The sequence below is a fragment of the Ranitomeya imitator genome, chromosome 7, assembly GCF_032444005.1.
Source record: "Ranitomeya imitator isolate aRanImi1 chromosome 7, aRanImi1.pri, whole genome shotgun sequence".
Classification (NCBI taxonomy): domain Eukaryota; kingdom Metazoa; phylum Chordata; class Amphibia; order Anura; family Dendrobatidae; genus Ranitomeya; species Ranitomeya imitator.
In genome coordinates, this window is record NC_091288.1 from 220,818,770 (window position 1) to 220,871,358 (window position 52,589).

Consider the following 52,589-nt stretch of genomic DNA (forward strand, 5'->3'; position numbering starts at 1 on the left):
AAAATCCATGAAACGGATCCGGCGCATCAGTTTTTCACAATTTACGTCGGATCAGTTTTTTTAAAAAATTAGCCGGATTGTGCCTGAATCAAAAAGCCTGATGTGTGAAAGTAGCCTTAAACTACACGGGGGGAACTTGTTAATGATCTCAAGGCAGCTGGGATCATAATCACCAAGAAAACCACTGGTAACACATTAAACCGTAAAGATTTATAATCCTGCAGTGCCCGCAAGGTCTCCCTGCTCAGGAAGGCACATGTGCGGCCCATCTGAAGTTTACCAATGAACACCTGGATGATTCTGTGAGTGATTGGGAGAAGGTGCTGTGGTCAGATGAGACAAAAATTTATGTCTTTGGCAGTAACTCACCTCTCCGTGGAGGAAGAGAAATGCTGCTTATGACCCAAAGAACACCATCCCCACTGTCAAGCATGGAGGAGGAAACATTATGTTTTGGGGGTGTTTCTCTGCTAAGGGCACAGGACTACTTCACCTTATCAATGGGAGAATGGATGGAACCATGTACCGTAAAATCCTGAGTGACAACCTCCTTCCTTCCACCAGGACATTAAAAAAGGGTCGTGGCTGGGTCTTCCAGCAAGACAATGACCTAAAACATACAGCCAAGGAAACAAAGGAGAAGCTCAAAAAGAAGCCCATTAAGGACATGGAGTGGCCTAGCCAGTCTCCAGACCTTCATCCCATAGAAACTTATGGAGGGAGATGAAGCTCCGAGTTGCCAAGCGACAGCCTCAAAATCTTATCTGATCTGCAAAGAGGAGTGGACCAAAATTCCTCCTGACATGTGCGCAAACCTCATCATCAACTACAAGAAACGTCGGAGGGATCAAATACTTATTTCTCACTGCAAAATGCAAATAAATTTATATAATTTATACAGATCTATTAGATTGAACCTTGTTTTCTCCAGCAGGAGAGGGGGTTTCGAGTTTTTGGGGGATTTTACATGAAACAGTTTTTGACCATATTTTTTGTATGGGTCATTTACGTACCTGTACACATTAATGATGTTTCATTTAGGCGTCTCTTCTCATACATAAATAAATGTAATTCTTTTAAGCTTTTACATGCCGTTGCTATGTGCCCTCCAGACCCATCTGTTCTCCTCCCCCAAACCCTCATGTCTCCTACAGAAACCTCTGTCCACTCCAGACTTTGACGTTATTAGACTCCTCTGTTTCTTCTAGACTTCCCTCTTCCTCCAGACTCCATCCTTCCTCAGAATGCTGTGCAGTTACCATCACATGTTATAGTACGGCCAATCAGGAGCTGCTATATGTCAGAGGTCACTATTGACTCATAGCCACTATAAAAGCAGAAGCAGGAAATGCATCAGCCTTTGTGTGGGTAATGTGGATGGGAGCGATAGCGTGTAACTGCAGCAAAGATTAGTGTGTTAAGAGAAAAGAGAATAAGCTTCCATTCATTCATTATTATTTTTTTACAGTATGCACCTTGCAGTATGATTAATACGATACTTTTACTCTGTGGGTCAGCATGAGACATGAGCAAAAGAATTTCATGTAAATTGAATTTATGACACTTTTCTTTAAAATCTCTGGACTCGACAAATTCGAACCATTTATGATTTGCTTCACACAACTCACCAAAAAATACCCATGACCATTCTACCCAATATAGAAGATTGCATGAGCCAGAAAGTGGTCTCCCATAATGCCTTGCAGATATCATATCCAATGGTATAATCACAACCAATGGAGGGACTATCAGAACCAGTATGAAAGTCAAGGCAGAGAATGCAGCAGCCATTTCTAGATGAAGATGTCAGACAGAAAACATCAGAGCTTACACCTCAGTAATAGAGATAGGGAAATAAAGACTTACAATATTGGACAATTACACCAGTTGTACAATTTCAGCAGTAAAGATGATCAGTGTAGTAGTTTATGAATATTACAGATATTCAGTTGATAGATGGAGAGATGGGACAGGTGCCAGCAGCAATTCCAGGATCCGTGTGATAGATCAGTGATGTGGTAGACCTGGCATTTAAATTACAATTCCACATTATTCTTAATGTACTAGAAAGCAGCAGCAAGCCAGCGCAATAGTGTTTACAGAGAAAAATCTGATATCCGTGTCAGTCACAGAGGGTGTGCTGTCTTGCCACAAGTGACTGTACTGAGCTTTTTTTCCATTTCTTGTGCAATCCTTTTTGTGAAGAGTCAATTTTTTTTCTATAATAATCCCTAAAATCCAGAGACTGAGACGGCCTCTCTCACAAAGTGTGCGAGTCACAATTATTTTTTTGCACATCTATTTTACTAGTCGAATTTTACGTCTCTAAACACCATTGCAATATAGCCACTTGCTCCAGGTGCTGAATTTTTGGACATGCATCTACCGAGCATTTCTCATATTTTCATTTTGGGGAAGGAGCTTGAATTTTGGTAAAACGTAGAAACAAAAAATAATGTGTTCTTTTTGTTTAAAATTACTTATAGATTTGTAGAGAATGAATTGTAAAAGAATAAACTACAATGGCAATGGATTGTGTAGCAAATCCAGGTAGGATTGAGTTAAATCCTAGCACTGCAGGTCTTGATTAGATGCCCCTGATTAGCTTTAGCTAAGAACCAGGGCTTGTGTTCACTACAGGTGTCAGATTGCTGGGGGTTGAGCAGAGTTGAGTATGCTGCTGGTGAGTGACCAGCTAAAATTTGAGCTATAGCTGTGAAAAAGACATTCCAGAGCCTCTGAGTAGAGACTGCACGGGTCAGCAGGGAAAGCTGAGCAGTCTGTGTGTTGGAGCTGTAGCGTGACGTGTGGCAGCTGCAACCTGGTCAGTGTGAACTGTGGTTGTAGTTGAGCACTTCTGTTTGGTGTTGAAAACTTCTGGAGCTCGGACTGAAGGTGACATTGAGACTGGTGGGATTGTTCCTCTTCTGTGTATGAAGGAGAAAGGACTGTAATCTGTTGGGGTGAGCTGCACTGACACATATGAGCTCCTGGATGAACTGGTTATTTGCTGTGATACGTTTGTGCCCAGAAGAGGATGTTTTCATTTTGATTCCTTTGGAGTCTAATGAAAGTAATAAATCTGCACCTGTTTGGATTAAACTGTGTGAACGCTGCCTAATGCCCACCTGAGAACGTGGATCCCTGCAATGGGGAAGCGTAAAAGAAAAGCCCTAATCCACGGCTAAGAGAACGTGGATCCCTGCAATGGGGAAGCGTAAAAGAAAAGCCCTAATCCACGGCTAAGAGAACGTGGATCCCTGCAATGGGGAAACGTAAAAGAAAAGCCCTAATCCACGGCTAAGAGAACGTGGATCCCTGCAATGGGGAAGCGTAAAAGAAAAGCCCTAATCCACGGCTAAGAGAACATGGATCCCTGCAATGGGGAAACATAAAAGAAAAGCCCTAATCCACGGCTAAGAGAACATGGATCCCTGCAATGGGGAAACATAAATGAAAAGCCCTAATCCACAGCTAAGAGAACGTGGATCCCTGCTATGGGGAAACATAAATGAAAAGCCCTAATCCACGGCTAAGAGAACGTGGATCCCTGCAATGGGGAAACATAAAAGAAAAGCCCTAATCCACGGCTAAGAGAACGTGGATCCCTGCAATGGGGAAACATAAATGAAAAGCCCTAATCCACGGCTAAGAGAACGTGGATCCCTGCAATGGCGAAACATAAATGAAAAGCCCTAATCCACAGCTAAGAGAACGTGGATCCCTGCTATGGGGAAACATAAAAGAAAAGCCCTAATCCACGGCTAAGAGAACGTGGATCCCTGCAATGGGGAAACGTAAAAGAAAAGCCATAATCCACGACTAAGAGAACGTGGATCCCTGCAATGGGGAAGCATAAAAGAAAAGCCCTAATCCACGGCTAAGACTGTGTGATCTGCCAGGAGCATAATCCCCACCAGTGGTGCCATCTGCCCGGGCAGTGGTGGTACTACCCGACGCCTGCCCCCACCTGCCATTCCGCACTTCTCTGCCCATTATTCGTCTGCTGTCCATTTGTCTCCAGATAATTTTCATTCTAAAATCCAGAAATCTGAGTTGATCCTTCAAAAGTGATTCTTCCCACACGATGTTTGCACCTTTCTGACGTTGTTCTCTGCTGCAGGTCACACTTGTACTGGATTCTTCGCCAGCGTTCCCATAGGTTTCCGTGGTGGGATGGACGCCTGTTTGGCAGGATGTGATGGTGACAGGTGTCCATTCTGAGGACACGCTATGGCCGCTGCCGGTGATACTGCTCGGTCTGCAGGACGTAAGGTAACCAAAACTACACAAAGATCGAGCGCGGAAAGAAAAGCATCGGATTATAATTCAGGGGCCGACAGGACGGAGAGTCACAGATTTTAAAAGTCTGACAGTGACTGATCACAGGATAGAGGAACTGCACCGAGGAACATGATCGATATGAGCTACATAGAATGGACTACTAGTACCAGCAGACCCAGCAATGTCCAGGTGGGAGCCGGGATGCTCAGGTTCCCTGAACCTCTCACAGGCTGTTTGCTTGTTGGTTGCACTGGGATGATTGTCAGTTCGGCAAATGTCATATCTGGGATGTAATGCTCAATCCATGACTGGTAGGAGGTCACCAGGGTGTAGACAGCTGGAAGGTACGGAAGAGCGCAGCCCACCGACCAGCTCACAACGCCAACCTGGTACCAGGCGCCACTAACCCTACACACCAGAGGTCCTCCAGAGTCTCCCTGTAAGACAAGGAATCAGCAATCAGCATATTACACTGGAAAAACTCTACATCCTGTATTATACCCCAGAGCTGCACTCACTATTCTGCTGGTGCAGTCACTGTGTACATACATTACATTACTGATCCTGAGTTACATCCTGTATTATACCCCAGAGCTGCACTCACTATTCTGCTGGTGCAGTCACTGTGTACATACATTACATTACTGATCCTGAGTTACATCCTGCATTATACTCCAGAGCTGCACTCACTATTCTGCTGGTGCAGTCACTGTGTACATACATTACATTACTGATCCTGAGTTACATCCTGTATTATACTCCAGAGCTGCACTCACTATTCTGCTGGTGCAGTCACTGTGTACATACATTACATTACTGATCCTGAGTTACATCCTGTATTATACTCCAGAGCTGCACTCACTATTCTGCTGGTGCAGTCACTGTGTACATACATTACATTACTGATCCTGAGTTACATCCTGTATTATACCCCAGAGCTGCACTCACTATTCTGCTGGTGCAGTCACTGTGTACATACATTACATTACTGATCCTGAGTTATATCCTGTATTATACCCCAGAGCTGCACTCACTATTCTGCTGGTGCTGTCACTGTGTACATATATTACATTACTGATCCTGAGTTACATCCTGTATTATACTCCAGAGCTGCACTCACTATTCTGCTGGTGCAGTCACTGTGTATATATATTACATTACTGATCCTGAGTTACATCCTGTATTATACCCCAGAGCTGCACTCACTATTCTGCTGGTGCTGTCACTGTGTACATATATTACATTACTGATCCTGAGTTACATCCTGTATTATACTCCAGAGCTGCACTCACTATTCTGCTGGTGCAGTCACTGTGTACATACATTACATTACTGATCCTGAGTTACCTCCTGTATTATACTCCAGAGCTGCACTCACTATTCTGCTGGTGCAGTCACTGTGTACATACATTACATTACTGATCCTGAGTTACATCCTGTATTATACCCCAGAGCTGCACTCACTATTCTGCTGGTGCAGTCACTGTGTACATACATTACATTACTGATCCTGAGTTATATTTTGATGTACAGTGGCATGTAAAAGTTTGGGCACCCCTGGTCAAAATTAAAGAGCTAAAGTAAATGACTTTGCATTTCAGGCTAAAAAATATATATATGTTCATATTTTACTTTTTACAAATTACAGAAAGGAAAAATGTGCCTATGCAAAAGTTTTGGCACCCTGCATGGTGAGTACCTAGTAACACCCCCTTTTACAAGTATCACAGATTGTTAACACTTTTTTTGTAGCTAGAAAAGCGTCTTTCAGTTCTTGTCTGAGGGATTTTCCTCCATTCTTCCTTGGAGAATTCCTCTCGCTCTGTGAGATTCCTGGGGCGTCTTCCATCCTCTGCTAGTTTGAGGTCTCGCCACAGATTTTCAATGATGCTCAGATCAGGGGACTGTGAGGGCCATCGTAAAACCTTCATCTTGCTCCTTTTGAGGTCGTCTATTGTGGATTATGGTGTGTGTTTAGGATCATTCTCCGTTTGTAGCAGCCATCCTCCTCCTCTTCCTCTTCCTCTATTCACCTTCAGCTTTTTTACAGACTTTATGGTGAGAACGCAGGAGAGGTTTTCTTCTGATGGCTATTCCATGAAGGCCATATTTATGCAGCGGTCTCTGAACAGTAGGGTTCTGATTTGCCTCTGCTAGCAAGCCTATGAGCAGCTCTCACTGACATTTTGCTTGGTCTTCCAGACCTTATCTTGACCTCCACTGTTCCTGGTAACAGAGATTTCTTAATTACATTTTGAACTGAGGAAAGGACAACTTGAAAACCCTTTGCTCTCTTCTTATAGCCATCTCCTGCTTTGTGGGCCTCCACCATTTTCCGAGTGCTCGGCAGCTGCTTAGAAGAACAATGATAGTGAACAAGCTATAACCCTAACAGGCTAATTAAGGTCTGAAACCTTGGTCAGAGTTATCTGAGCACACAAATCTCCAAGGGTGCCTAAACTTTTGCATCGGCCAATTTCCCTTTTTGCAGTTTTTAAAATGTAAAAAAACGACAATATATACAGTATATTTGCCTAAAATACAAAGGAAGTGTGTCATCTTTAACTTTAGGCCTTTTAGAGGTCAATTAATCATCAGCTTGTTGACAAAAACAGTCATGTTAACCAGGGGTGCCCAAACTTTTGCATGCCATTGTAGACATGCAGTGATGCCTTTGTCTATAGAGACTGTTCAGTGCTGTAGAGTAAGACACTGGAGGAAGTATGAATGGATTACTTTGCAGGGACTTTTCTGTCCTTCTTTATATCCAGCACATATCATGTCATCAAGGATCTGGGCGGTACCAGGTGCGTTACCATCACGAAACATCTTCTGGCATCGCTCTCGGCCTATCAGTTCAGCATTCACCTTCTGTAGGTTCTGAGGATACGGCAGAGCCACTGTGAAGGATACATGTACTGGTTACTGTTATTGATGGCTTTCTTCCATATCAGGCACGTGTGACTTCTCTGTTTTCAGCATCTACAGAGCGGACATCGTGTATTCCTGTACAGGTTGTAGGCACAGACAGTGCTGCATCCTCCACCTCTTACTAAGAATGCTGTAAATACTCCCCCCCCCCACTATCCTTCCTTGAAGATAGGCAGTAGTATTTCAACTTCAAGCTATCAGTGTTTTCTGGTAAATAATATAGGCACAGATAGTACTGCTTTTCTTTTTTTCCTTAAAAATAATGAAGGTACATATAACACTTCCTTTCGCTCCAGGTAAATGCTGCAGGCACAGATAGTACTGCCTTCCTTTTCTTTCACTATAAAAGTAAGGTAAGTATAACACTACCTCTCTGTACCTGTAAATGCTGCAGGCACAGATAGTACTACCTTCCTTTTCTTTCACTATAAAAAGTAAGGTAAGTATAACAGTACCTCTCTGTACCTGTAAATGATGCAGGCACAGGTAGTACTGCCTCCCTCTCTCTTCCTATAAATTATACCGGCACACTATTGCCTACCTCTATTATACAGATAGCACTGTCTCTTTGTCTCTTCATGTAAATCATGCAGGTGCCTGCTGCCACCATTTTTTTTAGGGTTAGAAAGATGTTTTAAGGCAAAAATATATATATGTTAATTATATTGCCTCCAGCACGAATAATAAGGAACCTGCGCCTATTTTCATCTCTCTGTTTTTCTTTCTCATATAGTGATTAAGGACCAGATAGTATTGCCTCCTTGTTTCTACCTATATATGATGTGGTACATACAGCTTTGTCCGCCTGTCTTATCTTAAAAAAAAAATGGAGCAGACAGTACTGTCTCCTTGTTTCTTCATATACACGATGTGTTATAAACAGTTTTATCCTCCTGTCTTTCCATGAAACAAATTTTGAGCTGATAGTGCTGCCTCCTTGTTTCTACCTATATATCATGAGGTACATACAGTTTTGTTCCCCTGTCTTATCTTAAAAAAAATGGAGCAGGCAGTACTGTCTCCTTGCTTCTTCATATACACGATGTGTTATAAACAGTTTTGTCCTCCTGCCTTTCCATTAAACAAATTTTAATCTGATAGTGCTGCCTCCTTGTTTCTACCTAAAAATGATGTGGTACAGACAGTTTTGTCCTCCTGGCTTTCCCTGTAAATGATTATGAACCGGACAGTACCGTCTGCTTTTTTTAATCTCTAAATGATGTGGTACACACAGATTTGTGCTTCTGTTTTTCCCTGTAAGCAATGAAAGACCAGATAGTGCTGCATCCTTGCATCTTCCTGTATATTACATAGAAGCAAACATTTCTCTCCGGCCAACTCCCTATGTATGTCATGTAGGGAGGTGTTATTCTATATGTATGGCCAGTGGTTGTGACGTGGATTGCAATCTGTTTGGGTTTTATCAGAAGGTCACAATAATGTATTGGATTTTTATAGGGCGATATTGGGGTTCTTAATGAAAATCCACAAAGAGTTAAGATGGAACAATTCCTCCAATGAAACGTTTCTGGTCACCATCAGACTTATTGGAAGTCGTAGTAAAATGTGAGAAGTTGAATTTTCATTGTTTCTCACCTTCCGACGTGATTCGACCCCAGCCGGTGACCCAGCACTCCATGCCAGATGGGAAGGTGACGGACGACGCCGGCAGACAGATGGGCATGACGTACTTGGTGTAGGTGACCGGACTGTCAAGCCTTAGCAGTGCGATATCTCCCCTGCTGCCCACTTGTCCCGTGTACCACAGGGGAAGGATGATTTCCGTCACTTTGGCCGTACGTTCATGTGAGCTGCTCGAAGATCCAATCTTGACTATTCCCATTCGCAAAGTATAAACTCCATCATAAGAATCCCTGCGGAGGTTGGAAATCGTTTTAATATCTAGGTGTGATGGATGGAATATTCATCGCCTCGTAATATCTGGACCTCTGGTCTTCAGTTGTAGGGATGGTCTCACCTGGACAATCTACGCGGCCCCGCACGGTAATATGGACACTGTCTACACTTGGATCATCTCCCTGAGGACCAGACCCAAAAGGAGCTGCAAGAACTGAAATACGTTCCTCAGTTTTAGCATGAAGGTCACTTACTTATAGACACAATGTGCAGCCGTCAGGACCCACCCAGGAGCGACCAGAGATCCACCGCAGACATAGCTGCCACGCCGGTACAGGTTGACTTGCCACGGCCATTCCCCTTCCAAAGCATTTACCCCACCGACTATCCGCGGAGAAACCTGCGGGGAGCCACAAACCGCCCTGGGGGAGGAGGTGGATGCAACTGCAAAAAGCGAACATGGAGAATTTACCAGTACACAATATTATTCGAGTCGAATCAACTTCATGTCTAGTTTTACAAAAAACTTGGATTCACCAATTTTGGGGGGCGATTCTCTATGAGAAAATTGAATAAAATGGTGGTCCACATTTTGATATTAGAGGCAAAAAAATCCTTGGTCGCCCTTGTCCTGACTCCGCCGATTATTTTCATTCTTCTATCTTCTTTCCAGCAGCGACTTCCGTTCGTTACGTCCCACTGTCATGAGGGAAGCAACCCACAACAGTGCCACACACCACAGCACGCGGGGCGCACCGGGGGGCGCAGGCCATGTGATGACCTGGGGGGGTGAACAGAAGACCCCGGTCACACACCACAGCACGCGGGGCGCATCGGGCGCAGGCCATGTGATGACCTGGGGGGTGGTGAACAGAAGACCCCGGTCACACACCACAGCACGCGGGGCGCACCGGGCGCAGGCCATGTGATGACCTGGGGGGGGTGAACAGAAGACCCCGGTCACACACCACAGCACGCGGGGCGCACCGGGCGCAGGCCATGTGATGACCTGGGGGGTGGTGAACAGAAGACCTGTAATGACCAGAGGTCCGAATAAGATCCAGTGAGTCACAAACCAAGACCAAGGCAGAAATCTCCAACGGTATTTACTCAAAGGCAAAATAATCAAGGTAATATGGAGAATATTAAGACAGATGCACCCCAAAGATACACTAATTCAGCAGCAGCTGAAATCACTGTGCCACTCCAAGGTCTCCTGAGAACTGTATACTACAACAGACTAGTAAGAAATTTACCTAACAGGCAACTAAAAACAGGAACAAGTGTAAATTGAATGTAGTTTTATTAAGGGAGCCCCTGGAATGGCACATTGAGTATAACTTACACAACTCTAATATAAGATACACCTCTAAAGTAACAATCTAACACTCTGAGCAGAGATACCCGGGTATCTATAACTATGGTACCGTATCCTGAGATGGATTTCCTCTCAGGCAGGAATCCGCACAGGCTGCAGCCAGTTCATATCTTCAGCGCCAATAAGTTACAGCAAACTCCTCTTGTCTTGTCGGCCGATGCCGAGCCCAAACGCCGGGGACTTAGTTAGTGGTCTCACGATGTTGTCTCTGCTTCTGTAGCTCCTAGGAATGCTTCCACGACAATCCGTCCGTCTCTGTATCAGCAGTCTGTCCAGACTTGGTTCTCCACTCAATGCACAGGGAATCCACAGACTTCCAAATACGTACTGGGTTCTTAGTAAAGTCTCAGTCTTTTGTTAAATAAAGGGTTAACTCCTCTCCAGGAAACGTTAGCCACACAAGTCTCTCACAGAGTTAAACAAAAGGTTAGTTCTTCTCCAGGGGAACGTTAGCAACAAAAAGTCTCTCAAAAGCTTCTTTTCCTCCAAAAACACTTGCAGTAAATCCACACACAGTCTCTCTTTAAGATATCACAGCAGCTTCTGCCTTTTCTTCCCGCCTTTTTCTCTCTCAGCTCTCACTTCCTAGTTTCACTTTACACACGAGACACTAGACCCCACCCAGCAGCACACATTGTCTCTGGGAGTTTTGCACGGTCTGTTCTCTTCTGCAATAGGCAAAAACCACAGGGTCCTAGTGCCCTCTCAGTGGGACTACAGTTCACCCTCTTACATGCCACCCCACTAGAGGTTGGCGTCCTCGACATACCTTCCCACTCAAATTCATCTTGAGCATATCGCTGAGGCGGTATTCCTGCCGTAGATCGTGTAGTTCTCCTGAGTCCTACATCAACAGGTGCGACCTTAGAGGGAGCTAGAGTCTCTTCCATGGTCGTGTTAGTGGGCGTAAGTGGAGTTGTCTCCTCCTGCGGCTCGATGTCCTGTGATACAGCGTCAGGACCAAGCAGTTGACCTGATGCACTCTCCTCAACAACATCCTCCATATCCCCAACATTCTCATCACCCGAGGCCAAATCGGTCACAGGGGGCAAATAAGCAGGCGCAGGAGTAAGCACACCATCAAACTCAAGATCATTCAGAGCTTCCGCCCCTTGAAACATGGCCTCTGGCTCTAGGGGGGTAGGCGCCGAATCTTCAAACCAGCACCGCTGTAACATGTTACGATGCAAATTACGGGTTGGCCCCCCTGTCCCCACCGGTTCGACCTCGTACACTGGAATCTCAGGGTTCACCTGTTTTTTTATCAGATACGGTATCGCCTCCCATCGGTCACTCAGCTTTCCTGACCGTCGTTTTGTCCTCACCAACACTCTGTCTCCCGGAGAGAACAGCTCTGTTTGTACAGGTCGCGTGTCCTTATGGACCACCTGGCGAAGGCGGTCACCCACCACCTGATGCACCACCCTCAACCGCCGCCGATGCTCTCGTACCCACTCGGATGCAGTCCGAAGGGGGGCGGAGGAGGGATCTGGCATGCTCAAATCCTCAATGTCTCGGCCAGGTCTACCAAACATCAACATGTGTGGTGAGTAACCAGTAGTACTGTGCACCCTGTTATTGTAAGCCCACATCAATTCGGGGAGATACTCAGGCCAGCATGTCTGTTGCTGACTCTCTAAGGACCTCAACATTTGCAACAGGGTCCGATTAAAACGCTCACACGCCCCGTTACCCTGAGGGTGGTAAGGCGTTGTTCTCGACTGCTCGATACCATAGAGCTGGTGCAACTCTTTCATCAGCGTTCCCTGAAAGCAGGCCCCTTGATCTGAATGTATTCTCTGCGGACACCCGAACACTTGGAAGAAATGTCGGCACACGGCCTCAGCCGCCGACTTGGCCGTCTGATCTCTTGTCGGCACCGCTACAGCATACTTGGTAAAGTGATCTGTCATCACCAGGCAGTAGGAGTACCCTGATGTAGAGTACCCTATCAACACGTAGTCAATCATGAGTAGTTCCAGTGGAGCTGAAGTCTTAATAGACTGTGTGGGAGCCCGCTGCTCAGGGCTTTTGTTGAGCCCACAAATTCGGCACTGCCGACACGCGTCGGCCACCATCCCTCCCAACTCAGGGCAGTAGAGGACTCGCTGCAACCACTGAAGTGTCTTTTCACTTCCAAAATGGGCCCCCTTCTCATGCGCCTCACGAGCGACCACCGGCCCCATCCCCACAGGAATTATCAGTTGGTACCGATGCTGCAGCTCCGATGGCAGGTACACCTTACGATACAAAAGACCTTGTTCCACACACAATTTATCCCATTGTCGAAGGAGTTTCATTCCTTCCATGGACAACTGAGCCTTGTCCTCTGCACTGGGCCAGGCCTTGTTTTGTACCCAACGGCGCACAAGTGCAACGTCCGGACACTCATCCTGGACTCTTGTCCAATCTGAGGGTGTTTTACCCAGGACACAGGGCATCCCGGTGGCCACCCCACTTGAGTGTACCACACTTTGGAAGATAGGTATTTGCCCCAAAGCTGGAGTTTCAGTATCCTCAAGTTGTTCATCAACATCTTCCCCGGATGACCCAAGGGGCACTCTTGACAATGCATCTGCATTGCCGTTCTCTCGACCAGAGCGAAATTTAATGCGGTAATTGAACTTGGCCAGTCTGGCGACCCACCGCTGCTCCAACGCCCCCAGTTTTGCATTCTCTAAGTGAGCTAGCGGGTTGTTATCTGTCATGACTAGCACCTCAGCTCCTGTTAGATACTCGGCGAAGCGTTCTGTCATTGCCCACACCAGGGCCAGCAATTCCAGCCGGAATGAGCTGTAGTTAGCCGGATTTCGCTCGGAGTCTCTTAAAGATCTGCTGCCATAAGAAATCACTCGTTCTCGGCCGTCCTGCACCTGTGCTAGTACTGCCCCCAACCCATGAAGACTACCATCGGTATACAACAAAAAAGGGGTGTCAAACCGGGCGTAGGCCAGCAATGGGGCACTCGTTAGGGCGGTTTTCACTCCATCAAATGCCTTTTTCTGTAGGGGCCCCCATGGAATGGGGCGATTTCGAGGACCCAGCGCTGTCCCTCTCAAAAGTTCATTCAAGGGACTCACCACTTGTGAGAATTTAGGCACAAACCGCCGATAGTATCCTGCTAGGCCCAGGAAGGCCCGCACTTCTCGCAGGTCACAAGGAGGTGGCCACTCTTGTACCGCCTTAATCTTACTGGCTAAAGGTAGTACCCCGTCCGGGGTCACCAGATGCCCCAAATATTCAATCTGGTTTCGTAACAGCTGACATTTTTTTGGCTTTATTTTCAGGCCGTAGCTCTTGAGCCGCCGGAGAACTTGACGCAGCTTCTCCAGATGATCTTCAAATGAGGTTCCGAACACCACAATGTCGTCCAAATATATCAGGACTGATTCAAAATTTAGATCGCCCAAGCAATGTTCCATCAGGCGTTGGAAGGTTCCCGGGGCGGTAGCGAGGCCAAAGGGCATCCGGTTGAACTCAAAGAGCCCCATTGGCAATACAAACGCCGTCTTGGCCCGATCTTTTTCAGCCATTGGGACCTGCCAGTACCCGCTTGCCAAATCCAACGTTGAGAAATACTTGGCCCGACCCAGGGCCGACAGGGATTCTTCAATACGGGGTAAAGGATATGCGTCCCGTACGGTGTGGGCATTCAATTTCCGATAGTCCACACAAAATCGGAGTGTCCCATCCTTCTTGCGGACCAAGACTACAGGGGCCGCCCAGGGACTCCGGCTCTCTCGGATCACTTGGTTGTCCAGCATACTGGCCACCAAGCTCTTCACCTCTTGATAGAGCGCCGGAGAAATTTGGCGATATCTTTCTCTAATGGGTGGAGTATCCCCCGTTGGAATCTCATGCTCAATCGTCTGGGTACACCCGAAGTCCTCTCCATGTCGGGAAAAGGTCTCTTGATGTTCCCACAAAACTCTCTCCAACTGCTCCAACTGCACGGGGGTCAGCTTCTCCCGATCCACTCCCATCTGCTCCATGATCACATGAACATTCCATTCCTCCGTAGGAGGTTCAGTCCGGCCTACCTCGACCGCGAATGTCCAGGATGACTGTTGGTCTGGTCGCAATTCGAACCCTGCATTTTCCGGCACCTTCTCTGCCGGTACGAACAGTTCAGCCAGTATGGTCCCAGCGGGAATTGCAACAGCTTCATCTAAAACATTGATGCATCGGACCGGTACTCGTCCATTCTTCACAATCGCCAAAGAACGGGCCACATGTACCTTGGCAAATGAGGAACCCTCTCGGGCGGGCTCAAGTAGCACTTCAAGCCCATTCAATCTCTGTGCAGCTCTCACAGGCAGCATTAAGAGTTCCTCTTGTCTGGGTCCCAGCAGGATCGGGGCCCTCGAAGTCACTCGGACCCGGCCCACCCGGCCACCTGGGACCGCACTTTTCAGCAAGTCGCAACTCAGCACTAGACGGTGTAGAATTCTCTGTGTGGGTCGGTGTCTTGTCGCACGGGCCCAGTATCGGGGTCCTTCACTGGCATACATCTGGTGATTCAAATCTCGCAGCACGTTCATTCCGAGCGTCACTTCCATCCCTCTTCTAGGGGGGTGATCCACCAGTACTACCCCTTTCTGCCCCAGCTCTTGACCAAACATTTCCACACGATCCCTTTTACTGACAATTGACCATTATTTGCGGCGGTCAGTCGTATCACTCGGCCATCCTCTGGAATCACTAGTCGACTGAAGTATCTCTCATATACTTCTAGAGGCATTATAGTACATTCGGATCCCGTGTCAACCAAGCACCTCATCTTCCGCCCTTCAAACTCTGCTTCTATCACTGGACTACATGCAAACAAATCTTGTTCATTCCGTCGAGGGCTTTGTGTGGGTGGGGCCGCTGCTGCTTGCCCTCTCATGGCAGCGGCCGGAAGTTTAAAGCCGGCGACGGGGTTTCTGGGGCTGTAAGCGCCCGGCAGTAACGCGAGATGTGTCCCTGGCGGCCACACTTCCAGCAGGTGATTGTTCCTCGTGGGCGAGGGCTTGACTCATTCTGATAGGACGACCTGGCCATTTGCGGGGTCACCGTTCCAGGGGGTGAGGCAGGAGGTTCCCGCGAGGGGGTAGAGGCGGGATCAACTGTCAGTTGAGACAATTTCAGCTTCAACTCCTTCACCTCAGCACGCAGAGCTTGTACCACGCTTACCAGCCCCTCTCCCCCCGACCCTGATGAACCACCTTCCTCCAGCTGGGCACTGTTCACTGACCCCTCGGGAACATAGGCCGATTTCTCTTCCCTTTCCACTGCAGCTCGGTAAATCTGCCAGAAAGATAACTCTGGTGCAACCCGGGCCATTTCCAACAGTTTGTCCCGGAGAAGTCTATTGGCTACACCGGTGATGAATTGGTCCCGGAGCAAGCGGTCTACCTCCCGGAATGCCCCCATGGCCCCCGGGTCTAGTCGCTGCATCTCATTCAACATCTCTTGCAAAATATTAGAGTACTGCATCAGGGACTCACACTCTCTCTGGGGACGATTAAAGAATAGGGACCGAAGCTGGGCCACGCGCGCTCGGCCCCCCAAACTCCCCTCTAACAGTTCCAAAATCTTTTCTAATGTATCCCTCTCTGATTCTGGGCGCACCATCACCATACGCCTAATATCACCCTCCAGTGCATTTAATGCCAGCTCAGCGCGTAACGCGGGGGTCAAATTACACATGCGCAGAATACTCCGGATTCTCTCAGCCCAATCTTGCAACGCCATATTGCGCCCATCGTATTTCGGCATGTGCTGAAGTAAAGCTCCTACAGGCACATACCCTCCCGAAGTCGCCGCGGCTGCCAGGGGAACCCCAACCCCCGAGGAGGATGCGGATACAGCGGGGTCATTTCCACCCTCGCCCTCGTCCATGACAAACACTGGATCCTGCCGACTACGCCAAAAATGTAATGACCAGAGGTCCGAATAAGATCCAGTGAGTCACAAACCAAGACCAAGGCAGAAATCTCCAACGGTATTTACTCAAAGGCAAAATAATCAAGGTAATATGGAGAATATTAAGACAGATGCACCCCAAAGATACACTAATTCAGCAGCAGCTGAAATCACTGTGCCACTCCAAGGTCTCCTGAGAACTGTATACTACAACAGACTAGTAAGAAATTTACCTAACAGGCAACTAAAAACAGGAACAAGTGTAAATTGAATGTAGTGTTATTAAGGGAGCCCCTGGAATGGCACATTGAGTATAACTTACACAACTCTAATATAAGATACACCTCTAAAGTAACAATCTAACACTCTGAGCAGAGATACCCGGGTATCTATAACTATGGTACCGTATCCTGAGATGGATTTCCTCTCAGGCAGGAATCCGCACAGGCTGCAGCCAGTTCATATCTTCAGCGCCAATAAGTTACAGCAAACTCCTCTTGTCTTGTCGGCCGATGCCGAGCCCAAACGCCGGGGACTTAGTTAGTGGTCTCACGATGTTGTCTCTGCTTCTGTAGCTCCTAGGAATGCTTCCACGACAATCCGTCCGTCTCTGTATCAGCAGTCTGTCCAGACTTGGTTCTCCACTCAATGCACAGGGAATCCACAGACTTCCAAATACGTACTGGGTTCTTAGTAAAGTCTCAGTCTTTTGTTAAATAAAGGGTTAACTCCTCTCCAGGAAACGTTAGCCACACAAGTCTCTCACAGAGTTAAACAAAAGGTTAGTTCTTCTCCAGGGGAACGTTAGCAACAAAAAGTCTCTCAAAAGCTTCTTTTCCTCCAAAAACACTTGCAGTAAATCCACACACAGTCTCTCTTTAAGATATCACAGCAGCTTCTGCCTTTTCTTCCCGCCTTTTTCTCTCTCAGCTCTCACTTCCTAGTTTCACTTTACACACGAGACACTAGACCCCACCCAGCAGCACACATTGTCTCTGGGAGTTTTGCACGGTCTGTTCTCTTCTGCAATAGGCAAAAACCACAGGGTCCTAGTGCCCTCTCAGTGGGACTACAGTTCACCCTCTTACAGACCCCGGCAACACACCACAGCATGCGGGGCACACCGGGCGCAGGCCATGTGATGACCTGGGGGGGGGGGTGAACAGAAGACCGCGGCCACACACCACAGCTCACGGGGCGCACCGGGCGCAGGCCATGTGATGACCTGGGGGGTGGTGAACAGAAGACCCCGGCTGGAAAGAAGAACCAGAGGGTGGATGGTGCAGGACTGGTATGAGTAAGGCCGACCCGAAGTGATAAGACTTTTATCCCACTCCACCTTTGCATTGAATACATTTGATGTAAATCCAGTTTCCTATCGGAATTGAATTTCAGAAGATTCGCTCAACTCTAAACCTGATAATAATACGAGGCCACATAGAGGGAAAGTAAATCAGCGGTAAGTCCAGGTTCATTCCGGGCAGTTCTTGGAGCAGTTTTTTGTGCATTTGTTTAGGAAAAGTCAGAAGTAAATTCTAAAGTCAAGAAATGTATAAAATAAAGACTGAAATTTCCCTTTCTTTGTATTTATTCCTGTTTTTCAGCAAATCTCTAGAGCCTTGAAGAAGGGTGTCCGCGTTACAGGGTAACGCTTGGTCACAGAAGGTTAGCCCGCCGGACAGCACATGGAGCCCGCGGCCGCTGGTTTCTAATAATGTCATTATTGGTATCTCTACACTCTTCACAAGAGACACAAACCAGGTGAAATCGTATTTTACCCTCTCTGGGAACCGCCGATTTTGCATGTTTGCCGTTTCGCTGTTTTTGTATTCTTCGGTATATAACATCACATAGGCCACAGTATCTTTTCAATAACATCTTTCCCTTTTACAATATAATGTACAAGAAAACGGAAAGGTTTGGTGAAATGAAACGTAATGCCGCCATTGTTTTTTTAGATTTTTTCTGTCCATCGTGCGTGCCGTATAAATGGCCTGGTAGCGTGATGCGTTCGATCAGTATGATTATAGCAAAACTAAACTTACAATTTTTTTTTTAGTTTTAATTGTTAAAAAAATCTTAAATTTGGAAAATTGCATCACGGGAGGTTGGTTGGCAATAATCAGAATGTCATTCACGCGGGAGCGAGCACCTTAAATGCTGTTATCAGAGATTGACCACGGCATTTATGGGGTTACAAGCTGTATAACACAGTTATGGTGCAGGCTCAGCTCCTGAGGACGCTCCATGCATCTGCTGTACATGTATGGCTGAAGTCAATAAGGGGTTAACACGCTGTATCCTATAGGTCATATTGCGGCCTATTGAACCCTTATTATGGCCTTTTTTGGACTCTAGGACACAGACCCATTTTTCAAATCTGGCGAGTGTCACAATGTAGAGACGTGTCCCCGCGGTCCTGAGACAGCAGCATGGCAGCTTCTTTACCATTACCGTGTTCAGTGGGTTACGTTTACCTTTTAGGACTTTTTAGTCCCATGGGCGTAGACGTATAAAGAATCGCTTTTTGCGGGACGAGTTGTAGTTTTTCCATACAATGTACTGAAAAATGGGAACAAAATCCAAGTGAAATAGTAAAAACATTGCAATTCTGCCCTTTTTTGCCAGCATGATCATTCATGTTTAGTCCATATTTTCTGAGGCCAATAACTTTTGTTTTTCTGTTGATTGACCTGAGTGATGGCATTTTTTTTTTGCTCTCCAAGTTCTCATTACTATCAATGTAAATGAGTGAGTGACTCCTGCATGAAGAAAGCACAATGGGACTTGTGCAGACGAATGATGTCATGTACTGGACAAAGACAAGAGAGATGGAAACCAATGGAACAATAGAGGAACTAAAATGAGAAGATTGGGTGCCCAAGGGGGGAAGAGATACCAGAGGCACAAGGTTGTGTGATCTAATGTGACGCAGTTATAAAATATAAAAACTCCTGAGGCCAAGTAGACCCGTCACACTCGGTGGTGATAGGATGATCTTCTCTCCTCACGCCAGCGTCATTCTTTTTCCGGAGAGGTCCTGTTTGTACTGCGCATGCCAGCCTCTTTAGCGCAGTACAGTCTTTGGGAAAATTTAAAAAAAAAATTACAGATGGCAGAGAAAATCAAAGGGTTTTTATGGACTGTCCATAAAATTTACGGACAGTTGGAAACCCAGGGTGTAATATGCTTATGTATTGCAGTGTATTATAGCTAACAGTTTTACACTAGTAGGTCATATTGCTTGTAAGGCCTAAAAGTCTTCCGTAGGCGGTAAGATGTTATTAGGCTTAGTTGAAATTGCAATCTTTGGCATCCTGCGATCGCATCGCGAGTGAGCCGATGGGGATAGAGAGAAAGCCCATCCATCTCCGAACCATCTAGAATGATTGTGGCATGTAGAGGGTTGGATGGTCAGGAACAGGGCTAGCATCAACCACACCCATTGCAGCAGCGCATCGGTTGTAGACCACAGATGACATCTCCTGCCGATGGTGAGGACTCAGCTCCTGATCTCGCGCCTCACAAGTGCTGTCAGTATACGGGCAGTTTCCATCTCCAAACTTTGCGCAGTGCTATTACTATAAGGTGGGCAAGGGTTGACCCTCCAGATCCGAGTCCCATACAAGCAGTTCTATCAGTGTTTCCTTGAGTAGATCCCCATGCATTAACAAGCTGGCCTTCAGTCATTCAGTGGAGTCTTCTGTGGCTTTCTAGTGGGTGACATCTCCATGTATGAACTTGCACAGACTGTTATAGGGCACTATAGAGGGCACGAACACTCAATGTGGAGATGATGCAAGACCATCTTATGCCAAAAATCATGAAAAAACAGAGTGAAAGCAGAACAGAAAAAAAGAAGGCTAAGTGAGCGCCGTCCCGTTACCTGTAGGCTTCGAAGTTGTGGAAGAGATATTTACAGGGAAAAATGTCACATCTGGCACGTAGCTCTGGATCCATGGTGAATAGATGGGTACCAGGGTGTACACCCCGGGGCGATGCGATAGAGCACATCCATCTCCCCAACTTACAACACCGACTTGGTACCAGACGCCTTGGACTTTACACATTAGAGGTCCTCCGGAGTCCCCCTGGAAGACATCAATGTCCTCGACACGTCAACATTTAAGAACATTGAATATGTAGAAATAAACAAAATATTGAGGAATATTCCACCTCTAGAAGGTATAGATGTATAAATTATAACCTAATGTCGAGAGGCATAAAAGCCTCGATATCAAACTGGTTCTTCTGTCAGATCTCTGCCGGCTGCTATTATCCAGTGATCTTATGTGGTCACGTTTCTTGTAATCTCTCTTTAGTACTTTCTGATATTCTTTTTTACTGTAACCTCATTTCTAAATACAATTTCAAATTTCATTGCCCGTAAGACAGAAGAGATCTTTTCCCAGTTTTCCTTATAAATTTGGTAGACAATGCCGGCACGTCCAGTAGCCTAACGACACAGTGAAAGCTGCCCCAAGATGAGGACTATTAGGACTGACAAAGCGTCTGCAGATACGATTCCTCACCATTCTCTACTCTTCCTCCTCTGTTGGTCCTGTACCTGGAACTTGGCTCCAAGCGGCCGAGCTGATCCCTGTCGTGTGTATATTTTCTGTATTTTCTGCCTCTGTCGACCACTTTCCTCATTGAATTGTGTTGTGTTTGTAGGTTTTATCCAGTTATACAGAAAATAGACACAGACAGTGATACGGAAGACAGAATTGAACGGAATAATAATACTCTTACTACTAAGAAAGCTTTCTCATGGACTTCCAGAAAAGTCAAGAATGGAGCTCTGCAGAGACCCATTGGAATGGAGCTCCTCTCCACCATTTATTCATTGTCTAGCTGAGTACATGGATCGGTTGTTTCTCAGGATTGATGGGAGTTGAAGTACAGTCGTTGGACTCCCAGTGATCAAAAAGTTGTCCCCTTTCTTGGGAAAGCCCATTTGATATCAGAAAGTCTCTAAGCAAACCTGTTTCCTTTTGGTAGATTCTTTTATCGGAACATGGCACCTTCTCACCTGACAAGAGTCTTTCCCTCCTTCCGTGTATCCGGCACATATCATGGTGTTGTCCACTTGGGTCACAGAGCTCCTGATACCTGACTTCAAGTGATACATTTCGTCACACGTCTTATGATCTATCAGCGGCACCTTCACATTCCGCAGAGTTTCCGGATAGGGCAGACGTTCTAACAAAATGACCAGAGAAGAGTCAGGAACTCACAGAATAATGCACCAGCTTCATTACAAGCTCTGAGATCTATGGGCTCTACAGCTTCTGGGGAAGGTCCTCCAGGAATCACAAGCATTTTTGCAGGACAATATTAAATTGGTTGGCGAGCAGTGACCCAGATCCATGGCATCTGGTTAATTCATGAACAGCTGTAATAATGAATTTGGGAAGTAATATTTTTATCCTACATATTGAAAATGCAGAGCTGAGAAGATAAGACCAACTGCAAAAAAGTGTGACTGCCACCACCGGTCCCATCAGGAGGACAGCTTCCCTTCGTTGATTTTGACAGGCGTGTTGCTCTACTTCTGGACCTTCACCATTTGGTGGAAATATAAGCTTCACTTACCGTAATAATCTGTATCCCCCCAGCCGGTGACCCAGCACTCCATGCCATTGGGGAAGGTGGTGGAGGCAGAGGGCAGGCAGATGGGCATGATGTACTTGGTGTAGGACACCGGGCTGTGGAGCTTCACCAGAGCGATGTCCCATGTGTGAGCGCCACTTGTATAGTCTGGATGGTTGTAGACAGAGTCTATCTTCATCGAAACACTGTGCGGATTGTCCAGTGACAGACTGTATGCGCCCAGTTGCACTTGATAGCCAACCAGGGAGTGAAGCCTGAAAAATGACCAGAAATAAATATAGCTCTAAAATTCACAACTGATTACCAATCAGCAGGACTTTCTTCAGGATCACATTATTTTTTCTACATAATACAAAGAAAGGAGTACACTAACTGGTGAGGGGTCACAGACTGGGTATCAGTGAAAGCTGCAAGGTCCACAGCAGGACAGAGGATTTCAGGAGAGTCATGTGATGTTCTTGTAGAAAGACATAGATAGAGAGAGAGATAGCAAAGAGGGCATGGTCCTCAGGAGTACAGAGAAATTCCCAAGAAGAATAAAGTACATTTTTGGGGTCAGCATAATAATGTGATGCTGACTCCTACTTGACTGACAGCCATCTGTAAAGCAGGGGTATAGTAAAGGAGCCATTAGTAAAGCAGGGGCGGGGTAAAGTAGCCATTAGTAAAGCAGGGGTGGGGCAAAGGAGCCATTAGTAAAGCAGGGGTGGGGTAAAGGAGCCATTAGTAAAGCAGGGGTGGGGTAATGGAGCCATCAGTAAGGCAGGGGTGGAGTAAAGGAGCGATTAGTAAAGCAGGGGCAGGATAAAGGAGCCATTAGTAAAGCAGGGGCAGGGTAAAGGAGTCATTAGTAAAGCAGGGGCAGGGTAAAGGAGTCATTAGTAAAGCAGGGGCAGGGTAAAGGGGTCATTAGTAAAGCAGGGGTGGGGTAAAGGAGCCATTAGTAAAGCAGGGGCGGAGTAAAGGAGCCATTAGTAAAGCAGGGGTGGGGTAAAGTAGCCATTAGTAAAGCAGGGGTGGGGTAAAAGAGCCATTAGTAAAGCAGGGGTGGGGTAATGGAGCCATCAGTAAGGCAGGGCTGGAGTAAAGGAGTGATTAGTAAAGCAGGGGCAGGATAAAGGAGCCATTAGTAAAGCAGGAGCAGGGTAAAGGAGTCATTAGTAAAGCAGGGGCAGGGTAAAGGAGTCATTAGAAAAGCAGGGGCAGGGTAAAGGGGTCATTAGTAAAGCAGGGGTGGGGTAAAGGAGCTATTAGTAAAGCAGGGGCGGAGTAAAGGAGCCATTAGTAAAGCAGGGGTGGAGTAAAGGAGTCATTAGTAAAGCAGGGGAAGGGTAAAGGAGCCATCAGTAAAGCAGGGGTGGAGTAAAGGAGCCATTAGTAAAGCAGGGGCAGGGTAAAGGAGCCATTAGTAAAGCAGGGGCAGGGTAAAGGAGCCATTAGTAAAGCAGGGGCAGGGTAAAGGAGTCATTAGTAAAGCAGGGGCAGGGTAAAGGGGTCATTAGTAAAGCAGGGGTGGGGTAAAGGAGCCATTAGTAAAGCAGGGGTGGAGTAAAGGAACCATTAGTAAAGCAGGGGCAGGGTAAAGGAGCCATTAGTAAAGCAGGGGTGGAGTAAAGGAGCCATTAGTAAAGCAGGGGTGGAGTAAAGGAGCCATTAGTAAAGCAGGGGCAGGGTAAAGGAGCCATTAGTAAAGCAGGGGTGAAGTAAAGGAGCCATTAGTAAAGCAGGGGTGGGGTAAAGGAGCCATTAGTAAAGCAGAGGTGGGGTAAAGGAGCCATTAGTAAAGCAGGGGCAGGGTACAGGAGCCATTAGTAAAGCAGGGGCGGGGTAAAGGAGCCATTAGTAAAGCAGGGGTGGGGTAAAGGAGCATCAGTAAAGCAGGGGTGGGGTAAAGGAGCCATTAGTAAAGCAGGGGTGGGGTAAAGGAGCCATTAGTAAAGCAAGGGCAGGGTAAAGGAGCCATTAGTAAAGCAGGGGTGGGGTAAAGGAGCCATTAGTAAAGCAGGGGTTGAGTAAAAGAGCCATTAGTAAAGCAGGGGTGGGGTAAAGGAGCCATTAGTAAAGCAGGGGTGGGGTAATGGAGCCATCAGTAAAGCAGGGGTGGGGTAAAGGAGCCATTAGTAATGCAAGGGCAGGGTAATGGAGCCATCAGTAAAGCAGGGGCGGGGTTATGGAGCCATCAGTAAAGCAGGGGCAGGGTAAAGGAGCCATTAGTAAAGGAGGGGCGGGGTAAAGGAGCCATTAGTAAAGCAGGGGTGGGGTAATGGAGCCATCAGTAAAGCAGGGGCGGGGTTATGGAGCCATCAGTAAAGCAGGGGCAGGGTAAAGGAGCTATTAGTAAAAGAGGGGCGGGCTAAAGGAGCCAACAGTAAAGCAGGGGTGGGGTAATGGAGCCATCAGTAAAGCAGGGGCGGGGAATAAAGCTTGAGCGACAGAGGCTTCAAATCTACCATAGCTCTTCAACTTAATTTGCATATCAATTCGTTGATTTCTCAGTAATGGAGGAATAGACTTTCCATGCGAAGATATTGCTGGACTTGTCTTTGGAGATCTACATGAGCATCTAAAAAGTTGTATAAAAGAAGTGAAATCCTGCTGACACTTTCCCCGTAACTGAGACAAGAGCCATGAAAGACAGGAACAAGAGGTGAGGAGAAAGTCTTTATACATTGTGCTCCAATGATTCCGGGACCCTCACTTACGTCATAAAGCAATGAGCGGCGCTCAGCACCCACTGGCTGGAGATCAAGGACCCTCCGCAGAAATGGGTTCCCAGATACTGTATACTAGCCTGCCAGGGCCACTGTCCATCTGCAGCATCCGAACCCCCAACAATCCGGCTGGAGAAGGCTGGAGAGCCGCACACCGGCTCTGACGTGGAGGTGGTAACGGCTGTAGAGAAACAGAGAATCAATGATACAATGCGACGTCCCTAGGAGGAGACAACGTCATAAAGCCACAGATGACTTCTGGACCAAATCTCCACCAGGAGCCATCGCCCGGGTTCTCTATTTTCCTTCTTGCTCTTGTACAGATGGCGGCAGAACCAGGGCCGACACTGCCCACATAAGGGCAGACCCCGGGGGCCAGTGATCACCGTAATAGAAGGGTTTTATGGGAGATGGAAAAGTCTGGTGACACGAGCAAAATACAACATTTCCTATTTTTTGGGACTAACTTAGCGGATAGATGGCATGTAACGCTGTAACTGCACAGTGAGAACATTTTGTGGTGCACTTCGTTGTTTAGATATATTTTTATTACATTTTTTTAAAAACAGGATGAATAAAAAAACTGCAATTCTATCATTAGTATTTCATTTTTTTCACGTTGTTTGTCATGAAGGATAAATAACCTGAGAGGCCGGTTGCTATGAACATGGTGATGACAATATTATGTATATTTTTTAGGTTTTATTATTTTTGCACCTTTTTTTGAGTGGGAGTGTATGAGGATTTGTTTTATGCAGGATGAGATACAGTCTGTTGGTATAATGGTGAAATACATGTCACATTTTCATAGCCTTTATTCTTTCTTTTCAGCAAGTTAGTGTCACGACACGGCGTTCGGGTGACCTTCCCTGACCCTAACACTAGGGTGTGCCCTAGCTGGCCCTATTCCCCGTGATACTTCTGAAGGTGAAGATGCCGGGGCCTCCACCCTTGTGTTATCTCCTGTTTATTCTCTTCTCCCACCCAGGAAGAGCGGCGCTATTGTGCACCGTCGTACACTAACCCAACAAACAAGGCAACACAGACAATGGTAAACTGAAAACTCCAGGAATACAAAATATTCACTGACATATAACAGAGGAATGCATCCGGGTGTGGAGGTAGGGGAATAAATCAAAACAGAGAAGGGAAGGGAATTGTCACACTTACAAACAGTCACAGGTAACTCCTCCAACTCTCCTCATATGAACACCTCTTCCCCCTGAAGCCATGCAGCAAATGCTAGCTCTGGCAAGGATTTGCGCAAAAGCTCAGATTATAAAGGGGAAGGGAGTGGCTAACCGAGCTCAGCTGTGAGCACAGGGATTTCCAACATGGCCGATTAACTCCTGTTCTGCCAAAAGGAATAAACACCATTTAAAATGAAGGAGAAGTGCTTCTTCTCAGCGCCAGAGTAGAAGCAATCAGACGCTGTGGTTTTCTGGCTCCACACTGTCGCGGTAACCCCGTGACAGTTAGGTGATGTTGCGTTAACATTTATTAGCTCTACGATTATTGTGGGTTACATTAAAGAGTTGGTTTTCCATCTTTCAGTGGAGATGATTTTTGGCTTTCTGATGGATCACTCCCTGTGTGACGGAGGGAGAGGGGCGGTCTCTTCACTGCTGTGTTGTCACACGCTGTCTGTACAGTTTATCACTGCTGTACCATCACACACACTACCTGTACAGCTTCTTTGGTGTTTTCTGTCTTTCTCTCTTTTTATTAATAGGTTGTGAGCAGTGACGTCCATGCACTATTCAGATTGAGCTAAAAATGTCTACTGTATTCCTTGCCCTGGCTTTTATACAGGCTCTGATAGTCTCTCCTGATTGGCTGTGCTGTACCACATGATGTGACAGCTACAAGACTCTATGGGGAAGTCCGCACAGCCGCAAATAATGTTATGTGAGCCTCCCTGGGCCTCTGCAATATGTAAAATTGTGGTGGACGTTTTAGACAATTCACAAGAAGCAAATCACAAAATGTCGGAATTCCTAAAAAAATCAACAAAAATTCAGTTTGCATTGAATCAATACAGTCAACTCCTCAACACAGTGGTAACTCTCTGAGTACAGATAATGTAGTAGATGTCACCTGCAGTCCTATGTAACACCACAGATAACACAGTGATCACTCTCTGAGTACAGATAATGTAGTAGATGTCACCTGCAGTCCTATGTAACACCACAGATAACACAGTGATAACTCTCTGAGTACAGATAATGTAGTAGATGTCACCTGCAGTCCTATGTAACACCACAGATAACACAGTGATAACTCTCTGAGTACAGATAATGTAGTAGATGTCACCTGCAGTCCTATGTAACACCACAGATAACACAGTGATAACTCTCTGAGTACAGATAATGTAGTAGATGTCACCTGCAGTCCTATGTAACACTACAGATAACACAGTGATCACTCTCTGAGTACAGATAATGTAGTAGATGTCACCTGCAGTCCTATGTAACACCACAGATAACACAGTGATCTCTCTCCGAGTACAGATAGTGTAGTAGATGTCACCTGCAGTCCTATGTAACACCACAGATAACACAGTGATCACTCTTTGAGTACAGATAATGTAGTAGATGTCACCTGCAGTCCTATGTAACACTACAGATAACACAGTGATAACTCTCTGAGTACAGATAATGTAGGAGATGTCACCTGCAGTCCTATGTAACACCACAGATTACACAGTGATCACTCTCTGAGTACATATAATGTAGTAGATGTCACCCGCAGTCCTATGTAACACCACAGATAACACAGTGATAACTCTCTGAGTACAGATAATGTAGTAGATATCACCTGCAGTCCTATGTAACACCACAGATAACACAGTGATAACTCTCTGAGTACAGATAATGTAGTAGATGTCACCTGCAGTCCTATGTAACACTACAGATAACACAGTGATGACGCTCTGAGTACAGATAATGTAGTAGACGTCACCTGCAGTCCTATGTAAGACCACAGACACTATGTACATGGTGATGTTAGCCTCTTACCCAGGTGCAGGGCTATCAGCACATACAGCAGATTGCTCTCCATGTCTTCTCCTCGCGTTCCCTTCTCGGCTCGTCACTTGGTTGATGTAGAGGTCGTCATTCTTGCGCTAACTCTTTGTTCTAGAGGGAATCTCGTAGTTTACGGTCCTGTTATGGGCTTTATGACGTCTTTTTTTCCTTATTTGACTCTTCTGGTAAATAAACAACAAAATATAAAAGAAACTCCAATATGTGAATCACAGGTGAAATGTCCAACCACCACTTGTCCGCAGGTACGGTGGGTACGGAAAGTATTCAGACCCCTTTACATTTTTCACTCTTTGTTTCATTGCAGCCATTTGGTAAATTCGCAAAAGTTCATTTTTTCCTCATTAATGTTCACTCTGCACCTCATCTTGACTGAAAAAACAGAAATGTAGAAATTTTTGCAAATTTATTAAAAAAGAAAAACTGAGATATCACATGGTCATAAGTCTTCAGCCCCTTTGCTCAGACTCTCATATGTAAGTCACAGGCTGCCCATTTCCTTGTGATCCTCCTTGAGATGGTTCTGCTCCTTCATTGGAGTCCAGCTGTGTGTAATTTAACTGATTGGACTTGATTTGGAGCGGCGCACACCTGTCTATATAAGACCTCACAGCTCACAGTGCATGTCAGACCAAAGGAGAATCATGAGGTCAAAGGAACTGGCCAAGGAGCTCAGAGACAGAATTGTGGCAAGGCACAGATCTGGACAAGGTTACAACAGAAGTTCTGCAGCACTCAAGGTTCCTAAGAGCACAGTGGCCTCCATAATCCTTAAATGGAAGAAGTTTGGACCACCAGAAGTCTTCCTAGACCTGGCCGTCCAGCCAAACTGAGCAATCGTGGGAAAAGAGCCTTGGTGAGAAGGTAAAGAAGAACCCCAAGATCACTGTGGCCGAGCTGCAGAGATGCAGTAGGGAGATGGGAGAAAGTTCCACAAAGTCAACTATCACTGCAGCCCTCCACCAGTTGGGCATTTATGGTCACAATTCAAAGCTGAAGCATAGAGCTTGATGGTCACAATTCAGAGCTGAGGCATAGAGCTTGATGGTCACAATTCAGAGCTTAGGCATAGAGCTTGATGGTCACAATTCACAGCTGAGGCATAGAGCTTGATGGGCACAATTCACAGCTGAGGCATAGAGCTTGATGGGTACAATTCACAGCTGAGGCATAGAGCTTGATGGTCACAATTCACAGCTGAGGCATAGAGCTTGATGGTCACAATTCAGAGCTGAGGCATATAGCTTGATGGTCACAATTCAGAGCTGAGGCATAGAGCTTGATGGTCACAATTCAGAGCTGAGGCATAGAGCTTGATGGTCACAATTCAGAGCTGAGTCATAGAGCTTGATGGGTGCAATTCAGAGCTGAGGCATATAGCTTGATGGTCACAATTCAGAGCTGAAGCATAGAGCTTGATGGTCACAATTCACAGCTGAGGCATATAGCTTGATGGTCACAATTCACAGCTGAGGCATAGAGCTTGATGGTCACAATTCACAGCTGAGGCATATAGCTTGATGGTCACAATTCACAGCTGAGGCATAGAGCTTGATGGTCACAACTCAGAGCTGAGGCATAGAGCTTGATGGTCACAATTCACAGCTGAGGCATAGAGCTTGATGGGCACAATTCACAGCTGAGGCATAGAGCTTGATGGTCACAATTCACAGCTGAGGCATAGAGCTTGATGGTCACAATTCAGAGCTGAGGCATAGAGCTTGATGGTCACAATTCACAGCTGAGGCATAGAGCTTGATGGTCACAATTCACAGCTGAGGCATAGAGCTTGATGGGCACAATTCAGAGCTGAGGCATAAAGCTTGATGGTCACAATTCACAGCTGAGGCATATAGCTTGATGGTCACAATTCACAGCTGAGGCATAGAGCTTGATGGTCACAATTCAGAGCTAAGGCATAGAGCTTGATGGTCACAATTCAGAGCTGAGACATAGAGCTTGATGGGCACAATTCACAGCTGAGGCATAAAGCTTGATGGTAACAATTCAGAGCTGAGACATATAGCTTGATGGTCACAATTCAGAGCTGCGGCATAGAGCTTGATGGTAACAATTCAGAGCTGCGGCATAGAGCTTGATGGTCACAATTCAGAGCTGAGGCATAGAGCTTGATGGTAACAATTCAGAGCTGAGACATATAGCTTGATGGTCACAATTCAGAGCTGCGGCATAGAGCTTGATGGTCACAATTCAGAGGTGAGGCATAGAGCTTGATGGTAACAATTCAGAGCTCAGACATATAGTTTGATGGTCACAATTCAGAGCTGCGGCATAAAGCTTGATGGTAACAATTCAGAGCTGAGACATATAGCTTGATGGTCACAATTCAGAGCTGAGGCATAGAGCTTGATGGTAACAATTCAGAGCTGAGACATATAGCTTGATGGTCACAATTCAGAGCTGCGGCATAGAGCTTGATGGTCACAATTCAGAGCTGAGGCATAGAGCTTGATGGTAACAATTCAGAGCTGAGACATAGAGCTTGATGGTAACAATTCAGAGCTGAGACATATAGCTTGATGGTCACAATTCAGAGCTGCGGCATAGAGCTTGATGGTCACAATTCAGAGCTGAGGCATAGAGCTTGATGGTCACAATTCAGCGCTGCGGCATAGAGCTTGATGGTCACAATTCAGAGCTGAGGCATAGAGCTTGATGGTCACAATTCACAGCTGAGGCATAGAGCTTGATGGTCACAATTCACAGCTGAGGCATAGAGCTTGATGGTAACAATTCAGAGCTGAGGCATAGAGCTTGATGGTCACAATTCAGAGCTGAGACATATAGCTTGATGGTCACAATTCACAGCTGAGGCATAGAGCTTGATGGTCACAATTCAGAGCTTAGGCATAGAGCTTGATGGTCACAATTCAGAGCTGAGGCATAGAGCTTGATGGTCACATTTCACAGCTGAGGCATAGAGCTTGATGGTCACAATTCAGAGCTGAGGCATACAGCTGGATGGTAACAATTCAGAGCTGAGGCAAACATGCTTGATGGTCACAATTCAGAGCTGCGGCATATAGCTTGATGGTCACAATTCAGAGCTGAGACATATAGCTTGATGGCCACAATTCACAGCTGAAGCATAGAGCTTGATGGTCACAATTCACAGCTGAGGCATAGAGCTTGATGGGCACAATTCACAGCTGAGGCATAGAGCTTGATGGGCCCAATTCAGAGCTGAGGCATAGAGCTTGATAGTTGCATTTCACAGCTGAGGCATAGAGCTTGATGGTCACTATTCAGAGCTGAGGTATAGAGCTTGATTGTCACAATTCAGAGTTCAGACAAAGAGCCTGTTACTTTCCCTTCTGAGCTGAGGTACTTCGCTTTAGGTTTACTCTTCATAGCTGAGGTATGAAGCTTAAGGGTTACACTCCACAGCTGTAAATATAATTGATGCACTTCAGAGCTATGGCATGGGGCTTATTGATTATTATCAGCAACAGAAAGCACCTGTAATCAGAGGGCATTACATCTCACAGCCGTGGGTCCACAACCATATCATGGGTACTGTGTTGGCTCAGACCCCAGCGCAGCTTGCACCTTCAGCTGCCTGCAGACCCAGGTAAGTGGAACTTGCCTAAAGCCAACTGTGTAGCTCTTCCCTTGAAACTCATGCTCATCCGGCACCTCTCAGTCCATCACTCATAAAGGTCTAGTAGTCATTCTCATCTTGATCAGTGTGTTAATGGCACAAACATACAAGGTGTGCTGCCAGGGTCCTGTTTGTTGCAGTAATGTCCTTCTTCCACCAGGGGGAGTGATGTTACATCTGAAGGCAATAAAGGAGATCACTTTACAATGTATCACAAACCACACAACACACTTCATACTCCAGTCCACCAGGGGGAGCTATGCTCCTATTTAGTAGGGCACTCTTCACAATTAGGTAAAACTGGTGGTCTGGATAGGAAGTTAGTCAGAAGCGAGCTGGGCTTCACTCAGTTAGCTGCTATCTGAGTTCCACTCAGGTAGTGGGTCCCTGACAGGGGTGGGATCCTGTCAGAAGTCTAGGCAGAAGGCTACGGAGCTGCGTTGGCCCGACATGCGGCAGCATCCTAAGAAAGAGACATTCAAGGAGAATTGTGTTGCAGAGAGTGAGAACCGAAGTCATAGAAAAAGGAGAGGAAACCAGAAGGAGTTCTGCCCTGTAAAAGGCTGCCTCCTTTCTGAGGCGCAAGATCCGGTAGCCGGAACACCGAGGGAGTCATCGTCTCCAAGCCTTGCTCCAGAGACCGGCAGGACAGCTAATTCCATATTAGTTGCCCGACCTTTTCCCAGGAGGCACGGTGGCAACTTGTGGGGGCTGGGGCGTGCTAGAATCCCTGTAAAAAGCCTCAGGCCATCAGTCACATGGGTTGTTTCTATCCATCTGGGGCACAGAGAGAAAGATATAACATCTCCAGCAGTTGTGAGGACCGTATGAGAAGCTCAGCAGTAAGGTACTACAACATCCAGGCGCTAAAGGAAGGCTACTGATTTCCACCTGGATAAGGGGACTCTGGAATTGCCTTCAGACCGGCCGGACTCTGCCTGCCCTGTGATCCGATGCTCTGGACTGTGGATGCTGAAGCCTTCAGTAAAAAGGTAAAGAGACTGCAACCTTGTGTCCTCGTTCTTCACTGCGCCTCACACCATCCACTATCTACACTTCTGGGAAGCCCTGGGGACATACTTCACCTGTGGGAAGGTATGCCATCTAGCTGCCATAACATCACCCCAGTGGACCCCTTAAAGGAGCGTCGGTCACCCTGACCGAATACCACAGGTGGCGTCACAAACACTATCCCTTTAAAGACCTTTCCCCATTTACAATGGACGTCCCTTAGGGCCACGGACTGGGTCAGCCACCGTGACATCCCCCTTGAGAACCGAAGGGCCCGGCTCCGAGTGCCCCACTGCCCTACGGGGGCGGTCCAGTGGACTCTGGACCAGTCCTACAGAGACCGACTGGGCCCATACGGCATTTGCAGAACTGGTCCAGAATTACCAAATTCAGAATGGCGGCACTCCTTGTATGCCACACGTGCCCAAGTCGGCCTCTTATCTACAAGCGACGCTCCTTTTACTGCCTTTTAGGTGGGTTTAGTTAGAATCTTCATCACTTTCTGATTTGTTCTTCTATCTTGAAATGCAAAAAACAAAATTCTGTAAATTACAATATTTTGGCATGAAGAGAAAGGTGTGAAAATCTAGTAAAGTTCCTGTCGCTGATTTCACCCATCTCGTGTCTCTGCTCCTCACCTTCCTACTGAACCGCGGCTATGATACCGTCACAAATCCAAATTTAGAAGATGTCATGTGTTTATGGATGAAACATAAAGGTGATTTTACTGCAGAATGGTGCCATAAAGCCACAAACCACCAAGTCCGCATTTTACAGGATGTTGTGAAGTTCCATATATCCTGAATCACATACGGAAACGTTCTCTGCTGTCACCAACTCTTGGCTTTTGCAGCAGAGTCTTGTTTTTGGGCAGGGTTTTCATCAGTTGCCTTAGGCTCCTCCGTGGAGATCAGATGGACATCTGTTTAGCAGGATGAGCTGGCGGCCGGTCTCCTCCTGAGGACACAATATGGCCGCCGGCGGTGATCTTAGGCTTGAAGGTTGTTACGTTATAGGATAATGGAGCGCCCCCAGACACAGGGCCACAGGTCACTCGGTACCGGTCCTTTCTGCTCGGTTCTGCGGTTGTCACGGTGGCTGGACCTGGTCGTGACCCTGCTAAGGGGCGTCCAATGAAGGTGGTAGTACAGTCTGTCAGGGGTTCGTGACGCCACCTGTGGTGTTCGGTCAGGGTGACCAACGCTGCTGTGGGGTCCACTGGGGTGATGGAATGGCAGCTGGATGGTATATCTTCCCACAGGTGAAGTATGTCCCCAGGACTTCCCAGTAAGGTGGATGGTGATGGTGTGAGGTGCAGGCAATAACGAGGACACAAGGTTGCAGTCTCTTTACCTTTTTACTGAAGGCTTCAATATACTCAGTCCAGAGCACGTTCAACCGGGTTATCAGAGACCGGCCGGTCCGATGGGCACATCCAGAGTTTCCCTCGCAGATGGCAATCGTTGCCTACCAATAGCGCCTGTGTGTTGTAGTCCTACCCTGCTGAGCATTCGGAATAGTCCTCACAACTGCTGCCCTCGTTCGTTCGTTCTCTACAGCTCTCTCTCTCTCGTTCTTTGGTTCCAGATGTTGCTAGTTTCTAACGTCCCCCAGGTATATTTTGGCTAGGACGCCACCCGTTTGACGGGAAGGCTTGGAGGTCTTCCGGGACTCTAGAGACGCCCCTCTCCCAATGTTGCCCCCTATGTCTTCGTAGGTGTAGAAGGTAGACAGCCAACCTATAATCAACTGTCCAGCGGAATTTGAAGTAAGGCCTGAAGTCAGTTACTCCTACGGTGATCCGGCCACCGACTACGCGCCTCAGTAAGATGTTGCCTTTCTCTCTCGGCACGACTCTTACTGGCTCTCCTTTGTGCTGATCTCATTTACACTGTTCCACAATATCCTTCCCTTCGTGTCTCTCTCCTGGGATACCGCCGCAAGGTGTGCAGGCGCGGTTCCGTTACGTTCTGTTCTGTTTGCTAGGCACCTGCCAGGTTTCCACGCCTGACAGGGACCCCCCTGTGCCTTCTCCCTGCAACACTCCCTGCTACGGGATGTTGCCTGAATCCAACCCAGTCAGCTTCTGACTAACTTCCTCCCCAGCCCCTAGTTTTACCAGTGTGAGGAGTGGCCCAATAAATAAAGCCTTTTTCTCCCCCTAGTGGCCGGATTGTGAAGTGTAATGTGTTCTGGTGATACCTGGTCAGGAGAACTCTTTAGAGCCATCGGACGTACCATCACTCCCCTTAGTGGCAGAGCGACATTACTGCAACGACCAGGTCTCTGGGGCGCTGCAATAATGTCCCTATCATTTCTCTCTGCTCCTTTGCTTTCACTTCAAGATTAAATCTTTTACAAATACGTAGTTGCACGATGTCTGCAGGAATATCATTGAGTATTGAGCTCTGCACCTGGTCCAGATATTCACCCGCTCAGCATCTCCATATGTGTAATATAGGTAGATTGATCACTTACCGGAGGTCAGACGTTCGCCCTCTGTTCTCCATAACATAAGGTTTATAAGACTAAAGTGTGGACCAGCGGTTTGCTAAGACAGTCCTGTCCATTTTATGGTGGCACGAGTCCGAGCAGAAAATCTTATGATGGCCAGCCGCAAGGACCAGGAGCAGAAGCAAGAAGTTCTCGGAGATGATGTGCGGTAACTTTATATCTTTACTTATCCTCGTCTTTCCTGGTAGATCAGATATTGTACATGTCTTCTGTTCCTATAGTTTTTTTTTTATTCTAGGAGTATGTTCACGCTGCGGTTTTTTCAGGCATTTTTTGTAGCGGTTCCATTCTGAATAAAACCCACTTTGCTGTTCACACTTTCAGGCTTTTCAGCAGTTTTGAACTCTTTGGCTCCTCCCAGCGCTGCTCCTGGTTATTGACAGATCGCTCGTTATGGAAGAGACCTGTCAATCACTTCTAGCGGCACAGGGAGGAGCCGGCCGGGGGCGGCACCGGACTCGTCTGGTCTCTTCATATCTGAAGAACTTGAGCGGTGAATCGGGGCCCGTGGGCACATACCCTGAGAATTGTTTCACTGCTTGGATACAGTGATCAGGGAAAGATTTTTGGAGATCTCGGACTAGATACATTTTCCTTTTTGTCTTTCTGCTTTCTTTTACTTCAGTTTAAACTTGATCCAAAGAATAAAAACCCCAACAGGTAAAGTCCTAAGGTTAGTAGTGGTAAGAGAGTGGGCAATGTGGACCCTTTCTGGGCTATGGGAAACTGTGAGCATAATAGAAGAGATGAGAGATTTGATCGTAGCCCAAATAAAAGCCGAGGCAGGGAATGCAGCAGCTATTTTGTGGTGAATCTGGATAGTGAAAGGTCAGCCATAGTGATAGAGTGAAAGCCATAAAATATCGAAGAAAACTGTAATGATTGCGTGTGACAGCAGAGTAGGATGTAGATTAGTATGTTAGGGTAGTACACTACTTTCATACATGTTTTTCAGGACTTTGTAATACTTTCATTTCATTTTGACTTTTTTTCATTCAGCAGATCTGGCAAATTTAAATATCAAAATATTTGGCCATCAATAAAAAATGGTGTGAGGTATGGGCCTTCATTGTGAGGAACTGCTCTGGAGCCAGAAGACATGGAGTAATTGGGAAAGAAGACTCGAGGAACGGTCAGATCTAGAAATGTACGAGGATAAACTGCTCACTGGTCATTATCCGGGGGCCGCACCATCCATAGGGTCCTCCGATCCCATCGGATGGATCTACGGCTGATCGTGGACTTCACTATAATATTATAACTTAGAGTAGATCTCTGGAAGGAACAGGTTGGGGTCGGCTCCCAGGGGCCCAGATCTGATTTCTATTGTCCAGTTGAGTGACGCGAAAGTTTCACTAGAATTGAAGAAGATAATGAATCTCATCCACAAATGAAAAGAAAAAATCCCACTGAAGTTCCGCACAATAAGTGAATCACAAAAAAATAAATTATTGGGTAAAATATAATGAACTAATTTACAGCAATTTTCAGGAGCATAAATTGTGGCGCACGAAGCATTCACAACTTTTCAATCCCCTAAGGTAACGCAGAGACGCTTCACCGGCTGCAGATTGCACAGGACGGATCGGGGTCTCTTTGGGTTTTCCTATAGGAAACATCATGAAGTTTTAGGCAATAAAGATTGTATATATCGTTTCCGACACGGTGGGCATAGAGTTAATATTTAACGTAAAGTTCTCATTTTTGATAAGAACCAGTTCATGATTTCAGTGACTGGGAGCAGCAGGATAAGGAGGTAAACTGGCGGCATCCAAGGCTCTCGTGGTGGCACTTTCATTGATGGTACATGGCCACGGAAATGTCTGGAAAACTAAAAAGACAAATCTGGGGCCATCTAATTGGTAAGTGGCAAGGTTAGAGATGCTGCGCTGTCTGACATGCCGAATCCATAGTCCTGGCCGATGGACACCAACCTCTCCAGACCACCCAACTCCAAAGGAGCAGAATGAATGCAAAAGTGGAAATGGCCAATGGATTGTGTAGAGAATTCATCAACATCTGGGTTGAGAACGTTCTTCGTGCACTTTATAAAACTTAAAGTACTGCCATCACATAGTCCCAGTCAAAACATCACTACCTGGATCCAGGGGCGGACATACAGGAGCTTCTCACTAAATTAAAATATCATCAAAAATGTATTTCAGTTCTTCAATACAAAAAGTGAATCTCATCTATTCTATAGAGTCATTACACACAGAGTGATTCTATTTCATGTGTTTATTTCTGTTAATGATCTTGATGATTATGGCTTACAGGCAATGAAAACCCAAAAGTCGTTATCTCAGTAAATTAGAATACTTTATAACACCAGCTTGAAAAATGATTGTAAAATCTGAATGTTCCCTACTGAAATGTATGATCAGTAAATGCGCTCAATACTTGGTCTTTGTTCCTTGTGCATCAATTCCTGCATCAATGCGGCGTGGCATGGAGGCGATCAGCCTGTGACGCTGCTGAGGGGTTATGGAAGCCCAGGTTGCTTTGATAGCAGCCTTCAGCTCGTCTGCATTGTTTGGTCTGGTGCCTCATCTTCCTCTTGACAATACTCCATAGATTCTCTATGGGGTTAAGGTCAGGCGAGTTTGCTGCCAATCAAGCCCAGTGATACTGTTGTTTTTACACCAGATATTGGTACTTTTGGCAGTGTGGACAGGGGCCAAGTCCTGCTGGAGAATGACATTTCCATCTCCAAAAAGCTTGTCGGCAGAGGGAAGCATGAAGTGCTCTAAAACGTCCTGGTAGACGGCTGCGCTGACTTTGGTCTTGATAAAACACAGTGGACCTACACCAGCAGATGACATGGCTCCCAAACCATCACTGATTGTGGAGACTTCACACCAGACCTCCAGCAGCTTGGATTGTGGCCTCTCCACTCTTCCTCCAGACTCTGGGACCTTGGACCACTGACAACAGTCCGGTTCTTGTTCTCCTTGGCCCAGGTAAGAGGCTTCTGGCGTTGTCTATTGGTCATCAGTGGCTGACACAAGGAATGTGACACTTGTAGCCCATGTCCTGGACACGTCTGGGTGTGGAGGCTCTTGAAGCAATGACTCCAGCAGCGTCCGCTCCTTGTGAATCTCCCCCACATTACTGAATGGCCTTTTCTTAACAATCCTTTCCAGTTGCGGTTATCCCGGTTGCTTGTGCACCTTTTTCTTCCACACTTTTTCCTTCCACTCCACTTTCCATTAATATTCTTGGATACAGCACTCTATGAACAGCGGCTTCTTTACCGATGACCTTTTGTGTCTTCCCCTCCTTGTGGAGTATGTCAGTGACGCCTTCTGGACATCTGTCAGGTCCGCAGTCTTCCCCATGATTGTGGAGCTACTGAAACAGACTAAGGACCTTTATAAACATTTAGGAGCCTTTACAGGTGATTTTTGCTAATTATTCTAATTTACTGAGATAATGACTTTGGGTTTTCATTGACTGTAAGCCATAATCATCAAGATTAACAGAAATAAACACGTGAAATAGATCATTCTGTGTGTAATGACTCTATAGAATATAGGAGATTCACTTTTTGATGATATTCTAATTTTGTGAGAAGCACTTATGTAGGTGCGAGTGCTATCCGTGAAAAATACAGCTAGAAATGGATGAGGAAATGGTCTATTTTTCCACTTTCTTGACTACGTGAAGATTGTGAATGACTTTGACTTTCTCATTGACTACAAAGAAATGTTTTTGTAAATTTCTGGTTGATAACTCGTCTTTCCAGATTAAGACGTGCGGTGTTTTAGTTATTTGTGCAAATAAGACGAGTCTAGTTGAATGTGGGCGGTACATGCACACCACCCACCTTACTAGTGAGCTTCTCGCTCTACACCATTGAGGACATGGGCGCCCAGAGCAAAGTCCTGGGAATGCATCTGGTGCTGCTGATAATGGCCTTCATTGGTGAGTACCATCTTCTCCATCAGTTGTCCTTGGGTTTCTTGCACTTCCATACCATGTCATTGAGCCAATCTGGACACGTCTAAAAATGATTTGTTGTATTACAGCTCCCCTTTCTGCCTCCAATAACACAACATCATCCCCACCGGTGTGCGGCTCCCCGGTCTTCTCCAGCCGGATAGTTGGAGGCACCAATGCTCTCGATGGAGAGTGGCCGTGGCAGATCAGCTTACGTTATCATGGTAGCCATATATGTGGTGGGACCCTGATCTCCAGCCAGTGGGTGATGTCTGCAGCTCACTGCTTCTCAAGGTGTGTGATCACTGGGGTTAGAGAAGGACAATGATATGGCCGGAAACCCATGCACAATTATCTCATGTTTTTCTAGATAATTTACATTGGATGTGAAAATAATTTTCTTGGTTCCAGTAGGCTTTTCATGGAAGTGCTCCCCATTTTCTAGAAGCCTTCAGAGATGATCGTAAAAGATGATTTCTAAATCTATTGTGTATAACGATATTATTGTGGGACTTAAAGGAATAAGATGGAAAAGCAGTTATGTAGCAGCATATAGCGCCTTTAATTATATGGTTCTCTTCTTGCGGCTAATGGTATTTAAGTCCGCCTTGGATTATATAGCATTTTGAAGTGCCATAATAACTTATTAAGGACATTTTTGTGTCAAGGAAGTGATTCTACTGATGCCATAGTCGCCAACGTGACGTCATTCTTTTCTGTCTGTGGTCACCAATTTGCATTATACAAATAGCGCAGTCTCACTATGGCTACCTTCATCCACCATATCCTCTCCTCTCATTCCCAGGCCTGTCAGTCCATATTCCTACACCATACAGCTGGGGAGATACCAGTTATCACTGGCGGACAATCATACAGTCACCTCTGATGTGAGTGACATCGTCATACACCCCCTGTATAACTCAAGTGATGGACTCCAAGGGGACATCGCCCTACTGCAGCTCTCCAGTCCGGTCACCTACACCAAGTACATCCAGCCGATCTGCCTGCCCGCCGCCTCCGTCACCTTCCCCTGTGGCCTGGAGTGCTGGGTCACCGGCTGGGGCACCATAAACTCAGGAGGTAAGAGACGGCTTTATCAATTGTTCTTCAACTTTCATAAAATATAATTACATTTTCACTAACTTATAGGATTATGTCCAGATAAATGGCAAAACCACTGGAGAAGTGAAGACATGAGAGTAGGGAAGTGGAGAAAAGAAGGGAACACGGAGCAAAATTCAAGACTTGGACTGCTTGGTTTGGCAGAGTTTTGGTGGAAGGGGTTTACCATTTTTGCTGTTGCCTTGCGGTTGAGGTGCGCGAAGTGGTTGAAGTTGGGGCATCTTATTATGGGGAGTCTGTCCATTTTCTAGAGCTCATAAAGTGTAGACTCACAGTAAAGAGGTCCTTGTATGCTCTAAAAAATCCATAGCCTTAGAGTGTATGACCCTGCTGATTGGCAGACAGTAGTAGTAATATTTCCGGGACTCATCGCCCGTGTATTCGGTGAGTGGTGGCAGCGTGTATGAGCAAGTGTGCGGCCTGGGTCGGTGTATGATTTATGCTCCCATTGCAGCATTGGACAGAGGTTGAATGCTGGACTGAGAGTGGGGAGATAGATTAACCCTTGTAGGCACAACCCCAAGTAATGTGCTGAGAAGCGGGTATGTGACAATGGCCAATAAGAAAATCTGCATTTTATTTTCGAAGTTGTGAAGTAAGACATAAGACACTCAAGACACATTTAGACAAGCCGACCATCAGTGAACTGGGATTTCTATGAACGCTCACGGTCATCAGCCCCTGTAGACATCAAGGAACTACGGGATGAACGAGCTACACAATATTTTATGGCAGCATCAAAAATAATTATTGCTCTCGGCAGCACATAACCTAGTGTAAGCAGGAGATGTGCTGCCAACAACATGAAGCTGTATGGGGAGAGAACCATCAAAATAATGATCGTTCTGTTCTCATCAGTATTCGCTAACAGGCCAGGTAATGAGCTTCGATCAACTTGTATATAGGCACTCGTTAATGGCCTAACCCTCTAGAGGCGTCCTTCCATAAAGACTCTGCATGGAGCACAAGTATGGCGGCGTTCTTGGGTCCATACTGACCCGCCATGTAGTTCAGGGTGGCCGACGGGGTGCGTAAGCTTCAGGGTCACTTTCTTAATTGTAGGCATTGATTGGTGGTCTCCTTATGTCTCTCTTGAGTGTTCATTTGTCCCCCTCCTTTTGCAGTTGATTTATTGTACCCTGAAACTCTCCAGAAGGTGATGACTCCAATCATTGACCGAGCTCGATGTGATGATCTCTACCATGTGGGCTCCTACACCAGCAGCAGTATCTCCATCATCCTGGATGACATGATCTGTTCTGGTTACATAGATGGAGGCAAAGACTCCTGCCAGGTACTGACTTGTCCGATGCCACCACCACCCTGTGGCGCCCTCCTGTAGGTGAACAGGCACGTGTACGGTAATAACTAGTGAGACAGTATCACCTAGAACAAATCTTTCTGAGCTCAAAATTTGCTCCATGGTCCCAATTCAATATTGCATTTAAAGGGAACCCGTCATGTAAAAAAAACACCATTATCCTGCAGAAATAGGGTCAATCTGCAGGTTAATAGCGTCCTACAGCCATGTGGCCGCCTCACTGAAAGACCGACTACTGGGAGGACATGAGCTTTATTCCTTCTGCCGCTTCTTGTTTTCAGTCATAGAGGCGCGGCCAGAGCGGCTTTAGTCACCTCCCTTAAAACAGAGCAGCGGCTGTAACCACACCTTGTCACTGACTGACAGCCAGCTCTGACTGACAGCCGGCTCTGTACTTACACACTGCTCAGTCGGCTGTCAGTCAGTTGTTTGTTTTTCAGGTTGGTTTTTGTTTTGTGTCAAATTCTTTGAATAAGTTGGGCCAATTTAAAGTTTAATTTCTTCTTCATCAGTTTTATCATCTGTTCACCATAGTAGACGTGGTTTTTGGAACACTGATCTTTATTCCAGTCCTCTTCTGCACCCCTAGAGGTTTTTTTTTTTGGTATGCCAGAATTGTTTTGCACAAATATTAAAGTTCCATGTGTGTTTTTTAACGGATGGTGCAACTTTTTACTCCAACGATGCAAAAAAAAGCTAACAAACAAAAGTAGAGGACATTTGAACAAAAATTCTTTAACTCATGAGCGCCATTTTGAAGAATTTGTTGTAAAAAGCATCAACAAATGCCGTAAGTCAGAAAAGAAAATGATTTAAAGGGATATCCTCAAGTTGTCTCTTGAGCAGCTCAGAGCTGCCTGACATGTGGCCGGGGCGGCTTTCATCCTTGAGGGACAGTTCTGATAAGCAGCAGAGCTGTTATATTAGTAGAACTGTAAAGCTCTGCACATGTTCTGCTACAACACTTTCATCAGTGGTTTGTTCTGAGTCTACACTTCCATCACTGGATATACACATAGAGATAACAGGGCATTTAAACAATGCTCCGGCCAGTGAGAGCAGTGACTAGGGGAACTTCACTGGAAGAAGCATATATGGGAGCAATTTTGCAAGATTTATAACAGCAGATTGTCAGGAGCTGAGAAGGAGGGGTATGTGAGCAGATCTTCTGTATAGAAATCAATGGGCTGCAGAGAGGTGGCTGGGATATTAGGAGTTAACCCTTCACCTATGCACAGTGGAGGAGCTCCATGGAAAACAGCTGTACACTATGAAAGATAAAAGCCCTCACAGCAGGAGAATGTCAGCAGATACTGTAGAAAAAGCAAGTCAGTTCCAACTTGTTTATTTTCATGATGTCTAACTAATTAAAGCAGTTTGATAACTGGAGAATACCCCTTTAATAAAAACCACACACAACGAATTGAGCTATACATTTGCTGCTGATTGTAGACATATCTGTGTAGTGATGGGGTGATCGTCTTTGTTTCCTTGTCCCTGGAGTAACTTGTCTGGATGTGGTTGAGAATATAGGACCGATATTTGTTGATGGACATGGTCACCTTCATGTTACATATTTTTTACTCTGCCAGATTAGGATGATTTTGTAGGACGACATTTTCCTTTTTCATAATTTCCGCTGAATCGTATTTCTTCCAGGGAGACTCCGGGGGACCTCTCATATGTAAAGTCCAAGGCGTCTGGTACCAAGCCGGTGTTGTAAGTTGGGGAGATGGATGTGCTCTATCGCATCGCCCCGGGGTGTACACCCTGGTACCCGTCTATACACCATGGATCCAGAGCTACGTGGCGGATGTCACCTTCAGTGACCTTGGAGATATACCGCCACCTTCCATAGACTGTGATGCAATTTTTGGGACAACCGCATTGCCTGGTAAGAAGGAGACGCTGCCCTGTCGCCATGTTCCCGTGGTGCAGACTCTTGTTATAACAATCATAGTAGAAAAATAATTTTGATTATTTTTCTCATTGGGTTGCAAAAACATTTACAAGTGAAACATTTGGGTAATTGGTAATTCAGGCAGCAGAAATATGTGATGATCTCTAGGAAATGTTCATATATAATATTACGTTCTCAGAAAGGTGTATCTACAGTGAATGAGCCTTACCGGGTTAGTCCCAATTATTATGTTACTATCGTCTAACCCAAGAATTAGGGGTCACGTAATAATTGCCGGGAGTCTGACATCTGGAACGCTCTGCGATCCCGAAATCAGGGCTTTGGATCCAAGCTCCCCAGAGCTCCGACATCAATGGAGGTGCACATGACCTTCTGTCTGCCGTTGCTTGTGGAGGTGCCGGAGAATTAGAGCGCTGTGTTGGGGGGGGGTGTCATGATCCCAATGGCAGGGAATCACAAAAGGACAAGCACAAACGAGCTTTAGGGTGATGGAACCTGAGCTGACCGCGACCCTAAACCTAAACACACAAATAATAATAGCCGGGGAACGTGCCTACGTTGATCCTAGACGTCTCGCACCAGCCGAAGATCTAACTTCCCCTATTAGAAGAAACACAGACCTCTCTTGCCTCCAGAGAAATCCCCCACAGAAATAGCAGCCCCCCACATATAATGACGGTGAAATGAGAGGAAGGCACATATGCAGTAAGAAAACAGATTCAGCAAAATGAGGCCCGCTAAAACTAGATAGCAGAGGATACAAAAGTAAACTGCGCGGTCAGCAAAAAACCCTTCAAAAAACCATCCTGAAATTACTTGAACTCATGTTCCAACTCATGGAACATGAGGAGCAATTACAGCCCACTAGAGCAACCAGCAGCAAAGAAACACGTATCTGCAAGCTGGACAAGACAAAAATAAAGCAAAACGTGGAACAAGGAAATCAAAAACTTAGCTTGTCCTGAAGATTACTGAAGCCAGAAGCTGAGGTAACAAAACACTCTGATAACCTTGATAGCCGGCCAGGAAATGACAAGAAAGCCTGGTTAAATAGGAAACTCCCATATCCTGATAGAACAGGTGGACACCAGAGACAGCAGAACACAAATCACCCAGTACCATCAGTAACCACCAGAGGGAGCCCAAAAACAGAACTCACAACAGTACCCCCCCGTTGAGGAGGGGTCACCGAACCCTCACGAAAACCACCAGGGCGACCAGGATGAGCCCTATGAAAAGCGCGGACCAAATCATCAGCATGAACATCAGAGGCAACCACCCAAGAATTATCCTCCTGACCATAACCCTTCCACTTGACCAAATATTGGAGTTTCCGTCTGGAAACACGAGAATCCAAGATCTTCTCCACAACATACTCCAATTCTCCCTCCACCAGCACCGGAGCAGGAGGCTCAAGCGAAGGAACAACAGGTACCTCATACCTCCGCAACAACGACCGATGGAACACATTATGAATAGCAAACGATGCCGGGAGATCCAAACGAAACGACACAGGGTTAAGAATTTCCAAGATCCTATAAGGACCGATGAACCAAGGCTTGAACTTAGGAGAAGAGACCTTCATAGGAACAAACCGAGAAGACAACCACACCAAGTCCCCAACACGAAGTCGAGGACCCACGCGGCGACGGCGATTAGCAAACTGCTGAGCCTTCTCCTGGGACAACTTCAAATTGTCCACCACATGACTCCAAATCTGATGCAACCTATCCACCACCATGTCCACTCCAGGACAATCAGAAGGCTCCACCTGACCAGAGGAAAAACGAGGATGAAACCCCGAATTACAAAAGAAAGGAGAAACCAAGGTAGCAGAACTAGCCCGATTATTAAGGGCAAACTCGGCCAGCGGCAAAAAGGTAACCCAGTCATCCTGATCAGCAGAAACAAAACACTTCAAATAAGTTTCCAAGGTCTGATTAGTTCGCTCCGTCTGGCCATTCGTCTGAGGGTGGAATGCAGACGAAAAGGACAAATCAATGCCCATCTTAGCACAGAACGTCCGCCAAAATCTAGACACAAACTGGGATCCCCTGTCAGAAACGATGTTCTCCGGAATCCCATGCAAACGAACCACGTTCTGGAAAAACAGAGGGACCAACTCAGAGGAGGAAGGTAACTTAGGCAAGGGTACCAGATGAACCATTTTAGAAAAGCGGTCACACACAACCCAGATGACGGACATTTTCTGAGAGACAGGGAGATCCGAAATAAAGTCCATGGAAATGTGCGTCCAAGGCCTCTTCGGGATAGGCAAAGGTGACAACAATCCACTGGCCCGAGAACAGCAAGGCTTAGCCCGAGCACAAACCTCACAAGACTGCACAAAAGAACGCACATCCCTCGACAAGGAAGGCCACCAAAAAGACCTGGCCACCAAGTCTCTAGTACCAAATATTCCAGGATGACCTGCCAACGCAGAAGAATGGACCTCGAAGATGACTCTACTGGTCCAACTATCCGGAACAAACAGTCTCTCAGGCGGACAACGGTCAGGTTTACCCGCCTGAAACTCCTGCAAAGCACGTCGCAAGTCTGGGAAGACAGCCGACAAAATCACCCCATCCCTAAGGATACCAGTGGGCTCAGAATTTCCAGGGGAGTCAGGCACAAAACTCCTAGAAAGAGCATCCGCTTTCACATTCTTTGAACCTGGCAGGTATGAAACCACAAAATTGAAACGAGAGAAAAACAGTGACCAACGAGCCTGTCTAGGATTCAGACGCCTGGCAGACTCAAGGTAAATCAGATTTTTGTGATCAGTCAAGACCACCACACGATGTCTAGCACCCTCCAGCCAATGACGCCACTCCTCAAATGCCCACTTCATGGCCAAAAGTTCCCGATTACCAACATCATAATTCCGCTCAGCGGGCGAAAATTTTCTAGAAAAGAACGCACATGGCTTCATCACCGAGCAATCGGAGCTTCTCTGTGACAAAACCGCCCCTGCTCCAATCTCGGAAGCATCAACCTCAACCTGGAAAGGAAGCGAAACATCTGGCTGACGCAACACAGGAGCAGAAGAAAACCGGTGTTTAAGTTCCTGAAAGGCCTCCACAGCCGCAGGAGACCAATCAGCAACATCAGCACCCTTCTTAGTCAAATCCGTCAAAGGCTTAACAACACTAGAAAAATTAGTTATGAAACGACGATAGAAATTAGCAAAGCCCAAGAACTTCTGTAGACTCTTAAGAGATGTAGGCTGCGTCCAGTCACAAATAGCCTGAACCTTGATGGAATCCATCTCAATAGTAGAAGGGGAAAAAATATACCCCAAGAAAGAAATCTTCTGGACTCCAAAGAGACACTTTGAGCCCTTTACAAACAAAGAATTGGCCCGCAGGACTTGAAACACCTTCCTGACCTGCTGAACATGAGACTCCCAGTCATCAGAAAAAACCAAAATATCATCCAAATACACAATCATAAATTTATCCAGATATTCACGGAAAATATCGTGCATAAAGGACTGGAAGACTGGAGGAGCATTAGAAAGTCCGAAAGGCATTACCAAATACTCAAAATGGCCCTCAGGCGTATTAAATGCGGTTTTCCACTCATCACCTTGCTTTATTCGTATAAGATTATACGCACCCCGAAGATCAATCTTAGTGAACCATTTAGCCCCGTTAATGCGAGCAAACAAATCAGTCAACAAAGGCAAAGGATACTGATATTTTACGGTAATCTTATTCAAAAGACGATAATCTATACAAGGCCTCAAGGAACCATCTTTTTTGGCCACGAAAAAAAAACCTGCTCCCAAAGGGGACGAAGATGGACGGATATGTCCCTTTTCCAAGGACTCCCTAACATAATCCCGCATAGCAGTATGCTCTGGCACTGACAGATTGAACAAACGACCTTTAGGAAATTTACTACCAGGAATTAAATCTATAGCACAATCGCAATCCCTGTGAGGTTGAAGCGAACTGAGCTTAGGCTCCTCAAAAACATCCCGATAATCAGACAAAAATACAGGAACCTCAGAAGGAGTAGATGAAGCGATAGAAATCGGAGGTGCATCATCATGAACCCCCTGACATCCCCAGCTTAACACAGACATTGTTTTCCAGTCAAGGACTGGATTATGAGTTTGTAACCATGGCAGACCAAGTACTAGAACATCATGTAAATTATACAATACCAGGAAGCGAATCACCTCCTGATGAACGGGAGTCATACGCATGGTCACTTGTGTCCAGTACTGAGGTTTATTCATAGCTAAAGGTGTAGAGTCAATTCCCTTCAAAGGAATAGGGACTTCCAGAGGCTCAAGACTAAAACCACATCGCTTGGCAAATGACCAATCCATAAGACTCAGGGCAGCGCCTGAATCCACATAGGCATCGACGGAAATGGATGATAATGAACAAATCAGAGTCACAGACAGAATGAACTTAGACTGTAACGTACTAATGGCAACAGACTTATCAACCTTTTTTGTGCGTTTAGAGCATGCTGATATAACATGAGCTGAATCACCACAATAAAAGCACAACCCATTTTTCCGCCTATAGTTTTGCCGTTCACTTCTGGACTGAACTCTATCACATTGCATTGTCTCAAGTGCCTGTTCAGAAGACACCGCCAAATGGTGCACAGGTTTGCGCTCCCGTAAACGCCGATCAATCTGAATAGCCATAGTCATAGACTCATTCAGACCTGTAGGCGCAGGGAACCCCACCATAACATCCTTAATGGCCTCAGAAAGGCCATCTCTGAACTTTGCAGCCAGGGCGCACTCATTCCACTGAGTAAGCACTGACCATTTCCGAAATTTTTGACAATATATTTCTGCTTCATCTTGCCCCTGAGAGAGAGCTAATAAAGCTTTTTCAGCCTGAATCTCTTGGTTAGGTTCCTCATAGAGCAAACCCAATGCCAGAAAAAACGCATCCACATTAACCAACGCAGGATCCCCTGGTGCCAATGCAAATGCCCAATTTTGAGGGTCACCCCGCAGGAAAGATATAATAATCTTAACCTGCTGAGCAGGGTCTCCAGAAGAGCGAGATTTCAAAGAAAGGAACAACTTGCAATTGTTCCTAAAATTCAGAAAACTAGATCTATCTACAGCAAAAAACTCTGGGATAGGAATTCTAGGTTCAGACATAGGAGCACGTACAACAAAATCTTGTATATTTTGAACCTTAGCAGCAAGATTATTCAGGCTGGAAGCTAAACTCTGGACGTCCATGATAAACAGCTAAGGTCAGAGCCATTCAAGTATTAAGAGGAGGAAAAAATCAGCCAGGCTGCAATTAGGGCTAGGCAGCAACCTCAGAGGAGTGGGGAAAAAAAAAAAAAAAAAAAAAACTTCCTCAGACTACTTTTCCTCCTACTTCAGCCAAAACTTTCGGGCCGGCTATACTGTCATGATCCCAATGGCAGGGAATCACAAAAGGACAAGCACAAACGAGCTCTAGGGTGATGGAACCTGAGCTGACCGCGACCCTAAACCTAAACACACAAATAATAATAGCCGGGGAACGTGCCTACATTGATCCTAGACGTCTCGCACCAGCCGAAGATCTAACTTCCCCTATTAGAAGAAACACAGACCTCTCTTGCCTCCAGAGAAATCCCCCACAGAAATAGCAGCCCCCCACATATAATGACGGTGAAATGAGAGGAAGGCACATACGCAGTAAGAAAACAGATTCAGCAAAATGAGGCCCGCTAAAACTAGATAGCAGAGGATACAAAAGTAAACTGCGCGGTCAGCAAAAAACCCTTCAAAAACCCATCCTGAAATTACTTGAACTCATGTTCCAACTCATGGAACATGAGGAACAATTACAGCCCACTAGAGCAACCAGCAGCAAAGAAACACGTATCTGCAAGCTGGACAAGACAAAAATAAAGCAAAACGTGGAACAAGGAAATCAAAAACTTAGCTTGTCCTGAAGATTACTGAAGCCAGAAGCTGAGGTAACAAAACACTCTGATAACCTTGATAGCCGGCCAGGAAATGACAAGAAAGCCTGGTTAAATAGGAAACTCCCATATCCTGATAGAACAGGTGGACACCAGAGACAGCAGAACACAAATCACCCAGTACCATCAGTAACCACCAGAGGGAGCCCAAAAACAGAACTCACAACAGGGGGGGGGGCATTCTTAATCTGTGACTTAGCCTCTCACCAATAGATGGACATGAGTTGTGTAATGCTCGTTTTTCCTTTAATTTTTAAAGGGAACCTGTCACCAGGTTTGGCGATACGAGTTACGGCCAAACCTTATGACACGGAATGATGGATTTTCCGGCTGAGCTCATCCACGCCCGTCCCTGCTCAGCTCCATTAGCCTTTAAATTTATTAGGCTGTGACTGGTATAAAAATGGTGAAAGTCGCTATGTTTTTTGCACCATTTCAAATAGTTACTTGGCAGTAAATGTAAGAAATCAGTTTGATCAATCAGGGTTTATATGTAAGGGGCGGCCATGGTCACTCAATACAAGTCCATTATCTGCAATCAGAAGCTGGCTTAGATGTCTAGAGATGACTCAATGACTTCTATGGGAGAAGATGTACTCACCGTACTCCACCCAGGTGTTCATTACGCGTGCATTATGTTATTCTAGTGGCCAGTTATACCTCACCACCAGCCCCAACCTACTATTCTGTGTGCGGCTCCCCGATGGTCAATAACCGGATTGTGGGGGGCACGGATGCTACGGATGGAGAATGGCCGTGGCAGATCAGCCTGCGGTACTTTGGATTTGATATCTGCGGGGGGTCCTTGATCTCCAACCAATGGGTCTTGAGTGCTGCCCATTGCTTCCAAAGGTGAGTACCAAGTTGTAATGTATATTATTTCCTGAAAACACCAAGTGATGTCACTGAGAGACTCTATTCTTATGTTTCCTATTTCGAAGCTCCAAGAACCCAAACTATTATAGTGTTTATCTGGGAAAATACCGACAGTCGATCATAGACGACCATGAATATTACGCCTATGTACAGCAAATTATAACTCATCCTACATTTGTGGGGATAAAGGGTCCAGGAGACATCGCCCTGATTAAGCTGACTAGCCCCGTCACCTACACCAAATATATTCTGCCTGTCTGTTTACCATTGTCCTCGGTCACCTTCCCTACTGGACTGGAATGCTGGGTAACCGGCTGGGGAGACATCGGACCTGGTGGTAAGTCCTCCTTCATGATGCTTTGTTTTTCAGTTTTGTGATGTCCACGACATGTGACCATTGGAAATTCCACAACAACGAGACAGTGTTAGTAGTTGACAGTCTCCCACTGATTGCTCTGATTTATGGAATTTCTCAGTTCCGTTGCTATCTGTGATAGGAGACTTACGGGCACTAAATAGGTGGAAAGCTTCATGTCACCCAATGGCAAATGCAAAGAATAATCCGTGCTGGACAACATTTCCATCTCAGAGTCTAGGAATCATGGCCAAAATCTCTGTACAATATATCCAAAAATTGTTAAGGAGACCCCAGTATCTCTAGTCATGGTTGTCAAAGGAGTTCTCGACTGTGGCCAACACTACTTGTTAGAAAGGTTTCTTCATCTGAAGCAGTTAACAAATGTATTCTCCTGGTGGGACTGTGATCTAGTGGTAAGCTTGGCAGTAGGTATTACGTTTCCACGCAGTGCCACCACAGGAGGCTGTGAGCGTCTATTTGTATCAATGGGCTGTCTATGTAATGTAGGACAGGACAGGTCCTCCAGAGCTATAGACACTCTGCCCAAAAAATGAGGATCTTCTAATAAAAATGGGTTTTGTAAATTAGATGACCCCCGGTAAGAATAATCATAAGACCTAAGGTTAATCGTTGCATAAATGCCACGTGAGGGATCAAAAATGTTTGGCTTTCCATATTTTTATGGTCGCTGATCATGCCTAGATTTGATGAGATGTCTTACAATGTCTTATATAACTCCACAGAGTTTCTACTGTATCCTGAGACTCTTCAAGAGGTGATGACGCCACTGATTGACTCCAAAACATGTGATGCCATGTACCACATAAACTCAGCTGTGAACACAAACACAAATATTATCCTGGATGATATGATATGTGCCGGGTACAATTATGGGATGCAGGATTCGTGTCAGGTACATCAATTATTCATATACAGTTCTTCCATTCCATATTGTATTGTAGTCACTCATCGCATCATGTCCACCACTTAAATAGTCACCGATTCTGCTTTCCTTCCATCCAGGGAGATTCAGGAGGACCGCTGGTGTGTAAAGTACAAGGTGCATGGTATCAGGCCGGCATTGTCAGCTGGGGTGAAGACTGTGCTCTGCCGAACCGCCCCGGGGTCTACACACTCACCACAGCCTACCAGACCTGGATACAAGCCTACATCCCAGAACTTAATTTTACTAACCTGGAATTTGTCGCAAATGGAAGTGACAAGCGTCTGGGTCCAGAACCGATGACTCTGATTCTTCTTTCATTCATCTTAATGTTTTTTAGTTTTATTTAAGTAACGGCTCCAATGAATATTAAAAAGCACACTGGAAGTAAACTGAGAAACAGATGACCTCCCAACATATCTCATCTTCTGATCTTCCGTCGTAGGTTACAATATGGGAGGACAGTCTGTCGGAATCACTCGGAATCTTAATTATATAGTTAATCGGGAATTGTTTCTCCAAACTCCCTGTGGGTGTGAACATGTCCACATGTGATGTCCACGTCTCATCCAGAGAAAAGTAAAAGAATAGCAAGCCAGAAGTTTATTTCATGAATTATGGGAAATCCATTAATGCATGCAACTTCTCAAGTTATGGAAGCTACAGATGAGCAAACTGATGAGATGAAATGAACGTGACCTGGATTTTACCAAAAAGTGGTATTTCTGAATTTTTAGTGATTCACTTTGTTCAGTTTTTGAGGACCTTCTGAAGGTTTGAAAAATTACAAAATAGTATACTCACCTTGCCACTCACAAGTCCTGCCACCACAGCTCCCAGCCCGGTCCTCCCTTGGCTCTGGTGTCTTCTAGCCTAGAATGACAGGTAATGTTCTTTTCTGTGTCTTTCTTCACTCTCCGCCGGCTATTCCTGAGCTGAGGAGGCCTCACACAATGCTCATCATGATATCTAGATGTCACAATGTGGATTCTCTAACTGTTTAAAGTAAAAGAAGACCAGGCTGGAGTTGGAAAAACCTGGAAAAGAAAAGGAAGTCTCTATCTAATGTCAATGTTCTGTTCACACCAGTGGTGCATCCAATCGTGGGAGACAGAACAGAAGTTCTCTTGCTACAATTCTGGCGCTAGGATTTTCCCGCTAAGCTGCAAGTCTCTCACTGATGTAGCCTATCAAACCTGTTGAGACTTCCACGCACCAACCGGCCCCTCCCAAAATGAGACCCTAATCCCAGCCGACCAGTTACCGTAGAGAC

The 52,589-nt window shown here is 46.0% G+C and overlaps 2 protein-coding genes across 2 annotated transcripts in view; one reads left to right on the forward strand and one right to left on the reverse strand.

Annotated features, from left to right (window-relative positions):
• Positions 1–1,895: 1,895 nt before the first annotated feature.
• On the reverse strand, positions 1,896–27,937 carry LOC138645650 (transmembrane protease serine 9-like). The gene is made up of 9 exons (XM_069735096.1): positions 27,699–27,937; positions 24,673–24,862; positions 21,953–22,224; positions 21,390–21,559; positions 20,244–20,448; positions 9,327–9,516; positions 8,812–9,089; positions 7,021–7,184; positions 1,896–4,721 (listed from the first exon to the last, which is right to left on the reverse strand). Exons 1-9 carry the CDS (start codon positions 27,739–27,741, stop codon positions 4,428–4,430), a joined length of 1,806 nt encoding a protein of 601 aa, XP_069591197.1. The 5' UTR covers positions 27,742–27,937; the 3' UTR covers positions 1,896–4,427.
• Positions 27,938–38,881: 10,944 nt separating this feature from the next.
• Positions 38,882–52,589, forward strand: part of LOC138646215 (transmembrane protease serine 9-like) — a 16,432-nt gene continuing 2,724 nt past the window's right edge. Inside the window, exons 1-8 of the mRNA XM_069735678.1 lie at positions 38,882–39,105; positions 39,617–39,891; positions 41,058–41,227; positions 42,914–43,148; positions 49,787–49,991; positions 50,081–50,352; positions 51,117–51,286; positions 51,397–52,589. The exon at positions 51,397–52,589 is cut by the window's right edge and continues 2,724 nt beyond it. Of these exons, the coding sequence (XP_069591779.1) occupies positions 38,882–39,105; positions 39,617–39,891; positions 41,058–41,227; positions 42,914–43,148; positions 49,787–49,991; positions 50,081–50,352; positions 51,117–51,286; positions 51,397–51,666 (1,821 nt within the window). The 3' untranslated portion in view covers positions 51,667–52,589. The remainder of the gene's footprint in view (positions 39,106–39,616; positions 39,892–41,057; positions 41,228–42,913; positions 43,149–49,786; positions 49,992–50,080; positions 50,353–51,116; positions 51,287–51,396) is intronic.

Bases quoted from the DNA above. Each gene is read 5' to 3' on its own strand.
- LOC138645650 (XM_069735096.1), bottom strand. From the start codon at position 27,741: ATGGAGAGCAATCTGCTGTATGTGCTGATAGCCCTGCACCTGG. The intron at 22,225-24,672 runs GTAAGTGAGGGT...GTCATTTTTCAG, and splicing joins GCCGCTCATTGCTTTATGAC to GCTTCACTCCCTGGTTGGCT. The intron at 4,722-7,020 runs GTAATCCATTCA...CTTGTCTTACAG, and splicing joins GACAGAAAAGTCCCTGCAAA to GGAGACTCTGGAGGACCTCT.